We start from the raw sequence: 72,089 nt of genomic DNA, 5'->3' as shown, positions 1-72,089 counted from the left end.
ATTTATAATTTATAAAAGGCATTTAACTAATGTTTTAGTTACTGTTTAATTCATTTTAGTGCATTTAAACATTTCATGAAAATCTGGATTCTCCACCATTTTTTCTTATGATTTACTTGACTCGTTTAGAACATTTTAGTTTTATTGTTTGAAATTTTTTGTTGTTTGACTTGACTTTGCATTTGAATTTGAATCGGTTTTGAATTAACGTGAAATTAACAACAATAACCGTGGTGACGTGGCATCATTAACGTGGGATTACTGTAGCTTATTATCCGGGTGTTACACACACAAAGAGGACTCGGGCCTCGTGATCACTACAAGTTTAAAGGTGATATTCATGGCTCCCCTCTAGCCCTTGGTTTGGCCATAGAGTACAGGCTAGGGAGCTTACTTCTTCCTCCTCTCCTAAAACTCTAGCCCTTGATTCGGCCATGCGGTACAAACCAAGGAGCATGCTTCATCTCCTAGAAATTCATGCCCTTGTTTCGGCCATCGTGGTCCAAGCCAAGGTGCTTGTTTTATCTACCTTAAGTTTTTGTCCTTGGTTCGGCCATCGTGGTACAAACCTAGGAGTGTGTTACATCCACCTCAATTTTTGTCCTTGGTTCAGCCATTGCGGTACGAGCCTAGGAGCATGCATGTTTCTTTTACATGTTGCACATTGTAAGTGCATCTAGTGCCCCTTAGTGATTTTGGTGTATTGAAGACTTATAGGTTAAGGGACTAATGCGTTTGTGAGTGTACTCAGGTCTATAAGTCTATGAGGAGTTTGATATTTACAAAGAAAGTCGACCCCTATAAATGAATGTCTTCAACTGAAGACTTTGGCTTTCTGAAGACTTTGAAAGTGAAGAAATTGGTGTGATCATGAAGACTTGATATTCATGCGAGGAATATGAAGCATGAAGACTTTTGTTTTCTTAGTTTCATTTTCTCTTTCTTGAGTCATAGGAAACACCGTACTATTAAAGGGGGTCGAGGTAAAACTAAGGAAACGTTTCCAAGTTATGCTCATCTCAAAATCCTACACCTACCAATCCTTTCGAGTGAAGCCATTGGAAATCTCATACAGTTCAGTCAATTTCTTCAGTGGCAGAGACGAAGATCTTCTGGTCTCTGGGAATTTATTCTGACTGAGGAGTTAGGAATTCGCAAGTGCGGATTGCCTACAAGTGAGGAACATGATAGCCCTGAGGAATTTGAACCTCAAATTTCCGACCGTTATTGTGCTATGCGCCAGCTGTCCCAAAATATCTTATCCACCGAACGGTCATATCATTGAAGCGCATTTATGTCATATCATGTCGAGCTGCTCCCTAGGCTATAAATAGTCGCCCCTACAACCACTAGCTGGTTGGCTGCTCCGCGAGAAACTGACACTTGTCATTGAGAGCATCCCATCCTCCGAGGACTTTGAGCGAAATTCATCAAGTGCGGAAAAACTCAAACACCCAAACCAAACACCTACAAACCCAAAGTGATTGAGCATCACCGAAGAGATTGTTCCCGTGTGGAACTGACGCTTGTTACCCTTGAGGACTGTGTATCCTCTAGATGGTTAGGCATCATGATCTAGAGCATCCAAGAGGAAATTGTGGATCGCCGAGTGACCGAGTTTGTGAAGGTTTGGAAGTCTCTTGAAGACTTACCACGAGTGATTGGGCGAGGTCTGTGTGACCTTAGCTCAAGGAGAATACGGTGATGACTTTGTGTCCAGGACTATGTGTCCTTAGGTTTGAATACCTAGCCGCTCCAACCAGACGTACGACTGTCACAGCGGTTGAACCTGGTCTACCAAATCATTGTCTTCACCGAGCTAACCGGTTCTATTTCCTAAACTCTTTCATTTCCTCAATTCTATGTTGTTGTACCAGATCGTTACTGTTTGAAGACTTTGACTGAAGACTTTCTCAATTTCCTCAGTTCAATTTCTTCAGTCTGTTTGTCTTCAGCCTGCTATCCTGTGTTTACGCTTTCTGTACTTAGTGCTTGCTTTCGTTTCATCATGATGACTGTGCTACTACTCTGTTACGCTGGCATCTGAGTACTTATTCCGCTGCTAAGTAGTTCGTTGCTTAGGAATTCCCTCAATGATGAATTTGTAAAAATCGCCTATTCACCCCCTCTAGTCGATATGACGCACTTAAAATTGGTATCAGAGCAAGGTACTCCCTTGTTCTGTGTGATTTTGGTTTAACCGCCTGGAGTTTTAGTTATGTCGACCGCCGGAATGAAGACAGTGCATGCCCCATCTTTGACGATCATGATTATCCCAAGTGGAAGGCCACAATGAAGAAGCGCCTCATGGTGATGAACAACAAACTGTGGACCGTCACTGAGATTGGTCTTACCAATCTATGCAAGATGGCGGAGGTTGACGATATTCTCAAGTACACTCTACTTCACCTCACGGCGAAGGACATCATCTGCTCCTGTTTGTCCCAAAATCAGTTTAGGAACAATATGCATCTCAGCCATGCGAAGCTCATCTGGGACTGACTCTCTAAGGTCTATGAAGGTCATCGAACTCATCATGATCCCTGGTTTGAGGATTTCATGGAATCGTGCAAGGCTATGACTTTCGATCCAGAATCATCATCCATTGCACCATGCCTTATGGCAAAAGGTGCCAAGGTAACTGAATGCTACCTATCTGAGGCCAGTGATGATGAATATGGTGATGAATTTGGACCCAACTATATCAAACTTGCTTCCCTTGCCACTAAACAACAAAGAGCTCTAGAAAAAGTTGAAAACATGCTAGATGAGAGCGATGATATGTTGGGTAAAGAAATGGATCGTTCTAAAGCTTTGACTGAAAGTCTTCAGAAACTTCAGACTAAGTTTGACAATCTTCAGAGTCATCATAACACTCTCTTATCTAATCATGAGAAGCTTTCTTATGAATTTCTTCAAAGAAAGAAAGATCTTGAGAAGTTAAGAGTGAATTATGAAGATCTTCAGAAGGAGCGTGATTCATTCCTCGCTCAACAAATCAGTTCCGCTTAGGTTGAATTCAGTCCACCATGTTTGAAATGCATTTAACGTGAATCTGCTAATTCTTCACTTGAAAGTTCAAATGCTTCTATTGCTGCAAATTCTTCAACTGTCTCTGCTATCACAAATTCCTCATCTGAGGATGCTGCTAGTATCACTAACCATGCAGGTCTGAAGGAATTGTATGTGATAGACATGTACATAAGCCTCAAAGGGCATCAGGCTCTTTGTGCTGTGCTTAAAAAGCAGATCCTCAACAGGAACTGAAAGTGCATTATATCGACTAGAGGGGGGGTGAATAGGCGATTTTTGAAAGTCTTCAAAACGTGGAAGTTATGAAGACAAACGATAGAAATAAACCTATTACCCTGCAGCGGAAGGTAGACTACACTAGGCAAGCCATAGTCAAGTATTCAATGGAGTGAAAGCACAATGACTAATAGCAGCAATGTAGTAAGGATCAGGTAGGAAGATATTATGAAGCCAAATAGAACACGCAGTCACTCAGTGAAGATAAAAGATAGTGCAATCATACAATGACTTCACAAGGAGTAACAGTACGTAGAGAGAAGGGAAGGATAAAACCAGTGACTCATTGAAGATAATGATTTGTTGGACCAATTCCAGTTGTTGTGACAACTGTACGTCTGGTTAGGGCGGCTAGGTATTTAAATCTGAGGACACACAGTCCCGGACACCCAGTCCTGAACACGCAGCTCAGGACACCCAGTCCTCACCGTATTCCCCTTGAGCTAAGGTCACACAGACCTCGCCCAATCACTCTGGTAAGTCTTCAAGGTAGACTCCCAAACCTTCAAAGACTTCGTTCACCGGCGATCCACAATGTCTCTTGGATGCTCAGAACACGACGCCTAACCGGCTGGAGGATTCACAATCCTCAAGTGTAATAAGTCTTCAGATCACACAGACAAGAAGACTTAAGTGATGCCTAATTCTCTTTGGCTCTGGATGGTTAGGGCTTTATCCTCGCAAGGAATTCTCTCTCAAAGGCTTCGAGGTGGGTTACTCTCAAACGACAAAAGCCGTACACTAACTCTGAGCCGCCAACCGTTTATGGTTGTAGGGGGTGGGCTATTTATAGCCACCAGGCAACCCGACCTGATTTGTCCGAAATGACCCTGGGTCACTAAGGAACTGACACGTGTTCCAATGGTCAGATTTCAAACTCACACGACAACTTTACTTGGGCTACAAGCAAAGCGGACTTGTCCGACTCTGGACAAGATTCGCTCTCATAGTCTTCACTCGAAGACATAGGTTTTGGTTAAGCATCACTTCAGTCATTCTGACTAGTTCTCTTGGACCCCACTTAACAGTACGGTGGTTCCTATGACTCAATCAAAGAAGAAAAAGAACTACGAAAGATCTAAGTCTTCGAGCTTCATATGCTTCATGCGATGTCTTCTCTTGTCATAGTCTTCAATGTGAATATCTTCATATACCACCTTTGACTTCAATGTCTTCATACATTTTTAGGGGTCATCTCTGGTAGGAAAACCGAATCAATGAGGGACTTCTTCCTGTGTTATCCTGCAATTCTCACAAACACATTAGTCCCTCAACTAGGTTTGTCGTCAATACTCCAAAACCAACTAGGGGTGGCACTAGATGCACTTACAATCTCCCCCTTTTTGGTGATTGACGACAAACTAGTTGAAGTTTTCAACAGGGAATATAATATGTGAAATTGTAAAGGATAAGGAATTGTCTTCATAAGTTGCAAGGGCTCCCCCTGAAGATGTGCATATAAGTAATTTGCTTTTGGAATGCAAATGCACATGGCAGGTTGTGCTTGTGGAGATCCTCTTCAACTTATGATGACAATCCACTATGCATGTGAAGGTATGTGAAGATAATGACATGCATAATGGAAAATGGACGTCTGCAAAATGATCTAAGTGCGGAATTTATCGTCGCACATGCGGAATTTATCATCGCATCACAAGTGGCAAATAAGTAGCAGACGACCATCGAGTTTAAGTGTTACAACTCAAAGAACCAAATGTATCAAAACAAGAGTTGTAAACACGAAGCAAAATATGAAGCACCCGCCCATATGGACCCGCTTGAAGACTATCAAACTCATATGCTTCTCCCCCTTTTGTCAGTAAGGACCAAAAAGGTTTGAAGACATAGAGCATCTACTCGTTCCCATGAAGAGTAGGTGAAGCAGCAGGGTCGTCGGTGGTGTTCGGCGGTGCAGAAGAGCTTGGAGTAGTGTCGAAGCGTGCTGAAGGAGGTGGCGGTGAAGTAGCATCATCTTCATCCTCGATCACTCTGGCATTCACAGTTGCAGCAGAGGAAGAGAACTCAGAGTCTTCAAGAGATGGAGTTCGTCGCAGCACTGCCCTTCGAGGAGGTGTGGAGTCAAACTTGAAGCGCTCAGAGAAGCCATCCTCTTGAAGATCATCTTCAGAGCACATCAGCGTCAGCCCTTTCCATGTGCGTCGAGAGGTTTCATGGGCAACAAAGGCATTCTTGGTGGCAAGATAGCGAATGCGATTAACATCCACCAAGAGGCTTTGCATTTGACGCTTCAGCCAGTCATGATGCCTATCCTATTTCTGATGAAGAGCCACAAGAAGCTCTCGGTCATTGAGAACACGAGTGCGCTTCTTGGGTCGTTGGGCAATTGTGCTATTAGTGGCTTCAGTGAGAGCAGGATGCGGTGCACGTGTAGTGCCAGCCAAAGGATACACACGAGTGACTGCTTCAACTCCTTCAATGTTCTGAGAAAAACTTTGATGCTCCGCATTCTGAAGACTTAGAGGTTCCTTGGCAGGCTCATGATAGATGGCTTCAATAGACATATCCACATCAGGCAGAAAGATCCGATGATTGCACGCACATGGCTGATATGAGATAGCGGAGTGAAGTTTGATCAGCCGCATTACCCATGGGGCGTAGAACTTCAAGCCAAACAGATCAGAGCCTGATGCAGCAAGTTGGCGAATGAAGAAGTCTTGTGGATTGAAGCATTTTCCATGAAGAATATAGAAGACCAAAGTCTTCATTGCACCTTCCAGCTTGGCATGTGGAGAGTGTCCTTTGATGGGCCAGAGAGTTCGCCTTATGATGTGATAAATAGTTCTTGCCAGATACTCAAGGTCTTCAACAAAGAACTCTTTGGGATATTCAGCATCTTGGGGCAATAGCTTCATCATACTGAGCATCAGACTCATGTTAGGTTCAGGCTTCTGAAAGATGCTCTCCACAGCTTCACTGTGAAGTTGACAGCCAGATTTGTAGAGATCGCCAGGGGTGGGTAGACTAGTGAGCTCAATGATGTCAAAGGCTTTGGCTTCATGACGAACATTTCCTGTCATCCACTCCAGGACCCAAGTATTCGGATCTCTGTTATACCCGCGGATGTGAAGTGTGGCATAGAATTGGAGCAGGAACTCTTCATTCCAATGCTCTTGGTCAGTGACGAACGGCAGCAACCCAACCTCTTCGAAGCAATCCAGAGCTTTTTCCAGATGGGGCAGACCAGTTATTGCTTCAATGTCAAGACGCTTGTGTGGGAAGATGCGACCTTGATTGTAAAGAATGCAGGAGTAATAGCTTCGTCGCGGATAGCTCCAGAACCGATCAGATGATATTCGTTCCCTTGAGTAGGGGTTCCTGGAGCTATTGAAGAATGTGTTGTCTGCTCTGAAGCCATTGATATTGAAGGATCCAGGTCCTGATGCAGGACCTGGGAACCTGGGCAATCTTGGGATTGGCTTCTGTACCTGAGGCCTGTGCTCAACATGATAGTCGAACTGAGGACCGGCAGTAGGTGCAGGGACAGAAGTAGTGGGATCAGTGGCATCACTAACTTCTGGTGCTTGGGTTGGTGAAGGCTCCACGTTAGCTTCAGCCATGACAGCGTCAGTGGCTTCAGTGGTGTTGGTGGTGGCAGCCTCAAGATTTTCAACCTCCACTTGACGAGCTGGAGGGTCGGTCACAATCATGTTCTCCTCGAGAACCGTGTCTTGGTGGGACAGGGGAGTAGCAGCTTGTGGGACTTCTTCTTTATCGGCTGATGCAGCCGGAATGTCTTCAGCAGCTTCAGCTTCAGACGCAGAGACTGGAGGCCTTGGTCCTTTGCGAAGCCTGCGCAACGCAGGCGACGCCTGTGTAGTTGGAGTTGGCTGGGCCTCAAAGTCTTCTTCCTCTTGTGGGCGATCAGCCCATGAAGCATCCTGAGCAATTGGTGTCAGAGGACAACCAATGCTGATGAGTTCGCTGTGCTCGAGCTGAGGAAGGACTGCACCATCTTCTACATGGTCATGGTGACCAATGTCTTCAGCAGCGATGGGATCAGCTGCTGGAAAGTCTTCAGCTTCATGAGCCTCTGTGAAAGCAGGCTCATGGAATGCCAGTTGGCGTTCAGCGTCAGGATGAACCATGGAAATGGGTTCAACAATCAAAGGCTCTGTGGGAGCAGCCCGTTCTTTCTTGGTCTTCCTCTTCTTCTTGGAGGGGGCAGTAGGAGAGGCTTCATGATGTTTCCTCTTCCTGGCTTCAGCCTCAGCAGTCCTCGTCTTCTTTAGCTTTGAAGCAGTTGACTGGGCCTTTGGCTTCGAGCCAGTCATGCGAGTTGGGAAGACAATTGGATATGCTTCCTGCCTTGGTGCGAGAGGTTCGGCCACAATGGGCTTCTTCTTCTGCTTAGTAGCCATCCTGGGATCAATGCCCGGACGCCCAAGGGCCTTGCGCTTCTCAACTTCGTTGTAGCCTTGCACACACTTGTTAGCCAGGCTCTTCATGCGCTCCCGAGAACCCTGAGCTTCTGCGCGTTTCTTGAGAAAGGCTTCTTTGAGCTCGTGCAGCATAATCTTGAAGTTTTTCACCTCTTGCACGCTGAGCTTGGCCATATGCTTCTTGAACTGAGCCTTTTCATAGTCAATCTTTTGCTTCAGCTCGACGATGCGCTGAGCGAGAGCTAGCTCTGAAGCAATGGCGCCATGGAAGGCGACACTAAGGCCAATGGGTAGTTACAGATCTTCGAAGCTGATGTTTGGCGTGTCAAACCACTCATCAATGAAGTTGTGGATGATTGTCACGTCAAAGAGAGGCAGATCATTGAAGATTTTTGCTTCTTCTTTGCTCTTGATGAGTTGCTCAAGAGCGTCATCTGCAAGATCTTCATCACTTGACAGATCAATGGCATCGTTGCGCAGAATGGCAGCAGCTGTTAGCTCTTGGCCGGTGTGTGGCAGAGGCATCTTGACCTTCTGGGGCTTGGAGATGCGTGACAAATCTTTAGACTGCACACTGTCTTCAGGAGGTGCAGTTGCCAGTGGCTTCGCCCGTGAGATTTTTGGTGCAGAGGCCGGCTTTGAAGCTTTTGGCTGCTTCAGCTTCTTTGGCTTCGGCGCTGCAGGCGCTTCATCTGATTCAGCGTCATCTGCAGGCTCATTCACGGTTGTCCCTTGAACCACAATGTGATTGATGAGACCTTCAAGGTTGTAGAAGGGCCCAAGAAGATTGGGTTCAGCTTCGCGAGTTCCATCGGCACGAGGAGCTGAGGGACCAGGGTTGAAATCTAATCCCAGAGACTTCTTGTTCTGCTGCTCTGAGTTCTGGGCAAACTGGAAGTTGCGCTTAAACAAATTGTCGTCACGACACCATAGCAGAGATGATGGGTCAGCATCCGCAGGCTATGGTCCACGGACCATGCAGGGATAGAAGCCTTGTTCAATGGCTTCATCTCTGGTCCTGGGTTGAAGATTTTTGTAGAGGATGTCTTCCCATGGTCGCTTGATGGCATTCTTTTCAGCATATTCCTTGGTCACAAATCTGTACTTGAACCACTGTTCTGCCCAATAGCATCGAATCCATTGGATTCGTGTCTTGCGCTGATTGTAATCCTCTTCAGGATCTGTCTTGTATAGTTCTGAGAGGTCATCTGGCAGATCTCTTGATGTTTCTCCTCGACGCTTTCTGCCACCCTTCCTTGCTGATTTCTCTGAAGGCATGAACTTTAAACTGAAAGGCTTCAATACGTTCAAAGGCTTCAAAGGTTTTCGCTTGCTGGTCAAACAGGAACTGGCTTCGGGAGAATTTATGTGATGATGTAAGTATCCTGCAAATGAATGTAGACTATGAGAACCAAGGGATTCTCCCATGGACATGTACCTGTGACAGCATTAAGGTGCGAGGGAAGGGGAAGAGGTCATATGCATTCTCAGAGGATTTTGAAGATAAATCAGTTTAGAAGACATTGACCTCATCGTGCGAAGATATTCACTCATAGATAAGGAGTTGGTTCCAGATTTGTACGAATCCACGGATCAGTACAAGTGAGGAATCTAACTACTTTGTGAAGCATAAGTGAATATACTAGGCATGTTATGAGATGCAGTATGAAAGAGATCCAACTTGTGTGAATAGAAACTGCTTGTGGTAGAAAGTGATAAAGCTATAGGATCAAGGGGACCGTAAAAAGGAAGTTTTATTTACCACACGAAGAACTGCTAGACGGAGTGGAAGAGGAGGCCGAGCAGTTCGATCGTCCGTGCCCTAACTTGGCGACGGAGGACACCTACGATGACGGCGGAGAGGACGATGTCTGCGGTTGGCGTGAAGACGACGTCGGAGAGGTTGCGGCAGCGAAGCGCTTCGTCGCCGACGTCGTCGAGGGCTAGCGGTGGCGCTAGGGTTCGTGCGAGAGTGGAAGAAGAGACAATGACTGCTGTGAGGTGTGTATTTATAGGTACATGGGCGGCACTACGTTATTACACAGGTGCCCCTGGCGATTCGCATCTGAGGAACACGTGGCCATCATGCAGCATATCGGGGGTTGTTCCACGTCCCACGCACGCCTGGATTGTTGGGTGGTCGTTCCCACTTCTCCGGGTTTCAGGTGGAGGAATGAGCATTGAAAACGGACTTAATGGTTGTCTCTGTATCTTCTGCTGACAAGGAAGCAGAGAAGACATTCGACAGTTTCAATAGAATGCATATGATTTGGAGAGATAGAGTTTGAGATAGAAAGCATAGAGAGGTTAGGGTCTGATCACATTCACTTAGTTCAAAAGATTCAACAAGAAGACATAGCTATAAGTGAATGCTGTAGAGGACAGAACACTAATATATATATATATATATATATATATATATATATATATATATATATATAATCAACATAGTGAAGATAATCATGAAGATATGTTGAGATTGAAGCCAAACCAAATGTGAAGACATAGCAAATGTAACGCCATGAGTGAAACACTTCAAACATAACATTTGGTGGTGGCGTTACCCACCGTATAGGAAGTATTAGACCCAGACACGACGCACAATTATCATGGCGCTCCGAAGTCAAATTCCACATTAATGTATTCACACTTAGAATGTATGTCTTCATTGATTGAAGATATACTTTACTTCGTGTGTTGCACATCTAAGTCATCAATATGCATAAGTGTTAGGATGTGTGCCTGATCACAGGACATTTGAGGATTCCAGGATATTTAGCTCACACCGTAACTTGCAAAATCTCTTCTCATCCAAGGGCTTGGTGAAGATATCTGCCAATTGCTCTTCAGTGTTGACGTGTATGATATCAATATCTTCCTTCACAACATGATCTCTGAGAAAGTGATGACGAATTTCAATGTGCTTTGTCTTCGAGTGTTGAACTGGGTTGTTGGCAATCTTGATGGCGCTTTCGTTGTCGCAGTAGAGTGGCACTTGATTCAGATGAATGCCATAGTCCTTGAGTGTTTGCTTCATCCACAGAAGCTGAGCGCAGCAAGATCCAGCAGCAATGTATTCAGATTCAGCAGTGGAGAGAGATACACAGTTCTGCTTCTTTGAAGACCAACATACAAGTGATCGTCCCAGAAAGTGACATGTGCCTGATGTAGACTTGCGATCCACTTTGTCACCAGCATAATCAGGATCCGAGAATCCAACCAGATCAAACTCTGATCCCTTTGGATACCATAATCCTAGAGTTGGGGTGTGATCCAAATATCGAAGATTTGCTTCACAGCTAAGTGATGTGACTCCTTTGGTGTCGCTTGGAATCGAGCACACATGCAAACACTAAGCATAATATATGGCCTAGATGCACATAGATAAAGCAAAGAACCAATCATGGAGCGGTATACCTTTTTGTCGAACTCTTTACCATTGTCGTCAGGACCCAGATGATGCTTGGCTGGCATTAGCGTCGTGAAGCCTTTGCAGTCTTGCATACTGAACTTCTTCAGGCAATCTTTGAGATACTTCTCTTGAGATATGAAGATGCCGTTGCGTTGCTGTCGTATTTGAAGACCAAGGAAGAACTTCAGCTCTCCCATCATGGACATCTGATATTGCTCTTGCATCATATATCCAAACTCTTCACTGTACTTCTAATTGGTGCAGCCGAAGATAATGTCATCCACATATATTTGGCACACAAACAGTTCACCGTCATATGTCTTCGTGAAGAGAGTGGAGTCTAGGGAACCAGGTATGAAGCCTTTGCTCTTCAGGAAGTATTTGAGTGTGTCATACCAGGCCCTAGGGGCTTGTTTGAGGCCATACAGTGCCTTGTTGAGCTTGTATAACATGTCAGGATGTTTTGGATCTTCAAAGCCAGGCGGTTGTGCAACATACACTTCTTCTTCAATCTTTCCATTGAGAAAGGCGCTCTTCACATCCATTTGATATAGAAGTATGTTATGATGATTTTCATAGGCCAGCAGTATGCGTATGGCTTCAAGTCTAGCCACAGGAGCAAATGTTTAATCGAAGTCAATGCCTTCCACTTGAGTATATCCTTGAGCAACGAGACGAGCTTTGTTTCTGACAACTTGACCATGCTCATCTTGCTTGTTGTGGTATATCCATTTGGTGCCTATTATGTTGTGCTTCCGAGGATCGGGACGCTTAACCAGTTCCCATACATTATTCAGCTCAAACTGTTGAAGCTCTTCTTGCATAGCTTGAATCCATTTAGGTTCCATGAAGGCTTCTTCAACTTTCTTGGGTTCTGTAATTGAGACGAATGCGAAGTGCCCACAGAAATTTGCTAGCTGAGTTGCCCTTGAACGAGTGAGTGGACCGGGTGCATTGATGCTATCAATTATTCTCTCAATCTGCACTTCATTGGCAACACGAGGATGTACCGGGCGAAGGTTTGCTCTTGCTGATCATTGTCATTGTTAGTGGGATTGTCTTCAGGCTGAGCATTGTCTTCGGGTTGATCAAGTGCGGAGATGATAAGTTCCTCTTCAGGTTGAGCTTTAGAGGGTATGATTTCTCCGGTTCCCATTAGCTTGATTGATTCGCTGGATGGAACTTCATCTAGCACATTTGGGAGGTGCTCTCTTTGTGAACCGTTAGTCTCATCAAACCGCACATCCACTGTTTCAACCACTTTATAACGAAAGAGATTAAAGACTCTGTAGGAGTGCGAATCCTTTCCATATCCAAGCATAAAACCCTCATGTGCTTTTGGTGCAAATTTTGAAGTGTGATGTGGATCCTTGATCCAGCACCTGGCGCCAAATACTCTGAAGTAACTGACATTTGGCTTCTTGCCAGTAAGGAGCTCATAAGATGTCTTGTTCAGAAGCTTGTGAAGATAAACACGATTGATTGTATGGCATGCAGTATCAATGGCTTCAGGCCAGAATTTTCTTGGAGTCTTGTATTCATCAAGCATCATTCGGGCCATCTCAATGAGTGTTCTGTTCTTGCGTTCGACGACGCCATTCTGCCGTGGCATGTACGGGGCTGAGAATTCATGTGTGATGCCCAAGGTATCAAGATATGTATCAAGGCCAGTGTTCTTGAATTTAGTGCCATTTTCACTTCTGATGTGCTTTATCTTGGCGCCATAGTTGTTCATTGCTCGATTGGCGAAGCGTCTGAAGACATCCTGCACTTCAGTCTTGTAGAGGATTATGTGCACCCAAGTATATCTAGAATAATCATCAACAATGACAAAGCCATAGAGACAAGCAGTAGTAGTAAGAGTTGAGTAATGAGTGGGACCGAAAAGATCCATGTGGAGCAGTTCGAAGGGTCGAGTGGTTGTCATGATTGTCTTCGAGGGATGTTTGGCCCTCGTCATCTTTCCTACTTCACAGGCACCGCATAAGTGATCTTTCTTGAACTTGACGCCCTCGATGCCTATGACATGATTCTTCTATGCAAGGGTGTGGAGGTTCCTCATGCCAGCATGCCCTAGCCTCTGATGCCAGAGCCAGCATTCTGAAGCTTTTGCTAGAAGACATACGGCAAGCTGTGGTCCTGCCGAGAAATCTACTACATACAAATCATCTTTCTGATACCCTTCAAACACTAGAGATTTGTCAGATTCCATTAGTACAAGGCAGCGATATTTTCCAAATATTACGATCATGTTCAAACCGCAAAGCATTGAGACAGACATTAAGTTGAAGCCAAGGGATTCAACAAGCATGACTTTATCCATGTGTTGATCCTTTGAGATTGCAACTCTACCTAGACCCAGTACCTTACTTTTACCAGTGTCAGCAAATGTGATGTGACTCTTGTCAGATGGACGTAAGGTTGAGTCCATAAGAAGGCTTCTTTTGCCAGTCATGTGATTGGTATACCCACTATCAATAATCCATTCTGAAGACGCTGGTGTTGTACCCTATAGTGCAGTTAGGGGAATAGGCTTCACGAAGAGAATTGTGAAGCAAAAACATTTGACGAACCAGTGGGTTATGAAAGCTTAGGTCCAGATTAGGACTGATAGGGAGAGTAGCAAGTGATTCAGGAACGAAGTACATAATAAGACCATTCGGGCATTTGATCTTGCGCCCTACAAGATGTTTAAGGTCCCCAGCAATAGCGTCAGACGATTTTGGTTTTCTGCTGAAGACCTTTCCCTGCAAAAGAGAGTTAAGCTTTCTTAGCTACCCACATCTTCAAGGGTGGCTTAGAAGCAATAAGTCTAAGTGCAGCGTCTGAGAACTTTGGCTTTGGAGCCCTAGCAAAAAGTCTTGCAGGCAGACAATAGTACTCATAAGAATAAGCAGAATAGTTCTTGGTCTTATGAACATGGCGGTTTGATGAACCACGCTCATATTCATAGGCCTGAGTATGGTTTCCCTGCAAAACATTTGCGTTAGTGCGAGTCAGGTGAGTCCTCTATCTGTATGAAGCCTTTGGACCGTATGAAGCCTGTGGTCTGAGGTTTGTCTTCTTCACGTGTGGTGTCATGATGACATTCATAGGAAGATTCTCCAGACACTTTTTCGGAACCCAGATCTTCTTCATAGGCGGTCCGTTCCTGCAGTTAGTACCAATGTACCTGGCAAACACTTCACCATTCTGATTCTTAAACAGTTTATAGTTTGCATCAAAGGATTCATTAATGACAATGGGGTTTGCACAAGTGAAGCCAGATAGAGTGGATGGATCTGCTGAAGATTCCTTTGCAGCAACCCATGTGGTTTTGGGGTACTGCTCAGGTTTCCAGTAAGAGCCATCAGCATTCATTTTCCTTACGAACCCAACACCCTCTTTCCTCGGGTTTCAGTTCAAGATCTGCTTTTTGAGGACATCACATAGTGTCTGATGCCCTTTAAGACTTTTGTACATCCCTGTTTCAAGCAATGTCTTCAACCTAGCATTCTCATTAGCAATAGCAGTGGAATCCTCAGCAGAGGGGTTAGTTCCCACATCAACAGTTGAAGATATTGCAACAGTAGCAGCAGTAGAACATTCAGCAACAGTACTAGCATTATCACGCTCAATGCATTTAAGACATGGTGGTTCAAATCCTTCCTGAGCGGAACTGATATGATCGGCACGAAGTGACTCGTTTTCCTTTTGAAGATCTTCATGAGCCGCTCTCAATTTCTCAAGATCTTGCTTCCTTTGAAGATAATCATAGGAAAGCTTTTCATGAGTTGTTGAGAGCGTTTCATGACGACTTTCAAGTTCCTCATACTTAACGTGAAGATTTTTTATGTCTTCAATTAAGGGCGCAGATCGAGTCATTTCAGCGCCTAACATATCATCGCTTTTGTCTAACAGTTTTTGAATATGTTCCATAGCTTTCTGTTGTTCAGTTGCAATTTTAGCAAGTGTTTTGTAGCTAGGTTTTGAACCACAATCAGAGTCATCTTCACTAGATGTTTGATAGTGAGTAGTGCGTGTGTTTACCTTGGCACCGCGTGCCATGAAGCAGTAGGTAGGAGCAGAGTAGTCCTTGTCATTTGCATCGGTGTCGGTGATGAAGTCATTGTCTTCAGTGTGGAAGATGGACTTGGCAACGTACGCTGTAGCCAGACTTGCAATGCCAGAATCGTACTCTTCCTCAGACTCCACCTCCGCCTCCTCAGAAGCGGACTCCTCCTCTGAATCCATTTCCTTGCCAACAAACGCATGTGCCTTGCCAGATGAGCTCTTCTTGTGTGATGAAGACTTTGAGGAAGACTTGGAAGAAGACTTTGAGTATTTCTTCTTCTTCTTGTCGTCAGAGTCATATTCCTTGCTCTTCTTCTTCTTTTTTTTCTCATTGTCCCACTGCGGATACTCAGAGATGAAGTGGCTAGGTTTCTTGAACTTGTGTCATATTTTCTTCTTGTAGTCATGAGCAGAAGCTTCATCATTCCTTGAGCTTGATCGTGAAGACTTTCTGAAACCTTTCTTCTTGGTGAATTTTTGGAACTTCTTCACAAGCATAGCAAGTTCCCTTCCAATATCTTCAGGATCATCAGAACTGCTGTCAGATTCTTCTTCAGATGAGGAGACAACTTTTGCCTTCAAGGCACGAGTTCGCCCATAGTTTGGACCCTAGATATCTCTTTTCTCAGAAAGCTGAAACTCATGTGTGTTGAGCCTCTCAAGTATGTCAGACGGATCGAGTGTCTTGAAATCAGGTCGTTCTTGAATCATCAGGGCTAGGGTGTCAAATGAACTATCAAGTGATCTCAGTAGTGTCTTGACGACTTCATGCTTGGTGATCTCAGTAGCGCCAAGGGCTTGAAGCTCATTCGTGATGTCAGTGAGTCGATCAAATGTGAGTTGGACATTCTCATTGTCATTTCTCTTGAAGCGGTTGAAGAGGTTGCGGAGGACACTGATTCTCTGATCTCTCTGGGTTGAGACGCCTTCGTTGACTTTGGAGAGCCATTACCAGACTAGCTTAGATGTTTCCAAAGCACTCATGCAGCCATATTGTCCTTTGGTCAGATGACCATAGATGATATTCTTGGCAGTAGAGTCCAGTTGAACGAACTTCTTGACATCAGCAGCAGTGACACCTTCTCCAGCCTTGGGAACGCCGTTCTTGATGACATACCATAGGTCGACGTCAATGGCTTCAAGATGCATGCGCATCTTATTCTTCCAGTAGGGATATTCAGTTCCATCAAAGACGGGGCATGCAGCGGAGACTTTAATTATCCCTGTAGTCGACATAGCTAAAACTCCAGGTGGTTAAACCGAATCACACAGAACAAGGGAGTACCTAGCTCTGATACCAATGAAAGTGCGTTATATCGACTAGAGGGGGGGTGAATAGGTGATTTTTGAAAGTCTTCAAAACGTGGAAGTTATGAAGACAAACGATAGAAATAAACCTATTACCCTGCAGCGGAGGTAGACCACACTAGGCAAGCCATAGTCAAGTATTCAATGGAGCGAAAGCACAATGACTAATAGCAGGAATGTAGTGAGGATCAGGTAGGAAGATATTATGAAGCCGATCAGAACAAGCAGTCACTCAGTGAAGATAAAAGATAGTGCAATCATACAATGACTTCACAAGGAGTAACAGTACGTAAAGAGAAGGGAAGGATGAAACTGGTGACTCGTTGAAGACAATGATTTGTTGGACCAGTTCCAGTTGCTGTGACAACTGTACGTCTGGTTAGGGCAGCTAGGTATTTAAACCTGAGGACACACAGTTCCGGACACCCAATCCTGAACACGCAGCTCAGGACACCCAATCCTCATCGTATTCCCCTTGAGCTAAGGTCACACAGACCTCGCCCAATCACTCTGGTAAGTCTTCAAGGTAGACTCCCAAACCTTCACAGACTTCATTCACCAGCGATCCACAATGTCTCTTGCATGCTCAGAACGCGATGCCTAACAGGCTGGAGGATTCACAGTCCTCAAGTGTAATAAGTCTTCAGATCACACAGACAAGAAGACTTAAGTGATGCCTAATTCTCTTTGGCTCTGGGTGGCTAGGGCTTTATCCTCGCAAGGAATTCTCTCTCAAAGGCTTCGAGGTGGGTTGCTCTCAAACGACAAAAGCCGTACACTAACTCTGAGGCGCCAACCGTTTATGGTTGTAGGGGGTGGGCTATTTATAGCCACTAGGCAACCCGACCTGATTTGTCCGAAATGACCCTGGGTCACTAAGGAACTGACACGTGTTCCAACGGTCAGATTTCAAACTCACACGACAACTTTACTTGGGCTACAAGCAAAGCTGACTTGTCCGACTCTGGACAAGAGTCGCTCTCATAGTCTTCACTCGAAGACATAGGTTTTGGTTAAGCATCAGTTCAGTCATTCTGACTGGTTCTCTTGGACCCCACTTAATAGTACGGTGGTTCCTATGACTCAATCAAAGAAGAAAAAGAACTATGAAAGATCTAAGTCTTCGAGCTCCATAGGCTTCATGCGAGGTCTTCTCTTGTCATAGTCTTCAATGTGAATATCTTCATATACCACCTTTGACTTCAATGTCTTCATACATTTTTAGGGGTCATCTCTGGTAGGAAAACCGAATCAATGAGGGACTTCTTCCTGTGTTATCCTGCAATTCTCACAAACACATTAGTCCCTCAACTAGGTTTGTCGTCAATACTCCAAAACCAACTAGGGGTGGCACTAGATGCACTTACAGGAACCCTAGGAAAGAGGGTATTACCTTCGAAAGGAAACTCAATGCTGATGGGACCTACTGGAAACCTGAGCAGTATCCCAAAACCTCATGGGTTGCTGCAAAGGGACCTTCAGTGGATCCATCTACTTTATCTGGCTTTACATGTGAATCTTCATATTCTTCCGATGAGTCATTTGACTCCAACTATAAACTATTCAAAAATTAGAATGGTGAAGTATTTGCTAGATATGTTGGCACTAATTGCAGGAATAGTCCCCCTATGAAGAGAGTCTGGGTTCCCAAAAGGTGCCTTGAAAGTCTTCTGGTGAATGTCATCATGACTCCACCTGTGAAGAAAAGGAACCCCCGATCAAATTATTCATATGGACCAAATTCTTCATATGGATCCAAGTCCTCATTTGGACCAAATTCCTCACGTGGATCAAATGCTTCATATGAACATCATCATGCTAACACTTCTATTTCGCAGGGAAGATCTAAGGGCTATGAATATATGCATTATTCTTCAAACCATTATGTTCATAAGTCCTCGAAGAATTTCTCTACTTATTCATATGCTTATTCTAACCCCTCTTATGTGAAACGAAGTGTATTGGCTTCCATGCCACCTTTCTCTTATGGAGCTCGCAGAATGATGAACTCTTTGCCACCCCTCCAGATGTGGGTGGTGAAGAAAAATAATTAATCTCTTATGCAGGGTCAGGTCTCCAGGCGAACTTAAACGTCTGAAGAATTTGCTGGAGACCTAAATATGCTTGAAAGGACGCAAGCTAATTGTGAAGAAATGAATTTTCATTTCACACATCCTCATATTGCTATATCTGTTCTATTGCATGATGAAATTGATCTGATGAATTTGATGTCATATTCTTCACTGCTAAAGTATATGAGTTCGTAGGATGCACTAATTCATCTGTAGGATGATCAACCCAAAGCCACTGAGTGGGTCCTCGACAGTGGATGTACAAATCACATGACTGGTGACATGAACTTATTGATGGAAACTGCTTTATCTCCATCGCATCTGAAGCATATCACCTATGCAGACAAAGCCAAAAGCATGGTATTGGTTCTAGGTAAGGTTGCGATCTCAAAGGATCGACACATGGACAAATTCATGCTTGTCGAGTCCTCAGGGTTCAACCACATGACTGTCTCAATGCTTTGTGATCTTGATATGGTTGTTGTCTTTGGCAAGTATCATTGTGTTGTGATCATGGAAGCTGACAATTCCAAAGTCTTCGAAGGCTTTAGGAGAGGAGACTTGTATATTGTTGATTTCTCTACAGGACCACAACCTGCTACATGTCTAGTTGCAAAAGCTTTAGAAGGCTGGCTATGGCATCGACGACTTGGTCATGCTGGCATGAGGATTGATAACCCACACGTATAGGGGATCGCAACAGTTTTTTAGGGTAGAGTATTCAACCCAAATTTATTGATTCGACACAAGGGGAGCCAAAGAATATTCTCAAGTATTAGCAGCTCAGTTGTCAATTCAACCACACCTGGAAACTTAATATCTGCATCAAGGTATTTAGTAGCAAAGTAATATGATAGTAGTGGTAACGGTAGCGAAAGGTAATGACAACAAAAGTAATGTTTTTGGTATTTTGTAGTGATGATAGTAATAGCAACGGAAAAGTAAATAAGCGAGGAACAATATATGGAAAGCTCGTAGGCAATGGATCGGTGATAGAGAATTATGCCGGATGTGGTTCATCATGTAACAGTCATAACCTAGGGTGACACAGAACTAGCTCCAATTCATCAATGTAATGTAGGCATGTATTCCGAATATAGTCATACATGCTTATGGAAAAGAACCTGCATGACATCTTTTGTCCTACCCTCCCGTGGCATCGGGGTCCTAATGGAAACTAAGGGATATTAAGGCCTCCTTTTAATAGAGCACCGGACCAAAGCATTAACACATAGTGAATACATGAACTCCTCAAACTAAGGTCATCACTGGTAAGTATCCCGATTATTGTCACTTCGGGGTTAACGGATCATAACACATAATAGGCGACTATAGACTTGCAAGATAGGATCAAGAACTCTCATATATTGATGAAAACATAATAGGTTCAGATCTGAAATCATGGCACTCGGGCCCTAGTGACAAGCATTAAGCATACCAAAGTCATAGCAACATCAATCTCAGAACATAGTGGATACTAGCAATCAAACCCTAACAAAACTAACTCGATTACATGATAAATATCATCCAACTCATCACCGTCTAGCAAGCCTACGATGGAATTACTCACGCACGGCGGTGAGCATCATGAAATTGGTGATGGAGGAAGGTTGATGATGACGATGGCGGCGAATTCCCCTCTCCAGAGCCCCAAACGGACTCCAGATCAGCCCTCCCAAGAGGTTTTAGGGCTTGGCGGCTGCTCCGTATCGTAAAACGCGATGAATCCTTCTCTCTAATTTTTTCTCCCCGAAAGCAAATATATAAAGTTGGAGTTGAGGTCGGAGGAGCTCCAGGGGGCCCACGAGGTAGGGGGCGCGCCCCCACCCTCGTGGCTAGGGTGTGGGCCCCCCTAGTCTTCATCTTTTGCAAGGATTTTTTATTATTTCTGAAAAGATGTTCCCTGAAGTTTCAGGTCATTCCGAGAACTTTTATTTCTGCACATAAATAACACCATGGTAATTCTGCTGAAAACAGCGTCAGTCCGGGTTAGTTCCATTCAAATCATGCAAGTTAGAGTCCAAAACAAGGGCAAAAGTGGTTGTAAAAGTAGATACGACGGAGACGTATCAAGGAACCACTGGTACATCGACGTCCTAAACAAACGGTTTAAAACCCCTTTCCGCGACGACATTTGGAACCGTCGTCAAGTGACTGTGGGCGATAGGGGGGGGGTCCTTCCCACACGACCCAGAAATCGTCAGGGATAGGCCCTCCTGGGACCCATGCTGGGGCCGTGTGCGATCAGGCGAGGCATGGAAACCCAATCATTTCCGTAGGTATGTACATCCCACACGGTGAATCCCAGAAATCATTTCCGTAGGTATGTACATCCCACATGGTGAATCCCAGAAATCATTTCTGTAGGTATGTACATCCAGACGGTGAATCCTAGAAATAATTTCCGTAGGTATGTACATCCCACACGGTGAATACCAGAAAATCATTTCCATAGGTATGTACATCCCAAATAGTTCTTTGTGTGGAAACATTTGTGCAAGGTGGCCTAACGCAAACTGTTCGCTGTCGGAAGCTGATACGTCTCCATCGTATGTACTTTTCCAAACACTTTTGCCCTTGTTTTGGACTCTAACTTGCATGATTTGAATGGAACTAACCTGGACTAATGCTGTTTTCAGCAGAATTGCCATGGTGTTATTTTTGTGCAGAAATAAAAGTTCTTGGAATGGCCTGAAAATCAATGTAGAATATTTTTGCAATATTTTTAAAGGGGGCCCACACCTTGTCCACGAGGGTGGGGGTGCGCCTACCCTGTAACGCCCCGAGACCGATGCGCTAGGTGTCTTCCAGTTATTCGCTGTTGTTTCCATGTCATTCACTTGCGTGTTGCATCTTGCCATGTTATCCTGTGCATAGCATCATCATGTTTTCAAAACTTGCATCCGTCCGAGTCTCCCAGTTCTTTCCGTTGTACGTTCTGAGCCCAGGCACACTTGCACGCGCCCGTGGCACCTCCAAAATATTATTTTATAAGTGGCTGGAAAATGTTCTCGGATTGGGATGAAAGTTGGCGTGCAGTGTTTTTATGTCGGCCGTAGGCCGCCTGCCAAGTTTCATCGCATTCGGAGTTCGTTTGATAGCCCAACCGTTAAACATATAGCGGCATTATAGTCGGTCAAACATCGGACGTCTCCGAAAACTATTGCTGGGTTTTCCCTCTCTTTCCTCCCTAGACCATCTACACAGTCCACTACCAACCGCCAAGCTGAACCTAACCCTCCTCATGCCCGGAGTCGTCCGATTGTGATCGGAGGGCCCCGAAACCCCTCCTAACCACCTAACCCCTCCTTGCACCGTGTATCGACCCCCTCGAGTGTGCGTCCGAAGCTGTCCGAATTCGACCCGAGCAGTCGTGAGCGTTGGATCCGGATCAACCCCAAACATCTCTAAAGTATCTTTGGTTTCTTCTTTGGCTCCCCTAAGCTATTTATTCTCGACCGTCCAATTACGATCGGAGAGTCCAAATCTATCCTAAACTCTCTCTTTCCCTATATATATCCCACCTAGTCTAAATCGAGACCAAATCCCTAATTTCTAGGGATCCTCCTAGCTACCGCCACCCCTGTCCATTCCCTCATCCTTCCTCGGGATCCTCCCAGATCCCCTTCTCACCCAACCAGCGAGCTCCTTCGAGCATCCCTCGATCCCCTCCAAAACCGCAGCCCACCACCTCCGCCCTGTTCGATCCAGAGGAGTGGAGCTCCTCCGCGCCCACAGGCTCTCCCACTTGAGGGCCTCCATGCTGTCTTCGCCAAGCATCAGAAGCTCGAGCCCCTTCTCCCGTACCCCTGGTCCACCTCGTCGTCGGATCTCCGTCGCTGAACCACCAAGCCATGAGCTCCTGCGCCGTGCTCCTTCCTCGCTACAGTAGCAGCACAATCACGAGTCTCAATCCGAGTCATCGCCAACGCGCCACTGCCGGAGCACCAGCAGGACCGCCGCGTCCCTCCTCTGTTTCCTTCTCGCCCTTCTCCTTTCCCTATCTCTCCCTCACGCATACTCTCACTCACAAGAACGCCATGGCCGCCCCTCGCCTCCTCACTTTGGTTCCTGGACCCTGCACCCCGTCACCCGCGTCCAGTGTCGCCATGGATTCACGCCAAGAGTTCCTCACCGCCGCCCCGTTTCTGCCGCCATTTGCCCACTCCTCGCCGGAGTTCCTTGCAGCGCCACGCCTCCCACAGCGGTCCTCGTCCACGCCCTCAAGGCATCGAGCGAGGACCTCGCCGCCCGGACCTGCTTCCTCTGCCTCGCCCCAAGCCGCGTCCACACCGGATCCGCGCTCGCAGCCTCCCCGTCGCGCCAAGTCCCTGCGCCCGCGACCCCTGCCTCATACGCCTCCTGTTCGTCGAGGAGATGACGAACGCTGACCACGTGCGTTGACTGCGCCTCGTTCGCGAGCGACCGCCAATGGGCTCTAGGCCCAGCATCGCCAGCAGCCTCCCAGATCCAGCCGGCCCGCTTGCCCCGTCGGCCTGCTGCCTCCACCAAATCGGGCCTTGGCCCATGGTGAGGCCACCCCAGCGCCCTCCTTTTTTCTACTGTTGGGCCAGCCTGCTATGTTTCGGCCCGTTGCATATTTTTTCCTCCTGCTGTGATTTTGTCTATTTAATCCAGAGACTGCAGTTTTGCAGAAAACCCCCCGAACTTCATGCATATCATATATCTCAAACTATGCATCATATGTAAAAACATTATATATGTAAAATGCTTAGAATTTCATCTAGTTTCATAATTTGTAACTTTCATCCATGTTTAAAATGTTTAAAATGTTGTTTGTGTTTATTTTGCATAATGCCATGTTAAAATGATTTATTTCATAACTTAATAACTGTAGCTCCAAATTTAATAAACTTTATATATAAATGGGGTAGAAAAATGCCAAGTTTAACATGGCGGTTTTACTTTGCATGTTTAATAAATATAAAATTGCGTATAGGGCACAACAGTACCAACTTTTAAATATGCATATGGCGATTTACTGGGATCGTTGTTTGATGTTTCCGGCCTCATTTAAATTGCCTTAAATGTGTAGTTTACTTATGCTTCACCTCTTGCCATGTTTAACAACATTTAATATTGTTGGGTACATAAATGAGAGAAAACTAAATAATTGATGTGGTGTTTCGTCAGTACGCAACTCGTTGCATATTGAGCTCCACTTAATTTGTAGTATTGTTTGTACACTTTGCCATGCCATGCCTCATTAAATCGACATGCATCATACTTGGTTGCGCATCATGCCATGTTTATGTGATGGTTGTTTACTATGTTGCTTGCTTCTTTCTAGGTTGCTTCTCTCGTTAGCTTCAGTTTCGTTCCGGAGTTGTGAGGATCCGTTCGACTACGTCCGTTTGTCTTGTTCATGGAAACGTTCTTCTTCCTTGCGGGATCTCAGGCAAGATGACCATACCCTCGAAATCACTTCTATCTTTGCTTGCTAGTTGTTCGCTCTACCGCTATGTTGCGCTACCTACCACTTGTTATATCATGCCTCCCATATTGCCATGTCAAGCCTCTAACCCACCTTCCTAGAAAACCGTTGTTTGACTATGTTACCGCTTTTGCTCAGCCCCTCTTATAGCGTTGCTAGTTGTAGGTGAAGTTGAAGTTTGTTCCATGTTGGAACATGGTTATGTTGGGATATCACAATATCTCTTTTTTAATTAATGCATCTATATACTCGGTAAAGGGTGGAAGGCTCGGCCTTATGCCTGGTGTTTTGTTCCACTCTTGCCGCCCTAGTTTTCATCATACCGGTGTTATGTTCCTTGATTTTGCTTTCCTTACGCGGTTGGGTGTTATGGGAACCCCTTGACAGTTCACTTTGAATAAAACTCCTTCAGCAAGGCCCAACCTTGGTTTTACATTTGCCTAACAACCTATAACCTTTCCTTGGGTTTTCGCGAGCCCGAGGGTTATCTTTATTTTAACCCCCCAGGGCAGTGCTTCTCTAAGTGTTGGTCCGAACTGGGCGATGTCCGGCGCCCCCTGGGCAACCAGGGTCTATGCCAGCCCGACATCTTTCCCATCCGGTGTGCCCTGAGAACGAGATATGTGCAGCTCCTATCGGGATTTATCGGCACATTCGGGCGGTCTTACTGGTCTTGTTTTACCATTGTCGAAATGTCTTGTAACCAGGATTCCGAGACTGATTGGGTCTTTCTGGGAGAAGGAATATCCTTCGTTGACTGTGAGAGCTTGTGATGGGCTAAGTTGGGACATCCCTACAGGGTATAAACTTTCAAAAGCCGTTCCCACAGTTATGTGGCAGATGGGAATTTGTTAGAACTTGACACTTAACTTAATTAAAATACATCAACCGCGTGTGTAGCCGTGATGGTCTCTTCTCGGCGAAGTCCGGGAAGTGAACATGGTCTTGTGTTATGCTTGAACGTAAGTAGTTTCAGGACCACTTCTTGATCACTTCTAGCTTCTCGACCGTTGCGTTGCTTCTCTCCTCGCTCTTATTTGCGTATGTTAGCCACCATATATGCTTAGTGCTTGCTGCAGCTCCACCTCATTACCTTATCCTACCCAAAAGCTTAAATAGTCTTGATCTCGCGGGTGTGAGATTGCTGAGTCCTCGTGACTCACGGATACTTCCAAACAGTTCCAGGTGCCGATGATACTAGTGCAGATGACGCAACCGAGCTCAAGTGGGAGCTCGAAGAAGATCTTGATTGTTGTTTTGTGTCTTTTCCAGTCGATCAGTAGTGGAGCCCAGTTGGGACGATCGGGGATCTAGCATTTGGGGTTGTCCTCTTTAATTTTGGTTCCGCAGCCGGGCCTTGATTGTACTCTGGATGATGTATGTTTAACTTGTTATCTGTGTGAAGTGGCAATTGTACGCCAACTCTTTATCCCTTTCTTATTCAGTACATGGGATTGTGTGAAGATTACCCCACTTGCGACTAAACCACCATGCGGTTATGCCTTTAAGTCGTGCCTCAACACGTGGGAGATATAGCCGCATCGTGGGTGTTAAATACCCCCTAGGCGCACCCCCTGTCTCGTGGGCCCCCTAACGCTCCACCGACCTCAACTCCAACTCCATATATGCATGTTCAGGGAGAAAGAAATCAGAGAGAAGGATTCGTCGCATTTTATGATACAGAGCCGCCGCCAAGCCCTAATCTCTCTCGAGAGGGCTGATCTGGTGTCCGTTTAGGGCTCCGGAGAGGGGAATCCGTTGCCATCGTCATCATCAACCTTCCTCCATCACTAATTTCATGATGCTCATCACCGTGCGTGAGTAATTCCATCGTAGTCTTGCTGGACGGTGACGGGTTGGATGATATTTATCATGTAATCGAGTTAGTTTTGTTAGGGTTTGATCCCTAGTATCCACTCTGTTCTGAGATTGATGTTGGTATGACTTTGCTATGCTTAATGCTTGTCACTAGGGCCCGAGTGCCATGATGTCAGATCTGAACCTATTATGTTTTCATGAATATATGTGAGTTCTTGATCCTATCTTGCAAGTCTATGGTCACCTATTATGTGTTATGATCCGTTAACCACGAAGTGGCAATAATCGGGATACTTACCGGTGATGACCGTAGTTTGAGGAGTTCATGTATTCACTAAGTGTTAATGCTTTGGTCCGGTACTCTATTAAAAGGAGGCCTTAATATCCCTTAGTTTACAATAGGACCCCGCTGCCATGGGAGGGTAGGACAAAAGATGGCATGCAAGTTCTTTTCCATAAGCACGTATGACTATATTCGGAATACATGCCTACATTACATTGATGAACTGGAGCTAGTTCTGTGTCACCTTATGTTATAACTATTGCATGAGGAATCGCATCCGACATAATTATCCATCACCGATCCATTGCCTACGAGCTTTTCACATATTGTTCTTCGCTTATTTACTTTTCCATTGCTACTGTTACAATCACTATAAAACCAAAACTATTAATTTTGCTACCGTTACTGCTACTATCATATTACTTTGCTACTAAATACTTTGCTGCAGATATTAAGTTTCCAGGTGTGGTTGAATTGACAACTCAGCTACTAATACTTGAGAATATTCTTTGGCTCCCCTTGTGTCGAATCAATAAATTTGGGTTGAATACTCTACCCTCGAAAACTGTTGTGATCCCCTATACTTGTGGGTTATCAAGACTATTTTCTGGCACCGTTGCCGGGGAGCATAGCTCTATTCTTTGAGTCACTTGGGATTTATATCTACTGATCACTATGAAGAACTTGAAAGATAAAAGAACCAAGATTTTTCCCTCAACTACGAGGGGAGGTAAGGAACTGCCATCTAGCTCTACACTTGATTCACCTTCTGTTTTGAGTAAACTTGCAACACCTACTCCTGCTATTCATTCTCATATGTCGCATGTTATTGATGATGCCACTTCTGCTCTGCATGATACTTATGATGAAACTACTTCTATGCTTGATAATACTGTGCCACTAGGTGAATTTCTTGATGAACAACTTGCTAGGGTTAGAGAGAATGAAATTATTGAAACTGATAATATTGATGAAAGTGATGATGAAGATTCTCCACCTAGATATGAATTGCCTGTTGTGCCTGAGGGTTATGTTATGGATGAAGAAACTGCTAGAGACTTCCTAGCTTGCAATGATAGATATGATCTTAAGAAATTATTAGTTAAGCTTAAAGAAAAGTCTTTGAATGCTAGAATGAAATAAGACCCTGCTTTTGCTACTTCACCTATCTTTATTTCCGATAAGGATTATGATTTCTCTGTCGACCCTGAGTTAATTACTTTGGTTGAATCTGATCCTTTTTATGGCTATGAATCTGGAACTGTTGTGGCACATCTTACTAAATTAAATGATACTAGTTAGCAACCCGTGCGGATGCACGGGCTAGCTAATTCATACACATACCACATTTCAATAAATATGTGACCACCTTCATTATGTGTGTAATAATAGAACTATTTTAAGTATTTGATACATATTCGAAAATATATTGGGGATACACATTTCAAATTAAATACCAGTTTGAATGGGGCATTAAGATCTTATTTAGGATCACAAAAGCCTTTTTGGGATGGTGTCCTTTTGGATCCTGGGTGTCTTCCAGGCTATCAAGATAGGATAGAGCAAATAAAGCATAGTAATGGAAAGGGTATCATTTGCTTGCATGATCTGATAGAACTAAAACTTCACTTGGAGTCAGGGGACTCCAGATAGATAAATGAATAACATTTCTCCAAAGAATTTGAAAAATTCATGTGCGGGCCAAAGTGTTGAAAATCACTATATTTTCCATGAAAGGATCACTCTACCTACTAAGTCCTTTCATGGGGTGAATTTGGATGAATCATTTTAAGTTTATTGGAAAACAATATGCCCAGTACAAACTCTAACCGAGAGGGGACATTTAATAGTAAGAACTACTGTGATGTTTCCGAGACAAACAAATACTCCCTCTGTTCCCATACATATTGGTTGTAATAACATCTTACATTATGGGACGGTGGGAGTAGAAAGCTGTGACGCCCCCGATTTAATCATACACTAATCATACACACAAACATGTACGATCAAGATCAGGGACTCACGGAAAGATATCACAACACAACTCTACAAATAAAATAAGTCATACAAGCATCATATTACAAGCCAGGGGCCTCGAGGGCTCGAATACAAGAGCTCGATCATAGACGAGTCAGCGGAAGCAACAATATCTGAGTACAGACGTGAGTTAAACAAGTTTGCCTTAAGAAGGCTAGCACAAACTAGGATACAGATCGAAACAGGCGCATGCCTCCTGCCTGGGATCCTCCTAAACTACTCCTGGTCACCGTCAGCGGGCTGCACGTAGTAATAGGCACCTCCCGAGTAGTAGTAGTCGTCATCGACAATGGCATCTGGCTCCTGGGCTCCATCGTCTGGTTGCAGCAATCGGATATAGGAAAGGGGAAAAGGGGAAGAAAAGCAACCGTGAGTACTCATCCAAAGTACTCGCAAGCAAGGAGCTACACTACATATGTATGGATTGGTATCAAATGGAATAAGGGTATCATATGTGGACTGAACTGCAGAATGCCGGAATAAGAGGGGGATAGCTAGTCCTTTCGAAGACTACGCTTCTGGTAACCTCCATCTTGCAGCAGGAGAAGAGAGTAGATGGTAAGTTCACCAAGTATCATCGCATAGCATAATCCTAACCGATGATCCTCCCCTCGTCGCCCTGTGAGAGAGAGACCACCGGTTGTATCTGGCACTTGGAAGGGTGTGTTTTATTAAGTATCCGGTTCTAGTTGTCATAAGGTCAAGGTACAACTCCAAGTCGTCCTGTTACCGAAGATCACGACTATTCGAATAGATTAACTTCCCTGCAGGGGTGCACCACATAACCCAACACGCTCGATCCCATTTGACCGAACACACTTTCCTGGGTCATGCCCGGCCTCGGAAGATCAACACGTCGCAGCCCTACCTAGGCACAATAGAGAGGTCAGCACGCCGGTCTAAATCCTATGGCGCAGGGGTCTGGGCCCATCGCCCATTGCACACCTGCATGTTGCGAGGGCGGCCGGAAGCAGACCTAGCCTAGCAGGTGTTCCAGTCCAATCCGGGGCGCGCCGCTCAGTCGCTGACGTCACGAAGGCTTCGGCTGATACCACGACGTCGAGTGCCCATAATTGTCCCCGCGTAGATGGTTAGTGCGTATAGGCCAGTGGCCAGACTCAGATGAAATACCAAGATCTCGTTAAACGTGTTAAGTATCCGCGAACGCCGACCAGGGCCAGGCCCACCTCTCTCCTAGGTGGTCTCAACCTGCCCTGTCGCTCCGCCACAAAGTAACAGTCGGGGGCTGTCGGGAACCCAGGCCCACCTCTACCGGGATGGAGCCACCTGCCCCTTCAGCCCCCCATCTCTGAACAGTATCATAAGTAATGTAACAGTATAAGTATATAGCATATGCCCGTGATCACCTCTCGAAGTGATCACGGCCCAGTAGTATAGCATGGCAGACGGACAAGAATGTAGGGCCACTGATGGTAAACTAGCATCTTATAGTAAGCATTTAGGATTGCATGTAAGGTATCAACAGTTGTAGCAACAATGACAGGCTATGCAACAAAATAGGATTAATGGAAAGCAGTAACATGCTACACTACTCTAATGCAAGCAGTATAGAGGAGAGTAGGAGATATCTGGTGATCAAGGTGGGGGCTTGCCTGGTTGCTCTGGCAAGAGAGAGTGGTCGTCAACACCGTAGTCGTACTGGGTAGCAGCGGCGTCGGTCTCGGTGTCTAGCGAGAGAAGAGGGGAAGAAACAATAAATATAATGCAAACAAATGCATGACGATGCATGACATGACAAAGCGTGATGCTAGGCGTGTCCTAATGCGGTACAAGATGGTACCGGTGAAGGGGGAAAACATCCGGGAAGGTATTCCCGGTGTTTTGCATTTTTGAACAGACGAACCGGAGGGGGAAAGTTGCGTGTTTGCTATGCTAGGGATGCGTGGCGGATGAACGGGCTGCGTATCCGGATTCATCTCATCGTTCTGAGCAACTTTCATGTTGAAAATAATTTAATCCGAGTTACGGATTAAAAGATATGATTTTCTAAAGATTTTATTAATTTCTGGAACTTAATTAATTATTTAAATTAATTCGAAAATGGATTTATGACATCAGCATGATGTCATGCTAACGTCAGCAGTCAACGGGGGTTGACTGGTCAACCTGACCAGTGGGTCCCACTGGTCAGAGACACATGTTAATTATCCAAATTTAATTAATCTAATTAGAATTAATTATGGGTGGGCCCCACTGTCATTGACTAATTAATTTAATTGACTAACCGTTTAATTAGTCTAGTTATTTGATTAGTTTAATTAATCAAAATTAATTAAGCTAATTAATTCTTTAATTAATTAATTAATTAATTATTTTTATTTTATTTTTATTATATATATTTTTTGTAAACGTTATGTGGGGCGTGGGCCCCGTTTGGCAGCGGCCCAGAGGGCCATCGCGGTTCGGGCTAACGGGCGCCGTGTGCAGAGGGGCTGCGGGCGCAACCCGTAGCCTGATTGGGCGCCTGCACAGGCCAGTGGAGGCGCCAGGTGCGGGTGGCCGTAGCCATGGCGAGGCCACGGACGGAACGGTGCCGTGGTGAAGCGGGCGGCCACCGAAGGAGGGCGCCGGGGCCGTGGAGAGGTGCGGCCGGACCGAGCGGCGACTGGCCATGGCCAAGACGGCACGGGCAGGGAAGAGGTGAGCCGGGCGTTGGCCACGGTGACCGGTGGGCGAGGTCAGGGGCGGTGCATGTGGTCGCGGCGAGGGCGCGCGGGCAAGCAGGGGAGTGAGGGCGGCGGCTGCGATGAGCGAACGCAGAGCGCGGGGTGCGGGTGTTCGGGCGCGACGAGCGAGACGGCGGGGTGCGCGGCCCAGGCGCGGCGCGGGGAAGGAGGCAGCGGGCGGTGCGTAGGCGGGGCAAACGGGAGCAGCGGCGGGGTCCTCATCGGAGATCGTGGGGTCTAGGCAACGGGCATGGGGAGGTTCGGGGAGGTCGATGGGGACGACGCGGCGGAGCGGGAGGCAGTCCGGCGGGGGAGCGTCACGGTCGTCGCGAGCCCCGATCCGATCTGGATCGGGGGGAAGGGGGCACGTCGTGGGGAGGGGAGTGGGCGGTGCGCTAGGGTTCCGCCAAGTGGGGAGGGGGTTATGCAGGGGGCGACTGGGCCGGCCTGGGGCCTGATGGCCTACTGGGCCGACGCCCAGTTGGGGGGCTTTCTTCCTTTACTCTTTTTGTTTTGTTTTCGTTTAGACCTTTCTTTTTATTTATTTTATTTCTTTACTATTTTCACTTGAAGTTTCTTTTATGTTAGTTTTATAAAATACCAAATGAGCACCTGAATTAGTATTACTAATTAGTACACTGCCACAATTATTTTGGCACACTACTAAATTAGTTATATTATTATAACTTTGTACAAGGCATTTAATTAATTAATTTTCCCTCTGTTTTGGTTGTTTTAGTGCATTTAAATATTACAAGAAATGTTTGTTTCTCCACCAACATTACCTAGGGATTATGTGTCACATGCAGAACATTTTAGTTTTAATATTTGAAATTTTTTGTTGTTTGCCTTTATTTTAAATTGGAATTCGAATCGGTTTTGAACTAACGCGAGTTTCACAACAGTAATCGAGGTGACATGGCATCATTAACGTGGAATTACTGTAGCCTAATTATCCGGGCGTCACAAAAGCACACAAAGACCACGTGTTAAGCCATCTAATATGTTGAGAACTTAGGTTAAAAGAAAGTCAAACATATAGTTAGGTGTTGGAAGAGTTAGACATGAGATGCTTGAAACAAAGACCCAACCATGTATTTGACAAGCACTTACTTAAACATGTATATTTGTACATCCATTTTCAAAAGAAAACTGTGTAAATAAGTGAATCGAAACCGAACTATGCTAAAGAAACAAAATGACTAAAAGCAGAAGCAATTTGAATTAGACCTACAACTCGAACCACTTCATTCCTGACAATCTTAAATCCTCGAAGTGTATAAAATAAATGTCAAACTGATTAGTGAAACTTGAATCACATGTTCATTTTGAACAAAGAATAGGCATAGCCATTGGCGCCGTCATTGTTTGTGAAATTAGCGAAACATTATATCAGTGATAACACATAAATATCTTATTTGATAATCTTAAAGGAGCATGCAGTTCATAAGTAACCTCAAAATATGTAAAAGGAATCTCGAACCAAATATGAAAAGTTGCCTTATGAAATTGTGGTATACTGACCTTTTATGAAAAAGAGGATAAAGTATCAAAAATGTTTTGGAAATAGAAAATAAAAGGATGAATAGAGTATGTAAGAAATAAATTGAAAACTAATGGTCCACGCTCCGCTATGAGTATTTGCGAATCATGTTCTAAATATCAATGTGTTCATAGTCATAATATTCTGCAGCGTTCTTGGACAGTCTATGCAATCTGGATAATATACATAGTTGCAAATGCTAAAAAGGTACGATGGCACTAATAATAGAGAAATTATTGCTATATGTCTGTTAATACTAACCAACCCGAAACTATACAGAGCTAAACCTAAAGAATAGAGCTTAATCCATGCATGTTCCATTCTAGCCTTGTAAGTTCCCAAAATTGTATACTTGATTTTTTTCATATATTCTACTTTCTGCCATGAAAACACGATGGAGTTTGGACATAACATTTTCTTAGATCAGGAATATATAAGAGAGCATTCAGTTTCTCGTCGATTATAAATAGGTTTTTTAGAAGTATTATTTTGTATATTCTCAAGTTAAGAGTTGTGGGATTGAGAATTTCCTTTTTAATTTATGTTCTTATTACTTGACCAATACAAAATATATTTATTAGAAGATTAGCATCATTGCTTTTGTAATCAAATTTAGATTGAAAAGTTTACTATATCTGTAACACATTTGTATATAGAATATGTAGCCGTGTATGTACATGATATCTTTGTGACCTATAATACTAAAAAAAAAATCTCATGGAATTTCTGTATTTGATGATGTTTTCAGAAAACACTTATTATCCTAGGTATAAGTCGAATTTAAGATATAGACATAATGGTGCTGCTATTTTACTACACGGAGTAAATTAATTGTAATTAATCTAATAACCATTTTTAAAAGTCTCTTCAACAAAATAGATCCCAATTTTTAGTCCGAAAAACTATTTCACCATAACTCAGTAAATATTGATTATTATCTTGAAACACAGAATATACACATACATAGAAATAAGTCTGCAATTACAGTTAGTATAACAAATCTATACAAAATAAATGTGATTAAGTATAAGAAATGTATACCTGGGCGACTTGCATCTTGAAACAATTCATTCGGCCGGCACCCGGTGACCTACCAGAGGAGCTTGTTGGCAAAATCGATCAAGGTCGCCTCTTCTCATGTGCCTTGCCCTCGGCACTTCTGCTTTCATGGTCCGAGTCATAACTGATAACATGATATATCAATCAATTTACTCTGCAAAAGGCAAGTCTCCTTGATGCTAAAGCACTATGTGCATAGATGCTCATTTTATTTACAAATTTCCTAGAGGACAGCTTATAAGGAGTAGTAAGCAACACACTGGCCGCTGCAAAATCTGATCCTTTACGGAGAGTATCACTTATATACGATGGACGCTAACAATCAAAATTTCCAAGGTAGGGACACGGTCACAACAGCAGAAGATAGGTTGGGTCATACCTCTTCTTTAGATCAATTCCAGCGGTTGATGGAACTGACGACGCGGCAATGCGGAGGATGAAGAAGAGCGCCGACCAAGTAAATTGTTGAACCCAACAGGCAGTAGCATGTACGTGTGTTTCCGATAACATGATATGTCAATCGATTTGTTCTGCAATCGGCAAGCCTCCTTGATGCTAAAGCATTATATGTGTGTCCATGCTCATTTTATTTACAAATTTCCTAGAGGGCCGCTTATAAGGAGTAGTAAGCAACACAATGGCCGGTGCAAAATCTGATCCTTTACGGAGAGTATCAGCTATATACGATGGAAGATAACAATCAAAATTTTCAAGGTTTGGAGGGACACGGTCACAACAGCAGAAGATGGATTGGATCATACCTCTTCTTTAGATCGATTCCAGCTGTTGATGGAATTTTCGCCGATGGCCTGAAGAAAAGACGACGCGGCAAGGCGGAGGATGAAGAAGAGCGCTGATGAAGTAAATTGCTGAACGTGTGTTTCCGGTAACATGATATGTCAATCGATTTATTCTGCAATCGGCAAGCCTCCTTGATGCTAAAGCACTATATGTGTGTCCGTGCTCATTTTATTTACAAATTTCCTAGAGGGCCGCTTATAAGGAGTAGTAAGCAACACAATGGCCGGTGCAAAATCTGATTGTTTACGGAGAGTATCACCTATATATGATGAAAGATAACAATAAAAAAATTAAGGTTTGGAGGGACACGATCACAACAGCAGAAGATTGATTGGGTCATACCTCTTCTTTAGATCTTTTCGAGCGGTTGATGGAATTTTTTTTGATGGCCTGAAGAACAGACGACGCGGTGATGCGGAGGATGAAGAAGAGCGCTGACCAAGTAAATCGATGAACCCAACTGGCTGTAGCATGTTCGTGTGCTTCGGGCATATCAAAAGCTAGCTAGCCTTGCACATAATCAATCTGAAAGCCTGACTCCAAACCTAGACCGTGTACTTGTATGTTTAATTGGCATCGTTTAATTGGCATCAAATCAAGTTGTATGTTGCGCTGGTGCCGTGCAGCCGCATGCGCAGTTCTGATTGGAGGCCATCCAAATCCAATCCAACCACTCCATCATGCAATCACGCTTGCTCTCATTGGGAGAGGCGGGCATGCAGTCCCACACGTGAGGCCGTCCAGTCCGGGCTGCACATCTGCCTCATGGAGCTTCCAAGTTGAGGATACCATGAAAGAGAACAACGTTAGTCTTTCTCGAGGACCTTTTCGTGCTTCGATGGAACAATTCTTTAAAGAGGATTTTTTTGGCACGGGTATTAGAAATCGGTAAAAACTGACCATAATAAGTTGGTCCCAACAAATCAACGGAGTCTAATTAAATCAATGGTTGGTATTTTCTGATTAACACAACTCAGTATGACAACATCGAAATCTGAATAATGGATGGGATCAGTTCTACTTGAAATCATAAGCACGAAAAACACTAATTGTGTACCTAGGAGGCAAGGTTATGTAGTGATTACTGAAGATTGTCTGATGAAAGTGACAGAAGCTGGCAGTGTCCTTGAGGATGAGAGAGAGAGAGGGATTTGCTGCTAGATCTAACACAACGTTGATGATCAGAAGGACATGAGAAAGACTATTGCGTGAGCGAGGGAGGAGATGCCTACGGGGAGGAGACTGCATGGGGGTTATGTCCATGGAGGAATAGAAAGCATTTGAGTAATTATGTATAGGTTAGGTCTCCTACATGTGCGGGCTGTGTTGGTTTTTTTTACACAATCAATTCGTGTGAGAGATGGTTAGCTTTTGTATTAGATCTTAACAGATTTAAGATTTGCTAAAAAACAGATTTAAGATCTCATGGTATCCGATTTTTTTCTTTTGTTTGAAAAGAGTATTTTTCTGGATGAGGACTCTATGATTAAATCTAAACCGTAATGATTCGGTCCCACCAGATGAACGGCTCTAAAATCTAATTAACATGGTAATTTCTTGGGAGTCTGTAATTAGTATAGGTATAGATAGCCACCCTCTTCACTAATAATGAGAAAATTCGCTATTACTTTATCCTTAAGTTGTTTCCATTCTCATTAAATGGTGATGCTAAAACATGGTTTAATTCTCTTGATCCTGGTTGTGTGCGTAGTCCCCAGGATATGATTTATTACTTTTCTGCTAAATATTTCCCCGCTCATAAGAAACAAGCTGCCTTAAGGGAAATATATAATTTTGTGCAAATTGAAGAAGAGAGTCTCCCACAAGCTCGGGGGAGGCTTCTTCGATTACTTAATGCTTTGCCTGATCATCCTCTCAAGAAAAATGAAATACTTGATATCTTTTATAATGGACTAACCGATGCTTCCAGAGACCACCTGGATAATTGTGCTGGTTGTGTTTCCAGGGAAAGAATTGTTGATCAAGCTGAATTGCTATTGAATAATATGTTGAGTAATGAAAATGATTGGACACTTCCTGAACCAACTCCTAAGCCAACTCCGAAGAAAAGGGGTATTCTATTTCTCAGTCCTGAAGATATGCAAGAGGCAAAGAAATCTATGAAAGAAAAAGGTATTAAAGCTAAAGATGTTAAGAATTTACCGCCCATTGAAGAAATACATGGTTTTGATAACCCAACACAGGTAGTAAAGGTAAATTCTCTCTATAGATTTGATGAAGGTAATATTCCTCGTTATAAGTCTGCTAGCCAATGCTTAGATGAGTTTGATAATTTTATTGTTAAACAAGAAAACTTCAATGCTTATGTTGATAGACAATTGAAACGCAATGCTGATATGCTTGAACACTTGAGTGATTATATGTCTAGAGTTAAAGGTGAACTTAAACTCATTAGTAAACATGCTTCTATGGTTACCACTCAAGTAGAACAAATACTTAAAGCTCAGAATGATTTGCTCAATGAATTAAATAATAAGAAAAATGATAATGCTGTTAGAGTTATGACTAGAGGGGGTAAAATGACTCAGGAACCTTTGTATCCTGAGGGACACCCTAAGAGAATTGAGCAAGATTCTCAGAGAATTAATGTTGATGTACCTAGTTCTTCTAAGAAGAAGAAAAATAAAAATGATAGCACTTTGCATGCTCCTAGTGAACCTGTCATTGACACACCTGAGAATCCCAATGATATTTTTATTTCTGATGCTGAAACACAATCTAGTAATGAACATGAACCTAGTAATAATGTTAATGATGATGTTCATGTTGATGCTCAACCTAGTAATGTTAATGATGTAGAGATTGAACCTGGTGTTGATCTTGATAACCCACAATCAAAGAATCAACGTTATGATAAGAGAGACTTCGTTGCTAGGAAACACGGTAAAGAAAGAGAACCATGGGTTCAGAAACCCATGCCTTTTCCTCCTAAACCATCCAATAAAAAGGATGATGAGGATTTTGAGTGCTTTGCTGAAATGATTAGACCTATCTTTTTGCGTATGCGTTTGACTGATATGCTTAAAATGAATCCTTATGCTAAGTATTTGAAAGATATTGTTACTAATAAACGAAAGTTACCGGAAGCTAAAATTTCCACCATGCTTGCTAATTACACTTTTAAGGGTGGAATACCAAAGAAACTTGGAGATCCAGGAGTACCAACTATACCATGCTCCATTAAAAGAAACTATGTTAAAACTGCTTTATGTGATCTTGGAGCCGGTGTTAGTGTTATGCCTCTCTCTTTATATCGTAGACTTGATTTGAATAAGTTGACACCTACTGAAATATCATTACAAATGGTTGATAAATCAAATGCTATACCTGTCGGTATCTGTGAGGATGTGCTTGTTGTGGTTGCAAACGTTACTATTTTAACGGACTTTGTTATTCTTGATATTCCCGAGGACGATAGTATGTCTATTATTCTTGGTAGACCCTTTTCGAATACTGTAGGGGCTGTTATTGATTGCAACAAAGGCAATGTCACTTTTCATGTTAATGGTAATGAGCATACGTACACTTTCCGAGGAAACAACCTCAAGTCCAAAGTATCAATTCTATTGGAAAAATTTCAACAATTACTATTGGAGGTTTTGAATTTCCTCTCCCTACTGTCAAGAAGAAATATGATATTCTTATTGTTGGAGACGTGCATATCCCCGTTGAGGTAACCTAGTGTTATTCGAAATTTCTCCGGTTTCATGCGATTCGGAATGAGTTTGTTAACAAGACTTGATCAACCTTGTTAGTGGATTCCTTTTGATGAGCATGAGATGGATGAAGTTAGAAAGCACAACTCTCTGTACCTTCCTTTTACTTTCTGTTATTTAGTTTAAATAAAGCAAAATAGTATTTTTTTTGTCTGTTTTCTGAATTATCCTTGCAATAAAAAATACCCCAAAAATAAAAGTTCTCCAAATGCCCTGAAAATTTAATATGATTTTTTCTGGAATATTTAAGAATTATTGGCACTGAGAACACACCAGGGGGCCTCACCATGTGCCCACGAGGGTGGAGGGCGCGCCCTACCCCCCGGGCACGCCCCCTGCCTCGTGGACCCCATGTGGGTCCCCTCCACTTATTCTTGCACCCACACACTTCGTCTTCCTCTAGAAAAAATCACCCACCAGCTCAAACCCGAGTTCTAGCTCATCTTGCTGCCATTTTCGATCTCCTTGCTCAAAGCTCCATTCACAAAACTGCTTTGGGGGATTGTTCTTCGATATGTGACTCCTCCAATGGTCCAATTAGTTTTTGTTCTAGTGCTTTATTTATTGCAAATTTTTGCTGCTTAGGTGACCCTGTTCTTGAGCTTGCATGTAGAATTTATGAGGTCAAAAGTAGTTTTAATGCACGATATGGCCTCTATGCACTTGTAGGAGTAGTTGCTATCAATCTTGTTGATTTTGGTTCACTTTTATTTTTAAGTTACTAAAAATTTCAGAAATTTTCAAAATAAGATGAAGAGATTTTTGAGGGGCTCTTCGAGCCGAAGCTCGAAGGATAAGCAAAGTGAAGAAAAGAAGAAGCCCAAATTTAATCTCCCTCGAACTACGGAGGTTCGGCTGTGTGAATGGCCTTGTGATGAGTTCTTGAGAGAAGCCGAGATTTATGAAGATTTTTATTATTTGGCTGAGGGCCTCACCGACTTCCTCCACGACCAGCGTGAACTGTATCTCCTACTCACCAATATTTTTGTGCAAAATTTTCATTTCCATGCTAGGAGATCGCCACCTTCGGTGGAATTTTATTTATATGATGAGCATAAGGAGATGTCACTTTATGATTTTTGCCGGATTTGTAGGATACCCTTTGAGGGCAGCATAGAGGAACCACATCGTAATGATGTGGAGAGATATGATTGCTGTAGGGGAAACGAGGAAAGTTTTCGATGCAAGGATCACTTGCATACATTTTCCTGTTCTACGATACTTCGCAATATTTTCTAGTAGATGCTTAATTGGTCGCGGGAACTGTGGAAATCTTAGTGCCCCAGATATTGTTATTTTGCGCCATGCTTTGTTTCGTGATACCACTTTTAGTTTAGGCGCTATTGTTGCTAAACGGTTAAATCTGAACCGTACAAAGGGTCCCGTCTTGGGAGGCATCTTCACCTCGCGCCTTGCTGCACACTTTAACATACCTATTAGGCATTATGAGAAAGTGGAAAAGTTGTTGCCTCATATTTTTGTAGATTATAAGAGTATGGTAGCACATGATTTTATTGTTAAGAATAAGAAGAAGTTGTTTAACTATAGACTTATATTTGATAAAGACTACTTTGATAGTATTACCTTGCATGCTCCTTCTTTATTCAACATATTTTCACGCATGTACCTTGTTCTGCCGGAGGCCATCCATGCCTACCAAAGCCTGACATCAGCCCAGAGCCTGAGCCGGAGCCACCACTTGAACCTCATCGTCAGTCTGTTTATCAGTGGGATCCGGAGGAGATCGCTAACCAGTGGCACCCTGAGGATCCTCCTCGGTACACCGGAGGGGGCAGCTTCGATCCGTGGGCATAGACCAACTTAGGCCAAAAGCCTAAGCTTGGGGGAGTACATATTTCTCACTTACATTACATTAATGTTCACACACTCATGCCAGTTGTTGGTGCTCATACTTTTTCATTGTATCATCCATGCTAGTTTATTCTCTTTTTAAGATTTTTTGTGTGTTTGAAAACCCTTAAGAAAAACCAAAAAAATTACTTGTAACTTTTAGCTAGTTTACTTTCCATGCCTGTAGTAGTAATTAAAAGAAAACCCAAAAAGATTTGTCGTTCTTCTTTTGTTTGTTGGGAGCTTTCCCGTGTAAATAGTTTTGTTTCTTTTCTTTTCTTTGGGGGTCGAGAGGAGAAGTTCATGATGAAAATGTTGAAGTGGCTCTCATATGCATTATTGTTGATCTAAAAAAGAGCCCATATTACTTTGTCTTCTCCCTTGAATTGAATGCTTGCAGATTCCAGCTTAGTCCAAAGCACATGCACTATTATTATTATCCACACTATTCAGTTGTGCAAGTGAAAGGCAATAATGACGATATATGATGGACTGATTGAGATGAGAGAAGCTGGTATGAACTCAACCTCTCTTGTTTTTGTAAATATGATTAGTTCATTGTTCCTGATTCAGCCTATTATGAATGAAACATGTTTGCAATGACAATTAGAGATTATAGTTGCTCATGCCATGCTTAAGTAGCTAGGAGTTTATAATGGTTTACCTTGCATGCCAACATGCTATTAAAATGGTTGTGATATGGTATGATAGGGTGTTATCCTCCTTTGAACGATCCGAGTGTCTTGACTTGGCACGTGTTCATGCATGGTGTTGAAACAAAATCAACATAGCCTCTACGATATTTATGTTCATGGTGAATTATATCCTACTCATGCTTGCATTCAGTGTTGATTAATTTTAATGCATGTTCATGACTGTTGTCGCTCTGTAGCTGGTCGCTTCCCAGTCTCTTTCTAGCCTTCACTTGTACTAAGCGGGAATACTGCTTGTGCATCCAACTCCATAAACCCCAAAAGTTATTCCATATGAGTCCACCAAACCTTCCTATATGCGGTATCTACCTGCCGTTCCAAGTAAATTTGTATGTGCCAAACTCTAAACCTTCAAATGAAATTCTATTTTGTATGCTCGAATAGCTCATATATCAACTAGGGCTGTGTGACGCCCTCGATTCAATCATACACTAATCATACACACAAATGTGTACGATCAAGATCAAGGACTCACGGGAAGATATCACAACACAACTCTAGACACAAATTAAAATGATACAAGCTTTATATTACAAGCCAAGGGCCTCGAGGGCTCGAATACATAAGCTCGAAAACACAAGAGTCAGCGGAAGCAACAATATCTGAGAACAGACATAAGTTAGACAAGTTTGCCTTAAGAAGGCTAGCACAAAAGCATCTATGATCGAAAAGGCAAGGCCTCCTGCCTGGGAGCCTCCTAACTACTCCTGGTCGTTAGCGGCCGTCACGTAGTAGTAGGCACCCCCGAGGTAGCAGTAGTCATTAGTGGTGTCGTCTGGCTCCTGGGATCCGTCATCTGGTCGCAACAATCGGGTATGGGAGAAAAAGAGGTAGCAAAGCAACCGTGAGTACTCATCCAAAGTACTCGCAAGACTTACATTAGATCTAAACTAAGTATGCATCTGTATCAAAGGAAATGGGTTGTATCTATGGACTAAACTGCAGAATGCCAGAAGAGAAGGGGAAAGCCTAGCCTATCGAAGACTAGCGTCTTCAAGCATCTTCAAGCATCTTGCAGCATATAGAAGAGTACATATCAACATAATGTAAAGTAGTAGTGTTATCAACCTCGGCCAGAGATCCTTTATTGACTCCCTGCGAGAAAGCAATCCTAGAGCCATACTATCCAATTCTCATATCCATTCATTTCTCATCACAAGTATGTAGTTCTAGTTGTATCGATCGGGATACAACTCCAAGTGTCCGTTACCGTAGGACAGGCTATCGATAGATGTTTTCTTCCCTACAGGGGTTTACCAACTTACCCACCACGCTCGATTAACTCCGGCCGGACACACTTTCCTGGGTCATGCCTGACCTCGGCCAAACAATACGCCGCAACCCGACCTAGGCTTAATAGAGAGGTCAAGCACGCCGGACTAAACCTATGCCCCCAGGGGTCTTGGGCCATCGCCCGGGGAACTCCTGCATGTTGCGTGGGCGGCCGGTGAGCATACCTAGCTACCTCCTTCAAAAGGCAGGTGCTTACCAGTCCAACCCGGCGCGCGCCGCTCAATCGCTGACGTCTAATAAGCTTCGGTTGATGCATACGACTCCGAACACCCATACAATTCCCACGTGATGGTTAGTGCTGTTAGGCCAAAGGCCCCTCGGATGAAATATCCAAATCATAGTGGATTAGGAACGCGCGGTAACAAGCAGAGGCTCACGAAAGATGTGACCCCGTCGCCCTGTCTCGAGTACTTGCGGCAAGGGCTAAGAATGCCCGGCCACGCCTCGTAAGTATCTTGCGGGCACCTTCCAGGTCAACCCGTCTCCACATCACTCGCGGGTACCCCTCAGGGTTGACCCACCTATCCAAGTAACAATTGTAAAGTCCAAGTATCTGTGTGTGCAAACATCAAGGGGAAACCCCGAGGAATCACCCCCGGTAAATTCCACTCGATGTAATCGTCAAGGTGAACGTAAGAGGATCCACCCTCGAGGTTCACACTTGAGGGATTGCACGATAGAGCCGTATCGGAAGTGGTTAAGGAGGAAATCACCCTCGATGACCACGACCGTTTAGCTACACTACAGAGGTCTCATCAGTTGTGATGTATGAGGTTTCACCCTCGGCACTCGATGGTAACTATGCAGAGTCGTTCAACTAGGGGGTGATGTGCGGTGTCGGGGCCTGGACGTCGATCATGTTGATAGAGTCATCGAACATAAAGCGAGGCAACTGGGACAAGGTGGGGGTTACTGATGGAACACTAACCAACCTATACTAAGCAGTTTAGGATAAGCAGGTACGGTATGAAAGCAGGTAACAACAACATGCTATGCATCCGAGTAGGATCATACAGAAAGCAGTAGCAGTTCTAATGCAAGCATGACAGGGAAAGAAATGGGCGATATCGGAATGCTCAAGGGGGGTTTGCTTGCCTGGTTGCTCTGGCAAGGAGGGGTCCTGGTCGACGTAGTCGATCACAGGGGCAACATCAGTCTTGGGGTCTACCGGAGAGAAGAGGGGGAAGAAACAGTAAATATAAAGCAACATAGCACCACAAAGCATAACATGGAAATAAGATGTGTCGGGTGTGACCTAACGTATGGCTACACGATATATGTGAAGGGGGAAATCAACTGGGAATGAAATCCCAGTTCCGGACCTATGTCAGACAGATGACTGGAGGGGGAAAGTTCCATGTTCAGCATGCTAGGGGCATGTGACAGATGAACGGACCACGTAATCAGATTCGTCTCGTCGTTTTGAGCAACTTCAATGTGGAAAACATTTTCATCCGAGTTACGGTTTAATTTCTATGAATTTCTAAAGATTTTCTTATTTTCTGGACTTATTTTATTTACAGTGACATCAGCAGGTCAACAGACGGCTGACCAGGTCAAACTTGACATGTGGGTCCAGCGGGACCCACATGTCAGCCTCTGTTATTTTAACAGGGGACGAAAACTAATCTAGCAGAGATAATTAGAGGTGTGGGCCCAAGTGTCAGTGTCTGATTAGAGTTTAACTAATTAGATTTTAATTTGAAACGTGATTAATTAGCCTAACTATTGGGGGACCCACACGTCAACGAGAGGGATGAACAGTGCCTCGCGTTGACTTTGGTCAACGCGGTCAAAAGGGCACAGGGGCCCACTCGTCAGCGACCGTGGGTGGCTCCCACGCTGTGCCAGCTCAGCGGGGCCAGCGACTCACCGGCGACGACACCAGAATGCGGCGAAGGCCTCGGGAGGTGGTCGGATTTCGCCTACAGATGGCCGTTTCGAGCGCGGCGGGGCCCGTTCGAACGAGCAGACGACGACGAGTCGAAATGTGGTGGTGGCAGGGTCGGACTCGACCGGAATCATCGCCGGCGACAAGCCATGGCGGCGGTGGTGTTCGGGCCTCATTTGAAACGCGGCAGGAGCGACCTAGGGGTGTGGTTGGGGCTGTGACTGGGCGCTGGGCACATCCTGGAGCACGCCACTGACTTGCGCTGGGGCTCAGGAGCGCGCACGACGCGCGGGCGGCGGCCATGGCGGGCGGCGGAGTTCACCTCCGCGGGGACGGCGACAGAGCGCACTAGAGCGTGAGAGAGAGGGAAGGGAGCGATGCGGAGGCTCACCTAGCGGGCACACGGTGGCCCCGTGGATGCTTAGGAGCAGAACAACATCGTCGGGGAAGAAGGGGATCGCCGGCGACCCGAGGAAGACGACTACATGGTCGGCGATGCAGAGCTCCTCGACTCCTTCAAGTGGCTCCAGAAGATGCGGGAGTCCAAGGCGATGCCGACTAGCACGGCCAGGACGCGTCGAAGGCACGGTGGCCACAGAGATGATGAAGACGCGGCGGTGATGGCGCTCGGAGGAGAGGGAGAGAGCGAGGCAGAGTGGGGGAAGGAGCAGGTGGATCTGGGCGGTGAGGAGGCAAGTGGGGAGGGGAGACGGGGAAGCACGAGGCATCGGGGGATCTTATCCCCTCGCCGACGACGCCGGTGAGCTGGTCCGGTGGGGCGCGCTCGGCCTTGCCCCCGGTCGGTTGAACAGGGGAGGAACAGAGCGACCGGGAGAGGTGGGCCGCCTAGGATGGGGGAGTTGGGCCGGTCTAGTTGGGCTAAGGCCGAGGGGAATTAGTGGGGGAGGGGGCCTTTCTCCTTCCTCTCCCTTTTCTCCTTTTTTCTTCTTTTTTTAAAGCTTTTCTGTTTTAGCTTTTTTTTGGCCACATAGGCATTTTGCAAAAATGTTGGTTCACCACCAATATTACCAGGGAGAATATTTTACAAATGATGAACATTTTAGTTTTCATGTTTGAGCATTTTAAATTTCACTCATAGTTTGAAAATGAATTCAACTGGAATTTGAAAGAGAGAGGAGACAATGATGACCAAACACTTGTTTAGTAAAATGATTAACTTAACCCTAGGGGTTACTGTAGCATCATTACACCGGGGTGTTACAACTCTGCTCCTCTAAAAGAAATTCTCGTCCCGAGAATTAAGAGGTAGAAGGGAACAGGTCGGGGTAGTCAGCATGGAGGTTATCCTCACATTCCCAGGTGGCTTCATCTTTAGAATGATTTGACCATTGCACCTTGAGAAACTTGGTAACCTTCTGGCGGGTTCGACGTTCAGCTTCTTCAAGAATGCGGATAGGATGCTCTTTGTATGTGAGATCATCTTGAACTTCAATCAATTCTGGATCCACTTCACGTTCCGGATCCTTGAAGCATCGACGAAGTTGCGACACGTGGAAGACATCATGAACATGAGAGAACTGAGGTGGCAATTCCAGTTGATAAGCCACCAGTCCACGACGGGCAAGAATACGGAAGGGACCAATGTAGCGAGGAGCTAGCTTTCCCTTGACTCCAAATCGATGAGTGCCTCTCAAAGGAGTGACACGCAAATAAGCTTGTTCACCAGGTTGATAAGTTGAACCCCAGTGTTTTCGGTCATAGTTGCTCTTCTGACGGGACTGGGCTGCTTTGAGATTATACCGGACAATGCGAACCTGCTCTTCAGCTTGTTGAATAATGTCTGGACCAATGAGCGTCCGTTCCCCAGTTTCTGACCAATTCAGAGGGGTTCGACACTTACGACCATATAGCACTTCGAAGGGTGCCATCTTCAAGCTGGCTTGATAACTGTTGTTATAAGAGAAATCCGCATAAGGGAGAGATTCTTCCCACTTCTTGCCGAAAGAAATAACACAAGCCCAAAGCATGTCTTCAAGAATTTGATTGACTCGCTCGACTTGGCCTTGGGATTGGGGATGATAAGCAGTGCTCCAGGTAATATGAGTTCCCATTGATTCTTGGAAACTATCCCAGAACTTAGAAGTGAAAATACTGCCACGGTCTGAACTAATCTCCTTCGGGGTGCCGTGGAGTGACACAATTCGGGAGATATACAAGTTTGCTAATTCACTAGCAGTGATAGTCTCCTTGACTAGCAGAAAGTGAGCGACCTTCGAGAATTGGTCGATGACGACAAAGATAACATCGTTACCTTTCTAAGACTTGGGAAGGCCAGTGACAAAGTCCATGTGAATCTTATCCCATTTCCATTCAGGAATAGGGAGAGGTTGCGGAAGTCCAGCCGGTTTCTGATGTTCTGCTTTGACGCGATGACAAACGTCACATTCTTCGATATATCGAGCAATATCTTGCTTCATCTTGGACCACCAATACTTCTGACAAATGTCTAAGTACATCTTGGTACTTCCCGGATGAATAGAGAGAGGGGTTTCATGCGCTTCTTTCCTCACCTTCTCTGTCATAAGATCGAATCGGGGTACCACAATGCGATCTCTGAAGTATAAGGTTCCATCTTCACAAAGTGAAAAATCTCTGGATTTCTCTAAGGCAAGATCCTTTTTCATCAGATTAACATGAGCATCTTTGGCTTGAGTAGACTTAATTGCTTTTAGAAGAGTTGGTTCCAAGACAAGGTTATTCAGAGAACCCTGTGGAACTAGTTGAAGGTTCAGCTTGCATAGCTCTTCATAAAGGCGAGGCTGAGCTTTATGAACCATGTGGTTATTGCAATAAGACTTACGACTCAGGGCATCGGCCATTACATTAGCCTTACCAGGGGTATAGGATATACCGCAGTTGTAGTCAGCAATAGCTTCCATCCATCGCTGCTGACGGAGGTTTAGATCTGGCTGAGTAAACAAATACTTCAGACTCTGGTGATCGGTGAAGATCTCGCAACGATTACCGAGAAGGTACTGTCGCCATAGCTTCAGTGCATAGATAACAGCAGCAAGCTCAAGGTCATGAACTGGGTAGTTCTCTTCATGAGTACGCACTTGACGAGAGGCATAAGCAATCACTCTACGCTCTTGCATTAGGACACAGCCTAATCCTTGACGTGAAGCATCACAATAGATGACAAAGTCCTTGCGAGAATCAGGGGGGAAAGCACTGGGGCAGATGTCAGCTTGTCTTTGAGTGCCTGGAAACTTTCCTGACATTTGTCTGTCCAATCGAACTTAACGCCTTTGTGAAGCAGGTTGGTCAGTGGCTTGGCGATCTTGTAGAAGTTCTTGACAAAGCGGCGACAATAGCTGGCTAGACCGAGAAAGCTTCTAACTTGCTTGACAGTCTTCGGAGGGGTCCAGTCAAGAATAGCCTGAACGCGCTCTGGGTTGACAGCAATACCGTCCTTGGAGATGACATGACCAAGGTAGGCGACTTCGGGTAACCAAAATTCGCACTTGGAATACTTGGCATAAAGTTGATGTTCTCGAAGCTTCTCTAGAACAAGTCGAAGATGTTCAACATGTTCTTCTTTGTTCTTTGAATATACCAGAATATCATCCAGATAGACTATGACGAACTTGTCGAGGTAATCCATGAATATGTAGTTCATCAGACGAGAGAAAGTGGCTGGAGCATTGGTCAAGCCAAAAGACATGACGGTGTACTTGTAAGAACCATAATGAGTGACGAATGCGGTCTTTGGAATATCCTATTCACGAACAAGGATCTGGTGGTAACCCAACCTCAAGTCGAGTTTAGAGAATATCGATGAACCAGTCAGTTGATCATATAGATCATTGATCCGAGGAAGGGGATATTTGTTCTGAATTGTAGCTTGGTTGATAGGACGGTAGTCTTGAACCAAACGGTTCATTCCATCCTTCTTCTTCACAAAGAGAGAAGGTGCTCCCCAAGCAGAGGAACTTGGACGAATGAAACCACTGCGAAGAGATTTGTCGATTTCCTCCTTAAGTTCAAGGAGTTTGTGAGGCGGCATCTTGTAGGGTCGTTTGGCGATAGGAACGGTGCCTGGTTTCAAGTCGATGACGAACTCGACAGCCCGGGCAGGGGGTATTCCTGGAAGTTCTTCTGGGAAGACATCGAGGAAGTCGCGAACAACTAGAATCTTTTCAATTCCCTCAAGAGGTGCTGCGTTCTATGCATTCAAGGCATAAAGTCGTGCTTCAGCGTTTTGAACAATCTGAGCATGGTAGCTTACTATCTCATCGGAAGGATGTAGGAGATGAACGACTTTGGTGGCACAAACGATAGAGGCAGTATGTGCTTTCAACCATTCCATTCCCAGAATGAGGTCAATGTTGGAAGACTCCAGAATAATGGGAGAAACATGAAATTCCAATCCTTCAATTTCAATGGGGACGTCGCGACCAATCTTGGTAGTTCGACACTGACCCGCAGGGGTGCGTACCACTATCGTAGTATTCATGGGCTCGCATCGAATATCGTGTGCATATGCAAAATTTTCTGACATGAAAGAATGCGATGCTCCTGAGTCAAATAAAACAGATGCTGGTACTGAATTAACAAGGAGAGTACCCATCACAGTAGCAGGCTGGTCTTGAGCTTCATTCAGATCAACATGATTAGCCTGACCACGACCATAAGTTCTGGCATTGTCGTTGTGGGGCTGGTTGTTACGGGCAGTTGAAGGCAGAGCCAGCTAACTATTTTTTTGATGGCACTCTTTGGCGGTGACTTGAGTAGCCACATCTGAAGCACAAACCATTATTGGGATAGGGAGCAGAAGCTTGGGGTGGTACAACCCGAAGGGGCTGCCTTTGCGGTGGAGGAGGCAGACGAGGTACGGCATAGGTCTGTCTTGGTGCAGGTGCAGCTGGACGATACATGTTGTGGGGAATCCATATCCGACGCTTCTGCGCTGACGGGCCCGAAGATGAGCCAGCGTCACGGCTGCGCCTAAGGGATCCCTGGTGTCCCTGAAGACCAGTCTCAACCTGCATAGCCTTGTTCACCAAGGTGGCGAAGTCGGCAAAGTCATGAGCGAGCAGTGCCAGCTTAATATCAGGGTGAAGTCCATCACAGAACTTTTCTTGCCTACGAGCATCCATTGCAATGTCTTCTTCAGGATAACGAGACAAGTCCAGAAATTCTTGCTGATAAGCATCTACAGTATTGTTGCCTTGGGTGAGGTTGCGGAAATCCTGCTTCTTCCTGTCCATGATTCCGTGAGGAATGAAGCGGGCACGGGAGGCAGCTTGGAAATCCGGCCAAGTGATGACCGTTCCAGTAGGCAGGGTACGCATGTGGTTGTCCCACCATTGAGTAGCGGGACCCTTCAGAAAGAAAGATGCAAAGGTGACATAGCTAGCAGGGGCCACACTAGCAGACTCCATTTCATATGTGATGTCGCGGAGCCAGTCATCAACATCAAGGGGTTGAGTTGAGCTGCGGTAAATAGTTGGGTTGAGACGCATGAAGTCTTGCAGAGTTACCGGGGTTGGGTGTTGATTCATGTTCGGATGAGGAAACTGAGCCATTATTCCTTCCATGAATTGACGATTCAGCTCAAACTGTTGCATCATTCCAGCAAAGAATTCGGGCGGTGGTGGATCATTGGCACCACGCCACGACCAGCGGGTCTAACCATCCTGCTAACATGTAACAGGGGTAGTTCAGCATTGAGCATTTGTAAAAACAAGGATCATTCATGATGAAACATGCATAATGAAAGAGGTACAATGGATACCATTTCGTAGTCAACACGACAGTGTGTGTACTATCCAGAATGCTATTCTAAGGAAAAACTGTGGCTTATCCAGCTTTGGGGTGAATGTGGTCACGGGATCCTAATGTTAGAGTTAGTAAAACCATTTTAACCCAAATAGAAGAGAGATCAGAGTCCCAGAGCATAGACGAGGAGTAAAAGATCCTAATACCACCCATATGGCGACGTGGGCTTGTAAGACACACAACCAATGTTAGTAAAAGTTTTCTTAGTGACTAGACTCAACTTCGGCCAAGGAGCTGGAAAGGGGGCTACCTACAGGCAGTCGGCTCTGATACCAACTTGTGACGCCCTCGATTCAATCGTACACTAATCATACACGCAAATGTGTACGATTAAGATCAAGGACTCACAGGAAGATATCACAACACAACTCTAGACACAAATTAAAATAATACAAGCTTTATATTACAAGCCATGGGCCTCGAGGGCTCGAATACATAAGCTCGAAAACACAAGAGTCAGCGGAAGCAATAATATCTGAGAACAGACATAAGTTAGACAAGTTTGCCTTAAGAAGGCTAGCACAAAAGCATCTACGATCGAAAAGGCAAGGCCTCCTGCCTGGGAGCCTCCTAACTACTCCTGGTCGTCGGTAGCCCTCACGTAGTAGTAGGCACCCCCAGGGTAGCAGTAGTCATCAGTGGTGTCGTCTGGATCCTAGGTTCTGTCATCTGGTCGCAACAATCAGGTATGGGAGAAAAAGAGGTAGCAAAGCAACCGTGAGTACTCATCCAAAGTACTCGCAAGACTTACATCAGATCTAAACTAAGTATGCATTTGTATCAAAGGAAATGGGCTGTATCTATGGACTAAACTGCAGAATGCCAGAAGAGAAGGGGAAAGCCTAGCCTATCGAAGACTAGCGTCTTCAAGCCTCTTCAAGCATCTTGCAGCATATAGAAGAGTACAGATCAACATAATGTAAAGTAGTAGTGTTATCAACCTCGGCCAGAGATCCTTTCTCGACTCCCTGCGAGAAAGCAATCCCAGAGCCATACTATCCAATTCTCATATCCATTCATTTCTCATCACAAGTATCCAGTTCTAGTTGTATCGATCGGGATACAACTCCAAATGTCCGTTACCATAGGACAGGCTATCGATAGATGTTTTCTTTCCTACAGGGGTGCACCAACTTACCCACCACTCTCGATTAACTCCGACCGGACACACTTTCCTGGGTCATGCCCGGCCTCGGCCAAACAATACGCCGCAACCTGACCTAGGCTTAATAGAGAGGTCAAGCATGCCAGACTAAACCTATGACCCCAGGGGTCTTGGGCCATTGCCCCGGGAACTCCTGCACGTTGCGTGGGCGGCCTGTGAGCAGACCTAGCTACCTCGTTCAAAAAGGCAGGTGCTTACCAGTCCAACCCGGCGTGCGCCGCTCAGTCGCTGACGTCTAATAAGCTTTGGCTGATGCATACGACGCAGAACGCCCATACAATGCCCACGTGATGGTTAGTGCTATCAGGCCAGAGGCCCCTCGGATCAAATATCCTAATCGTAGTGGATTAGGAACGCGTGGTAACAAGCAGAGACTCACGAAAGATGTGACCCCGTCGCCCCATCTCGAGTACTTGCGGCAAGGGCTAAGAATGCCCGGCCACGCCTCGTAAGTATCTCGCGGGCACCTTCCAGGTCAACCCGTCTCCACATCACTCGTGGGTACCCCTCAGGGTCGACCCGCCTATCCAAGTAACAATTGTAAAGTCCAAGTATCCGTGTGTGCAAACATCAAGGGGAAAACCCGAGGAATCACCCCCGGTAAATTCCACTCGATGTAATCGTCAAGGTGAACGTAAGAGGATCCACCCTCCAGGTTCACACTTGAGGGGTTGCACGACAGAGTCGTATCGGAAGTGGTTAAGGAGGAAATCACCCTCAATGACCACGACCGATTAGTACACTACAGAGGTCTCATCAGGACTGATGTATGAGGTTCCACCCTCGGCACTCGATGGTAACTCTGCAGAGTCGTTCAACTGGGGGGGGTGATGTGCGGTGTCGGGACCTGGACGTCGATCATGTTGATCGATTCATCGAACATAAAGCGAGGCAACTGGGACAAGGTGGGGGTCACTTATGGAACACTAACCAACCTATACTAAGTAGTTTAGGATAAGCAGGTAAGGTATGAAAGCAGGTAACAACAACAGGCTATGCATTAGAGTAGGATCATACAGAAAGCAGTAGCAGTTCTAGTGCAAGCATGACAGGGAAAGAAATGGGCGATATCGGAATGCTCAAGGGGGGTTTGCTTGCCTGGTTGCTCTGGCAAGGAGGGTTCATCGTCGACGTAGTCGATCACAGGGGCAACATCGGTCTCGGGGTCTATCAGAGAGAAGAGGGGGAAGAAACAGTACATATAAAGCAACATAGCACCACAAAGCATAACATGGCAATAAGATGTGCCGGGTGTGACCTAACGTATGGCTACACGATATAGGTGAAGGGGGAAATCAACCGAGAATGTAATCCCGGTTCCGGACCTGTGTCAGACAGATCACCGGAGGGGGAAAGTTCCATGTTCAGCACGCTAGGGGCATGTGACACATGAACGGACCGCGTAATCGGATTCGTCTCGTCGTTCTCAGCAACTTTCATGGGAGAAAACATTGTCCTCCGATTTACGGTTTAATTTCTATGAATTTCTAAAGATTTTCTTATTTTCTGGATTTATTTTATTTATAGAAAATGATATATGACGTTAGCATGATGTCACAGTGACATTAGCAGGTCAATAGACGGCTGACCAGGTCAAACCTGACATGTGGGTCCAGCGGGACCCACATGCCAGCCTCTGTTATTTTAACAGGGGACTAAAACTAATCTAGCAGAGATAATTAGAGGTGTGGGCCCCAGTGTCAGTGTCTAATTAGAGTTTAACTAATTAGATATTAATTTGAAACATGACTAATTAGCCTAACTACTGGGGGACCCACACGTCAGCGAGATGGATGAATAGTGCCCTGCGTTGACTTTGGTCAACGTGGTCAAAAGGGTGCAGGGGCCCACTCCTCAGCGATCGTGGGTGGGTCCCATGCGGTGCCAGCTCAGCGAGGCCAGCGACTCACCGGCGGCGATGCCAGAACGCGGCGGAGGCCTCAGGAGGTGGTTGGATTTCGCCTACAGACGGCCGTTTCGAGTGCGGTCGGGCCCGTTCGAACGAGCAGACAACGACGAGTCGAACTATGGTGGTGGCAGGGTCGGACTCGACCGAAATCATCGCCGGCGACAAGCCATGGCGGTGGTGGTGTTCGGGCCTCGTTTGAAACGCGGCAGGAGCGGCCTAGGGGTGCGGTTCGGGCTGCGACTAGGCGTTGCGCGCGTCCTGGAGCACGCAGTGACTTGCGCTGGGGCTCAGGAGCGCGCACGACGCGCGGGCGGCGGAGTTCACCTCCGCGGGGACGGCGACGGAGCGCACTAGAGCGTGAGAGAGAAGGAAGGGAGCAACGCGGAGGCTCACCTAGCGGGCACACGGTGGCCCCGTGGATGCTTAGGAGCAGCAGAACGTCGTCGGGGAAGAAGGGGATCACCGGCGACCCGAGGAAGACGACGACGTGGTTGGCGATGCAGAGCTCCTCGACTCCTTCCAGCGCCTCCAGAAGATGCGGGAGGGGATACGGGGAAGCACGAGGCGTCGTGGGATCTTATCCCCTCGCCGACGACGCCGGTGAGCCGGTCCGGTGGGGCGCGCTCAGCCATGCCCCCGGTCGGTTGAACAGGGGAGGAAGAGAGCGACCGGGGGAGGTGGGCCGCCTAGGATGGGGGAGTTGGGACGGTCTAGTTGGGCTAAGGCCCAGGGGAATTAGTGGGTGAGGGGGCCTTTCTCCTTCCTCTCCCTTTTCTCCTTTTTTTCTTCTTTTTTAAAGCTTTTATGTTTTAGCTTTTTTTGGCCACGTAGGCATTTTGAAAAAATGTTGGATCACCACCAATATTACCAGGAGAATATTTTACACATGATGAACATTTTAGTTTTCATGTTTGAGCATTTTGAATTTCATTCATAGTTTGAAAATGAATTCAACTGGAATTTGAAAGAGAGAGGAGACAATGATGATCAAACACTTGTTTAGAAAAATGATTAACTTAACCCCAGGGGTTACTTAGCATCATTACACCGGGGTGTTACACGCTGTCTGTATCTTCCATGCTAGTCGGGTTATTCTCAAGAGGAGTGGACTCTGCTCCTCACTCATGAGAAAATGGCTGGTCACCAGGATGCCCAGTCCCATGCTCAAACCAAATCAAAATAATTGCAAACAAAACTCCCCCAGGATTGTTGTTAGTTGGAGGCACACGTTGTTTCGGGCAAGCCATGGATTGATGCTTGTTGGTGGTGGGGGGGGGTATAAACTTTACCATTCTGCTTGGGAACCGCATATAATGTGTGTAGCATGGAAGATATCGAGATCTCTCGGTTGTTATGTAGACAATGAATGTATACCGCTCAAAATATTATTCATCTCTATTTCAAAATCGAGCTCTGGCACCTCTACAAATCCCTGCTTCCCTCCGCGAAGGGCCTATCTATTTACTTTTATGCTGAGTCATCATCCTCTTATTAAAAAGTACCAATTGAAGAGCACCGCTGTAATTTGCATGTATTATTATTAGTTTATATTGAGTATGACTGTAACTGGATCTCTTTTACCATGAATTACAATTTCCAGTCAGCCCTTGATCTTCAAGGGCGCTCTGCATTTATGTTTTGCAGTCTCAGAAAGGGCTAGCGAGATACCATCTTGTTATATCACATTATGATTGTTTTGAGAAAGTGTTGTCATCCGAGATTTATTATTATTGCTCGCTAGTTGATTATGCAATTGATATGAGTAAACATGAGACCTAAATGTTATTGTGAATATGGTTAGTACATAATCTTTGCTAAAAACTTGAATGCTGGCTTTACATAGTTAAAGCAACAAGATCAAACAGAGTTTGTAAAAGTTTTTCTTTATTACTTCCAGTTTATCAACTGAATTTCTTGAGGACAAGCAAAGGTTTAATCTTGGGGAGTTGATACATCTCCATCGTATCTACTTTTCCAAACACTTTTGCCCTTGTTTTGGACTCTAACTTGCATGATTTGAATGGAACTAACCCGGACTGGCGCTGTTTTCAGCAGAATTGCCATGGTGTTATTTTTGTGTAGAAATAAAAGTTCTCGGAATGACCTGAAAATCAACAGAGAATATTTTTGGAATATATAAAAATACTGGCGGAAGAATTAATGTCAGGGGGCTCACACCCTGTCCACGAGGATGGGGGCGCGCCTACCCCCTGGGCGCGCCCCCTGCCTCGTGGGCCCCCTAACGCTCCACCAACCTCAACTCCAACTCCATATATTCACGTTCGGGGAGAAAAAAAATGAGAGAGAAGTATTCATCGCGTTTTACGATACGAATCCACCACCAAGCCCTAATCTCTCTCGGGAGGGCTGATCTGGAGTCCGTTCGGGGCTCCGGAGAGGGGAATCCGTCGCCATCGTCATCATCAACCTTCCTCCATCACCAATTTCATGATGCTCACCGCCGTGCGTGAGTAATTCCATCGTAGGCTTGCTGGACGGTGATGGGTTGGATGAGATTTATCATGTAATCGAGTTAGTTTTGCTAGGGTTTGATCCCTAGTATCCACTATGTTCTGAGATTGATGTTGTTATGACTTTGCTATGCTTAATGCTTGTCACTAGGGCTCGAGTGCCATGATTTCAGATCTGAACCTATTATGTTTTCATGAATATATGTGAGTTCTTGATCCTATATTGCAAGTCTATAGTCACCTATTATGTGTTATGATCCGTTGACCCCAAAGTGACAATAATCGGGATATTTACCGGTGATGACCGTAGTTTGAGGAGTTGATGTATTCAGTAAGTGCTAATGCTTTGGTCGGGTACTCTATTAAAAGAGGCCTTAATATCCCTTAGTTTCTAATAGGACCCCGCTGCCACGGGAGGGTAGGACAAAAGATGTCATGCAAGTTCTTTTCCATAAGCACGTATGACTATATTCAGAATACATGCCTACATTACATTAATGAACTGGAGCTAGTTCTGTGTCACCTTATGTTATAACTATTGCATGATGAATCACATCCGACATAATTATCCATCACTGATCCATTGCCTACGAGCTTTTCACATATTGTTCTTTGCTTATTTTACTTTTCCTTTGCTACTGTTACAATCACTATAAAACCAAAACTATTACTTTTGCTACCGTTACCGCTACTATCATATTACTTTGCTACTGAATACTTTGCTATAGATATTAAGTTTCTAGGTGTGGTTGAATTGACAACTCAGCTTCTAATACTTGAGAATATTCTTTGGCTCCCCTTGTGTCGAATCAATAAATTTGGGTTGAATACTCTACCCTCAAAAACTGTTGCGATCCCCTATACTTGTGGGTTATCAGAAGCCGTGTGTGATTGTTAGTTGATCGAACACTCCTACTTTCTAGAAACCGTGCGGGTTGTTTGAGTTCATCGCCCACACTATTGTCTGAGTAACTGTTTGCAATAGGAAACCCCAATAAGTAGGGTAATTAGCCTATTATTGATAATCTATGTACTAATCAAGCTGATATTTCTTGTAAAACATGCCAGATATTTCATATCCGTATAAAAGCAACCAGGATTTCATAATCGAATTACATCAGATAGCTTCGGCACTCAGTTACGCTATTACACAACAGCACCAAGTTTCACATGCAGCATCAAAAACCTTCAGAAAGTAGCATCATACACAGTAAATAGACAGATGAATCTCATCTGGGAAACTGCAGAAGCGGAAGGCAAATATTGAGCCTTCAGTGATGTTGAATGTCCTTGCAACTTTAGGCCAGTGGCTATGGATAATTGCCCACCCAACCTTTGTCCTCTTCAGCAAGACTTCAATATTGTACCATGGGTGTTGAATGAATACCTTCCTCGCCTCTTGACCATGCAGGTGGTTTGAGAGGTAATCATCGGTGAACTGCTTTGAAAAGTACTGAAAACAAAGCTATGCATAAATCGTTGTTGTAAATTTTGAAATGGCGCAAGGGGTAGAAACAAGGTAAAAGAGTTGATACCATCCTATAGTTGATTGATGTCTTCTTCATTGTGCAAACAAAGATCTTATTGTTATTCGTCGCAAGTTTCTTCATCCTAACAATCTGTTTGAGTTTCTTGACTTGACTGATATTCATGGACATCTCATTTCCCCATATGCAAAATGGGTCGAACAGTGGGTCTAAGCCTCTGACAGCAGGACCTACATGTGCAAGACCAAATTGTAAGAAACCTAAATATTAGAATGATTCCTGCAACTGCACAATAATGTGCTATTAGCCTAAGGATCCTGCTTGAACAAACCTCGATGGTAAACCGCAGTGTCTCCCATTGTTTCCCTGCAGCACACATAAGGAAGATCTTGATCAAGTTAACTGAGAGTTGCCATACTATCAGTAGAATATGTATTGAGTATAGCCCAATTCGATTGGTGTCACATGCATAACAATACAAAATTGTACCCACAGCAAATGAAAATCAAATTGCAGAACTGAACCAAAAAGTTAAATGGACATCAGACCAAATGAACCAAAATAGTTAACTGAGCACGACATTGCAGAATAGAAACATGTACTAGAAGATAAGACAGTTAACAAAACAAAGAATGCTTGAGAACAGTACTACGAAATGTAGCAATTGTTGGACCAAAGTGTTAACTGAACATTACATTTCATAGGACCAAACTGTTAACTGAACATTAGATTGCATATTAACATTACAGAGGACAAATCACTAGAAGGCACTGGAGGTGGCCTCGAGAAAACATCACGAACTGTATTTTAAAGTAGACAACCGCGCGGCGGTGTCGATGGTGGCCTCGAAGATGAGGTGCTCCTCCAAGATCTGGCGGTCGACACGCATGGCAGCCACAGCAACCTCGTTCGCGCATGCGGCCGCATGCTACTCAGCTCCACATTATACTACGTGTAAAATGGATGTGTGCGGTGCTTAATTGGAGGAGGGGGCAGTGATTTTGGTGGAAGGTGTTGCTCCGTCAGTCGGGGCATGTGGGACGGGAAAGGAAGAGGATGGTGTGGGTGGGTGCATATTACCTGACCATATCAACGAGGCCGCGTAGCAAGAAGAAGGGTCAGCGGCGAGGAGGCTGCACAGCAAGAAGAAGGGTCGCCGACGAGGAGGCGGCGGCGCTGCAAGAAGAAGGGTCGTCGGCGAGGAGGCGGCACTGCAAGAAGAAGGGTAGCCGGCGAGGAGGCGGCGCTACAAGAAGAAGGGTCGCTGGCAAGGAGGCTGAGCTGCCAGTAAGTAGCAGTGGAGGTTTGAACTTGGAAAGCAAGGAGGAACGGTGGAAATGTGGCTTTTGGTAGGATGGAGGGGGCAGGGAGATAGATATTTCCGCGTGGCAAAAAAATTTCGCCTGGTGCCACGAGAAACTGGCATGCAAGTGTGGTTCAAGCGGGGGCGATGGACTGTAGATGACGAAGCTTCCTGCGTAAGCCAGACAAGACGGTGCACCAAGATATTTTATATCGCATCCCACACGATTCTTTCTAGTAAACTGTTTGTGGTATACTTGATTTTTACATTATGTTTTGACAGACAAAATGGTGTTATGGGGGGAAAGGGTGGTGTTTGAATTGTTAGAACATTTACGTACAGTGAACATGCAACTAGTACATGAGTGTCGTGTTTAAATTTGGAATTATTCTGGGTTCATTTGGCATTTTTAGGCATTAATTGAGTTTTTGGGCATTTAATGTGCATAATTTAAATTTGAACTACAAGCACATGCTCCAATGCACCAAAGTTTGCTGAAAAATCACATGTGTGTCTTTGGGTGAATTTATAGGTCCCATGCAAGAAATGGGAATAAAATTCAAACATATGGGTGTCGTGGCTCGGCCGGAATGATTGAGAAACTTGGTTTTTTAATTCCTGTAAATCCAAAACACGGCTGAAAATCATGAAACTTGGCATGGTGTCATGGCATGGCACCAACATGCTGCAGTAATTTTTTTGGCCAAATTGGGACAATCTTTGGTGTAAGCTCATGCCTCTCCCTCATATAAAATTACAAGAATGATTACCTGTACTTGTTATCGATTGCGTAGGGACAAATGACTTTCTTGTTGACAAAAGCTATCTACTTTTATTACCTTGCAATTTATTCCTAGTTTTATTCGCGCAAAGTACTTGTAGTTTAATTCTTGCAAAGCAGTTTCATACTTGTTTAAGTGTGCGTAGAGTTGTATTGGTGGTCGATAGAACTTGAGGGAATATTTGTTCTGCCTTTAGCTCCTCATTGGGTTTGACACAGTTATTTAACAAAGAAGGCTACAAACGATCCCCTATACATGTGGGTTATCAAGACCTTTTTCTGGCGCCGTTGCCGGGGAGCAATAGCGTGGGTGAATATTCTCGTGTGTGCTTGTTTGCTTTATCACTAAGTAATTTTTATTTTTGTGCTCTTGTTTTCCATCTTTAGTTATGGGTAGAAAACGCAAAATACCAAAAAAAATTAGTTGTACCTACTAAACCAATGGTTGAAGAACCACCCAAAATCTATCGTACCGTTGAAGCTTTTTACTTGGATCAACTTCGATCCCTATGTGCTCGTGCTGAAAACCCAACTAGATTAGTTGAGGGAAAACCATTAGATGAGCATGCTTGTTTTGTGCGACATCGTTTACCTCAAAAAGGGAAACTTCTACTGCATCAAATTAATACTATGCAATGCTATGCTTGGAATTTATGTGAAATACATGATTTTACTTGTTGTACTGAAGACCCTAAGAAAAACCTTCCTTATCAATGTGAGTTTAGAGATAATGGAATTCTATCTTCTTATGCAAAGGGTGTTTATAATTACTATGATATTGAACAAATTGAAGAATTTGTTACTTTTAAGGGTGCTTATGAAGTTGCTTCTTTGATTGAAAAGTATGATGCTACTCTTTACAAATCTGAAATTTTTGCCATACTTAAATATTGCTATGAAAATTATTCTTCTAATGCTTATATTAAACCATATATTGACGACTTCTCCATTGCCCAAGAAGAGGCTAATATTTTGCAGGAGTCTATGGAAGAAGAAATTGATGAAACTATTAGCTCATTGGATGAAAAAGATGATGAGGAGAGCGAAGAACAAAAGGAGGAAGAGCGGATTAGCTACCCATGCCCACCTTCTAATGAGAGTAACCCTCCAACTCATACATTGTTTAATTTCCCTTCATGCTTACTTAAGGATGAATGCTATGATAATTGCTATGATCCCTTGGATTCTTTTGAGATATCCCTTTTTGATGAACGTGATGCTTGTGGCCAAGATGCCAATTTGAAATATGCTTATGGAGATGAACTTGCTATAGTTCCTTATGTTAAGAATGACATTGTTGCTATTCCACCCATGCATGATAGTCCTATTATCTTTTGAATTCTCCCAACTACACTATATCAGAGACGTTTGCACTTATTAAGGATTACATTGATGGGTTGCCTTCTATCGTTGCACATGATGATTTTGATGAGTATAATATGCATGTGCTTGCTGCCCCTACTTGCAATTATTATGAGAGAGGAACTACATCTCCACCTCTTTATGTTTCCCACATGATAAAATTGAAAGAAAATGATTGTGCTATGTATTGGCCTTTACTTGATGTGCATGAATTGTTCTTGTATGACATGTTGATGCATAGGAAGAGAGTTAGACTTCTTCGTTGCATGATATATGTTGCTTTGTGCTCATTACTAAATGCCAAACAATTGTTAATTAAAATTTGCATTGATATACCTGATATGTCTCCGTCGTATCTATAATTTTTGATTGTTCCATGCCAATATTATACAACTTTCATATACTTTTGGCAACTTTTTATACTATTTTTGGGACTAACATATTGATCCAGTGCCCAGTGCCAGTTCCTGTTTGTTGCATATTTTTTGTTTTGCAGAAAATCCATATCAAACGGAGTCCAAACGTGATAAAAACTTACGGAGATTGTTTTTGGAATATATGAGATTTTGGGGAAGAAGAATCAACGCGAGACGACGCCCGAGGGGGCCACGAGGCAGGGGGCACGCCCCTGGCCCTCATGCCACCCCATAAGGTGGTTGGTGCCCTTCTTTCGCCGCAAGAAATCCAATATCTGGATACAAATCGTGTTAAAATTTCATCCCAATCGGAGTTACGGATCTCCGTGAATATAAGAAACGGTGAAAGGCCAGAATCTGGAGGCAGAAACAGAAGAGAGACAGAGAGACAGATCCAATCTCAGAAGGGCTCTCGCCCCTCCGTCTCCATGGAGGCCATGGACCAGAGGGGAAACCCTTCTCCCATCTCAGGAGAATGTCAATAAAGAAGAAGAAGAAGAAGGGGGCCCTCTCCCCCTCTCTCCCGATGGCGCCGGAACGCCACCGGGGCCATCATTGTGTGACGACGATCTACACCAACACCTCCGTCATCTTCACCAACATCTTCATCACCTTCCCCCATCTATCTACAGTGGTCCACTCTCTCGCAACCCGCTGTACCCTCTACTTGGACATGGTGCTTTATGCTTCATATTATTATCCAATGATGTGTTGCCATCCTATGATGTCTGAGTAGATTTTTGTTGTCCTATCGGTAATTGGTGAATTGCTATGATTGGTTTAATTTGCTTGTGGTTATGTTGCTATCCTTTGGTGCCCATCACATGAGCGAGCACGTGGATCACACCATAGGGTTAGTTGTATGTTGATAGGACTATGGATTGGAGGGCAAGAGTGACAGAAGCTTCAACCTAGCATAGAAATTGATGCATATGGGATTGAAGGGGGATCAATATATCTTAATGTTATGGTTGGGTTTTACCTTAATGAACGTTAGTAGTTGCGGATGCTTTCTAATAGTTCCAATCATAAGTGTGAGTTTAGTGAAAATGGTGCCGTATCTTCGTATACGAAGGGTGTTTATAATTACTATGATGTTCACAAAATTGAAGAATTTGTTGCTTTTAGGGGTACTTATGAAATTGCTTATTTTATTGAAGAGTGTGATACTACTCTCTACAAATCTGAAAATTTGGCCATACTTAAATATTGCTATGATAATTATGCTTCGAATCCTTATATTAAACCATATATTGAGGACTCCTCCGCTGTCCAAGAAGAGACTAATATTTTGCAGGAGTCTATGGAAGAAGAAATTAATGACATTGTGAGCTCATTGGATGAAAAAGATGAGGAGGAGAGCGAAGAAAAAAAGGAGGAAGAGCGGATTGATCACCCGTTCCCACCATCTAATGAGAGTAATTCTTTATCCCATACATTGTTTAATTTCCCTTTGAATTTACCGAAGGATGAATGCTATGATGATTGTTATGATCCCGTTGACTCTTTTGAAATATCCCTTTTTGATGATGCTTGCTATGCTTGTGGCCAAGATGCCAATATGAATTATGCTTATGGAGATGAACTTGCTATAGTTCCTTATGTTAAACATGAAATTGTTGCTATTGCACCCACGCATGATAGTCCTATTATCTTTTTGAATCTCCCGACTACACTATGTCAGAGAAGTTTGCCCTTATTAAGGATTATATTGATGGGTTGTGTTTTACTACTACACATGATGATTTTGATAGATATAATATGCATGTGCTTGCTGCTCCTACTTGCAATTATTATGAGAGAGGAACTACATCTCCGCCTCTCCATGTTTCCAATATGATAAAATTGCAAGAAAATGTTTATACTATGCATTGGCCTTTACTATGTGTGCATGAATTGTTCTTTTATGACATGCCAATGCATAGGAAGAGATTTAGACTTCGTTGTTGCATGATATATGTTACTTTGTGCTCACTACTAAATCACAAATCATTGTTAATTAAAATTGTCTTTGATATACCTTGGGATCCGGGTGGATCTCTTACTTCAGCACTATATGCCTACCTTAATGGTTTAAATAAAGCGGTGCCAGGGAGACAACCCAGAAGTTTTAGAGAGTCATTTATTTATGTTGTGTGATTTTATAGAGTTTAAAAACAAAAATAATGTGCCAAGATTTGCCTTTAGGATGTTTACATTGCTTGTTGGTTTGTGCGGTCCAAAAAAGAAACTTTGGATGTAGTGTGCGATTTTACATTTTTTACTGGAATGTCAAACGGAGCTGAAACTTTTTGAACTGTATTTCTATACAAATTTTATATTTTTCCTAATTTTTTAAGAATTTTTGGAGTACCAGAAGTATGGTGAATGTTCAGATTACTACAGATTGTCCTGTTTAAGACAAATTCTGTTTTTGATGCATTGTTTGCTTGTTTTGACAAAACTATCGATTTCTATCAGTGGATTAAGCCATGGAAAAGTTATATTACAGTAGCTACAATCCAAAAACAAAATATGAATTGCTTTGCAACAGTACTTAGAGTAGTGATTTGTTTTATTATACTAACGGATCTTACCGAGCTTTCTGTTGAGTTTTGTGTGGATGAAGTGATCAAAGATCGAGGAGGTCTCGATATGAGGAGAAGGAGGAGAGGCAAGAGCACAAGCTTGGGGATGCCCAAGGAACCCCAAGTAAATATTCAAGGACACTCAATCTTCTAAGCTTGGGGATGCCCTGGAAGGCATCCCATCTTTCTTCAACAAGTATCGGTATGTTTTCGTCTTTGTTTCGTTCATGTGATATGTGCAATTCTTGGAGCGTATTTTTGCATTTAGTTTTCACTTTTATCTGATGCACCATGCTGGTATGAGATAGTCCATGGTTGATTTATAGAATGCTCTTTGCACTTCACTTAAATCTTTTGAGTATGGCTTTATAGAATGCTTCATGTGCTTCACTTATATCATTTGAAGTTTGGATTGCCTGTTTCTCTTCACATAGAAAACCGCCATTTGTAGAATGCTCTTTTGCTTCACTTATATTTGTTAGAGCGTGGGCATATCTTTTGTAGAAAGAATTAAACTCTCTTGCTTCACTTATATCTATTTAGAGAGATGACAGAAATTGGTCATTCACATGGTTAGTCATAAAATCCTACATAAAACTTGTAGATCACTCAATATGATATGTTTGATTCCTTGCAATAGTTTTGCGATATAAAGGTGGTGGTATTAGAGTCGTGCTAGTGAGTAATTATGGATTGTAGAAATACTTGTGTTGAAGTTTGTGATTCCCATAGCATGCATGTATGGTGAACCGTTATGTAACGAAGTTGTAGCATGAGGTATTTATTGATTGTCTTCCTTATGAGTGGTGGTCGGGGACGAGCAATGGTCTTTTCCTACCAACCTATCCCCCTAGGAGCATGCGCGTAGTACTATGTTTCGATGACTAATAGATTTTTGCAATAAGTATGTGAGTTCTTTATGACTAATGTTGAGTCGATGGATTATACGCATTCTCACCCTTCCATCATTGCTAGCCTCTTCGGTACTGTGCATTGCCCTTTCTCACCTCGAGAGTTGGTGCAAACTTCACCGGTGCATCCAAACCCCGTGATACAATACTCTCTATCACACATAAGCCTCCTTATATCTTCCTCAAAACATCCACCATACCTACCTATCATGGCATTTCCATAGCCATTCCGAGATATATTGCCATGCAACTTCCGTCATCATCATCATATACATTACTTGAGCATTTATTGTCACATTGCTTTGCATGATCATAAGATAGCCAGCATCATGTTTTCATGGCTTGTCCTTTTTGATGTCATTGCTATGCTAGATCATTGCACATCCCGGTACACCGCCGGAGGCATTCATATAGAGTCATATATTTGTTCTAGTATCGAGTTGTAATATTGAGTTGTAACTAAATAGAAGTGTGATGATCATCATTATTAGAACATTGTCCCATGTGAGGTTATCAAAATAAAAGTGGCCAAAGAAGCCCCCCCCCCCCAAAAAAAGGAGAGAGGCCAAAGAAGCCTACAAAAAAGAGAAAAATAAAAAATGAGAGAAAAGAGAGAAGGGACAATGTTACTATCCTTTTACCACACTTGTGCTTCAGAGTAGCACCATGTTCTTCATATAGAGAGTCTCTTGAGTTATCACTTTCATATACTAGTGGTAATTTTCATTATAGAACTTGCTTCTATATTCCAACGGTGGGATTCCTCAAATGCCCTAGGTCTTCATGAGCAAGCAAGTTGGATGCACACCCACTCAGTTTCAGTTTGAGCTTTCATACACTTATAGCTCTAGTGCATCTATTGCATGGCAATACCTACTCCTCGCATTGACATCAATTGATGGGCATCTCCATAGCCCGTTGATTAGCCGCGTTGAGACTTTCTCCCTTTTTGTCTTCTCCACACAACCTCCACCATCATATTCTATTCCACCTATAGTGCTATATCCATGGCTCACGCTCATGTATTGCGTGAAAGTTGAAATGGTTTGAGAACATCAAAAGTATGAAACAATTGCTTGGCTTGTCATCGAGGTTGGGCATGATTTGAATACTTTGTGTGGTGAAGATGGAGCATGGTTAGACCATATGATTTTGTAGGGATAACTTTATTTGGCCATGTTATTTTGAAAAGACATGATTGCTTTATTAGTACTCTTGAAGTATTATTGTCTTAATGTCAAATGATAGACTATTGCTTTGAATCACTCATGTCTTAATATTCATGCCATGATTAGATTACATGATCAAGATTATGCTAGGTAGCATTCCACATCAAAAATTATCTTTTTTATCATTTACCTACTCGAGGACGAGCAGGAATTAAGCTTGGGGATGTTGATACATCTCCGTCGTATCTATAATTTTTTATTGTTCCATGCCAATATTATACAACTTTCTTATACTTTTGGCAACTTTTTATACTATTTTTGGGACTAACATATTGATCCAGGGCCCAGTGTCAGTTCCTGTTTCTTGCATGTTTTTTGTTTCGCAGAAAATCCATATCAAACGGAGTCCAAACGGGATAAAAACTTACGGAGATTTTTTTGCAATATATGTGATTTTTGGGAAGAAGAATCAACGTGAGATGATGCCCGAGGGGGCCACGAGGAAGGGGGCGCGCCCCTGACCCTCGTGGCCACCCCGTAAGGCGGTTGGTGCTCTTCTTTCGCCGCAAGAAATCCATTATCTGGATACAAATCGTGTTAAAATTTTAGCCCAATTAGAGTTACGGATCTCCGGGAATATAAGAAACAGTGAAAGGCCAGGATCTGGAGGCAGAAACAGAAGACAAACAGAAAGACAGATCCAATCTGGGAGGGGCTCTCACCCCTCCGCCGCCATGGGGGCCATGGACCAGAGCGGAAACCCTTCTCCCATCTTGGGAGAAGGTCAATAAAGAATAAGAAGAAGGGGGCCTCTCCCCCTCTCTCTCGATGGTGCCGGAACGCCGCCGGGGCCATCATCGTGTGACGGCGATCTACACCAACACCTCTGTCATCTTCACCAACATCTTCATCACCTTCCCCCATCTATCTACAGTGGTCCACTCTCCCGCAACCCGCTGTACCCTCTACTTGAACATGGTGCTTTATGCTTCATATTATTATCCAATGATGTGTTGCCATCCTATGATGTCTGAGTAGATTTTCGTTGTCCTATCAGTAATTGGTAAATTGCTATGATTGGTTTAATTTTCTTGTGGTTATGTTGTTGTCCTTTGGTGCCCATCATATGAGTGCGCACGTGGATCACACTATAGGGTTAGTTGTATGTTGATATGACTATGTATTGGAGGGCAAGAGTGACAGAAGCTTCAGCCTAGCATAGAAATTGATGCATATGGGATTGAAGGGGGGCCAATATATCTTAATGCTATGGTTGGGTTTTACCTTAATGAACATTAGTAGTTGTGGATTCTTGCTAATAGTTCCAATCATAAGTGCATAGAATTTCAAGTCAGGGATGGCATGCTAGCAGTGGCCTCTCCCACATAAAACGTGTTATCGATCTAGTAAAGTAGTCAATTGCTTAGGGACAATTTCGCAACTCCTACCACCACTTTTCCACACTCGCTATACTAACTTTATTGCTTCTTTACCTAAAACAGCCCCTAGTTTTTATTTACGTGATCTTTATATTCTTGCAAACCTATCCCGTTACACCTACAAAGTACTTCTAGTTTCATACTTGTTCTAGGTAAAGCAAACGTTAAGCGTGCGTAGAGTTGTATCAGTGGTCGATAGAACTTGAGGGAATATTTGTTCTACCTTTAGCTCCTCGTTGGGTTCGACACTCTTACTTATCAAAAGAGGCTAGTCCCTTCGTCTAGGTGAATAAGTCATCTTAGGTTGTGCACCGCAACCAAGGTGGAGAGGAAAACGAGAGAACTTAATGTTTATTTGCTAATTAATACCACTGCATGCAACAAACTGACCACTGCATGTCATGTTTGGTAGTCTCAAGTCATTAAATGAATACATGCCCCAAATCTCTTATTGGTTGATTCCTTTATTTATGTCAAAAAACAAGAAACAACGTGAGAGTTAATGCACCACGCCTATGTGTTTTGGGACTATTTGATTTTCGTAAGGTGACTTACACACCTAGACGGAGAGTACAATTGATCCCCTATACTTGTGGGTTATCAATACCTTGGGATCCGGGTGGATTCATTACTTGAGCACTTTATGCCTAGCTTAATGGCTTTAAAGAAAGCGCTGCCAGGGAGACAACCCGAAAGTTTTAGAGACTCGTTTATTTCTTTTGAGTGATTTTACAAAGTTTAAAAACAAAAAAAATAGAGGGGAACCTAAAAACCCTTTTCTAAAAGACAAGCGATTAAAAGGTGATGCATTGGAGAAGTGAGGGTCGACCTTGAACACTTGTGTTCGTGCTCATGGAAACAATGTAGATTTTTTCACAAAGATTCTCACAAAAATAATTATCCCCTTGTACAAATCCATTGTATTATAAAAATAATGTGCCAAAATTTGCCTTTAGGATGATTAGATTGCTTGTTGGTATGTGCGGTGCAAAAACAGAAACTTTGGATGTAGTGCATGATTTTACATTTTTTACGAATGTGAAGAGCTTCTGAAACTTTTTGCACAGTATTGCTATAATTTTTTTATTTTGTCCTAAATTTTCAGAATTTTTGGTGTACCAAAAGTATGGTAGAGGTTCCGTTTGCTACATACTGTCCTATTTAAGATAGATTCTGTTTTTGATGCATTGTTTTGCTTGTTTTGGTGAAACTATCAATTTTTATCGGTTGTATAAACCATGGAAAAGTTATATTACAGTAGCTACAATGCAAAAACAAAATATGAATTGGTTTGCAACAATAATTAGAGTAGTGATTTGCTTTATTATACTAACGGATCTTACCGAGTTTTGTGTGGATGAAGTGATCAAAGATCGAGGAAGTCTCCATATGAGGAGAAGGAGGAGAGGCAAGAGCTCAAGCTTGGGGATGCCCAAGGCACCCCAAGTAAATATTCGAGGACACTCAAGCATCTAAGCTTGGGGATGCCCTGGAAGGCATCCCATCTTTCTTCAACAAGTATCGGTATGTTTTCGTTCTCATTTTGTTCATGTGATATGTGCAGATCTTGGAGCGTCTTTTGCATTTAGTTTTCATTTTTCTTTTATGCACCATGCTGGTATGAGATAGTCCATGGTTGATTTATAGAATGCTAATTGCACTTCACTTATATCTTTTGAGTATGGCTTTATAGAATGCTTCATGTGCTTCACTTATATCATTTGAAGTGTGGATTGTCTGTTTCTCTTCACATAGAAAACCGTTGTTTATAGAATGCTCTTTTGCTTCACTTATATTTATTGGAGCATGATATTTTGTAGAAACAATTAAACTCTCATGCTTCACTTATACCAATTTAGAGAGTCAATGGGAATTGGTCAATTGCATGGTTAGTCATAAAATCCTACATAAAACTTATGGATCACTGAATATGATATGTTTGATTCCTTGCAATAGTTTTGCGATATAGAGATGGAATATGTGGGAGGTACTAGTAAACGGTTCTAGTTAGTAAGAATATTGGTGTTAAGGTTTTTGATTCCCGAAGCATGCACGTATAGTCTCTCGTTATGCTATGATGTTGGGGCATGATTTATTATTGATTATCTTCCATTTGACTGGTGGTCGGGGACGAGCGATGGTCTTCTCCTACCAATCTACCCCCCTAGGGGCATGCATAGTAGTACTTTGCTTCGAGGGCTAATAAACTTTTTCAATAAGTATATGAGTTCGTTATGACTAATGTGAGTCCATGGATTATACACACTCTTACCTTTCCGCAATTTCCTAGCCTCTACGGTACCGTGCATTGCCCTTTCTCACCTCAAGAGTCGGTGCAAACTTTGCCGGTGCATCCAAACCCCGTGATATGATACGCTCTATCACACATAAGCCTTATTATATCTTCCTCAAAACAGCCGCTATACCTACCTATTATGGCCTTTCCATAGCCATTCTGAGATATATTTCCGTGCAACTTCCACCGCTTCCGTTTTGATGACTTGAGCATTCATTGTCATATTGCTTTGCATGATCATATAGCTGACATAGTAGTTGTGGCTCAGCCACTGTTCATCATTTTTTATACATGTTACACTAGATCATTGCACATCCTAGTACACTACCAGAGGCATTCATAGAGTCATATTTTGTTATAGGTATCGAGTTGTAATTTTTATTTATTTTGAGTTATAAGTAAATAGAAGTGTGATGGTCATCATTATTCATTATTAGAGCATTGCCCTAGTGAGGAAAGGATGATGGAGACTATGATTCCCCCACAAGTCGGGATGAGAGTCCGGACAATGAGAGAGAAAATATAAAAAAGAAAAAAAAGAAGTAACGGAAATGAAAGAAATAAAGAGAGAAGGGGCATGCTAGTTCCACACTTGTGCTTCAAAGTAGCACCATGTTTTTCATACGGAGAGTCTCCTATGTTGCCACTCATATACTAGTGGGAATTTTTCATTATAGGATTAGATGCACACCCACTTAGTTTTCATATTGAGCTTTCATACACTTATAGCTCTTTGTGCATTTGTTGTATGGCAATCCCTACTCCTCACGTTGATATCAATTGATGGGCATCTCCATAGCCTATTGGTTAGCCTCATCGATGTGAGACTTTCTTACCTTTTTGTCTTCTCTATATTTACCCCTATCATCATACTCTATTCCACTTGTAGTGATTGATGACCCACAAGTATATGGATCAATTGTAGCTCTTTTCGATAAGTAAGAGTGTCGAACCCAACGAGGAGCAGAAGGAAATGACAAGTGGTTTTCAGCAAGGTAATGTCTAGAAGTGCTAAAATTGTAAGTAACAGAGTAGTTTAGTAGCAAGATAATTTGTAATGAGTAAGTAATGATAATAGTAGCAAAAGTGCAGCAAGGTAGCCCAATCTTTTTGAGGCAAAGGACAGGCCAAAATGGTCTCTTATGATAAACAAAGCGTTCTTGAGGGTACACGGGAATTTCATCTAGTCACTTTCACCATGTTGGTTTGATTCGTGTTCGCTACTTTGATAATTTGATATGTGGGTGGACCGGTGCTTAGGCGATGTTATTACTTGAACAAACCTCCTACTTATGACTAACCCTCCTGCAAGCATCCGCAACTACGAGAAAAGTATTAAGAATAAATTCTAACCATAGCATTAAACTTTTGGATCCAATTGGTCCCTTACGAAATAGCGCATAAACTAGGGTTTAAGCTTCTATCACTCTCGCAACCCATCATCTAATTGCTACTCCACAATGCATTCCCTTAGGCCCAAATATGGTGAATTGTCATGTAGTCGACATTCACATGACACCACTAAGGGAATCACAACATGCAAACTATCAAAATATCGAACACATATCAAGTTCACATGATTACTTACAACATGATTTCTCCCGTGACCTCAAGAACAAAAGTAACTACTCAAAACTGATAATCATGCTCAAGATCAGAGGGGTATTAAATAGCATATTGGATCTGAACATATGATCTTCCACCAAATAAACCATATAGTAATCAACTACAAGATGTAATTAACACTACTAGTCACCCACAAGCACCAATCTATAGTTCCGATAACAAGATTGAACACAAGAGATGAACTAGGGTTTGACATGAGATGGTTTTGTTGAAGATGTTGATGAAGATTGCCCTCCCCAAGATGGGAGAGTTGTTGGTAATGATGATGACGGTGATTTCCCCCTCCGGGAGGGAAGTTCCTGGCGGAATTGCTCTGCCAGAGGGCAAAAGTGCTCCTGCCCAAGTTCCGCCTCGAGACGGTGGCACTCCATCCTGAAATTCCTCTCCTTATTTGTTTTCTAGGTAAAAATGACTTATATACCAGAAGATGGGCACCGGAGGTGAGCCTGGGTGACCACAACCCACCAGGGCGCGCCTGGGCTCCTTGGCGCGCCTAGGTGGGTTGTGCCCACCTGGTGGGCCTCCTCTGGCACTTATTTGCTCCAATTTTCATCATATATTCCATAAAAAATTCTTCGTGAAGTTTCGGCCTATTTGGAGTTGTGCAGAATAGGTAGCCTGATGTAGCTTTTCCAGGTCCAGATTTCCAGCTGCTGGAATTCTCCTTCTTTGTGTGTACCTTGTAAATTATGAGAGAAAAGGCATTAGAATTACTCCAAAAAGTATTATTATGCATAAAAATATCATAAATAACAATAGGAAAACATGATGCAAAATGGACGTATCAACTCCCCCAAGCTTGGACTTCGCTTGTCCTCAAGCGAAAACCGAAATTGAAAAACATGTCCACATGCTTAGAGATAGAGGTCTCGATAAAAACAAAATACGGACATAGAAGCATCATGTTGATTTTTATAACAGCAACAAACTTAAACATAAGACTCTTATCATAGAACTTTTATCATAGACTTCTCATGAATAAGTGACAATTAATCACACTATTGAAGTATAAAGCAAAAACTCTATTAGAAACCAACAAACTATGTTTTCAGTTAACTTTGCAACTACAATTCATCATCTTTTTCAGGACGGGTCACATATCGGAGCCTTTAGGCAAGTCCACATACTCAACCATCATATAGTGTTTTATGATTGCTAACACTCACCGCATACACATGAGCAAAACGTTTCAACCGGACACATAGAAAGATAGGGGCTTATAGTTTCGCCTCCCAACTTATTCACCTCACGGGTGATGTCAACAATAATAACTCATGCTACCCATATTCAACTGGACATATGTGCCAAATCTTTCCTCACCACATGATGCTTGCCAAAAGAGAAAAATAAAAAGGAATAGAGAGAAAACTTTGACTCTTTGCATAAAAGTAAATACATAAAAGTAAAAGATAGGCCCTTCGCAGAGGGAAGCAGAGGTTGGCATGCACTTATTTGTTTGTATGCTCAACTCCTTAGTGCAAAAGAACGCCACGTTGTATTGCCCCTTGTGATAGCGACCTTTATTATGCAGTTTGTTGCTTTTATTCTTCACCATCACAAGTTCGTACAACGCTCAATTTTCTCTTACACTAAATGATCTCACACCTTTAGAAGCAATTTTTATTGCCTTTTTGCACCGATGAAAACTTACTTGAGGGATCTT

This window comes from Triticum dicoccoides, chromosome 1A (genome assembly GCF_002162155.2).
Source record: "Triticum dicoccoides isolate Atlit2015 ecotype Zavitan chromosome 1A, WEW_v2.0, whole genome shotgun sequence".
In the NCBI taxonomy this organism is placed as follows: Eukaryota; Viridiplantae; Streptophyta; class Magnoliopsida; order Poales; family Poaceae; genus Triticum; species Triticum dicoccoides.
This window is presented reverse-complemented; position numbering follows the sequence as displayed.